A 72,089-nucleotide genomic window follows, 5' to 3' on the forward strand; every position below is an offset into this window, starting at 1 on the left:
ATGTGCGTAGGGGGAGATTTACAAGTTCATTGCGTTACTATTGCATCACTTTTAAGATGGGAAAAGTGACGCGAAAGTGGCACAAGGGGCTTGTAAATCTGCTACACAGTGTTCTGTCTTACTTTGCTTTCCTATCTGTCATGTAGAGGATCCTGGGTAAATATAACAGGTTCTGTACAGTCAGTACCTTTCAACCCTATCCCCAAACAGCTTACTGCCTGTTACCATAGTAACAGTTCACGGAACACTTAAGTGAGCACAGAAGTTAGAAGTTCACCACACAATGTTGCTAATCAAAATAGTTACTGTGCTGGAGTTTTAAAAGTTTTCCATAGGAACCGTTAGTCATAGCTATAGACTCTGGTAAAGAGCTGGTAAAGAGTTAGCCTCAGTATTATACTTCTAGTTATAAATATCATTTCTATTTTTAAATGTTTTCTAACTATATGATTATCACACTAAATAATAGTGAAATGCTGTCAGAAAAAGTATGTATATACTTTTTTAAATTAACTTTTATTAAAACAACAATAAATAACTAGAAACATAACTTTAAGATAACAATATAATAAATAACTAGAAACATCACTTTAACAAAACAATATAATAAACAAATGTGATATGGACTCCAAAAGAAGTAGCGTAGGTAATCTGCAAAACAAACATGAAAATAAGTGTTTAAAATTAGATCAATGTGACTGAAGGAGATCAAAGATTACAAGTTAAGGTTATACTTGGCTATATTTGTTAATTTACAAGTCTGCAGTGTGCCTGATACATTCAACCTCTCTTATAGGCCCGCATTCAAGAGGTGCCTGTAAGGGAGTGCCTACTGCGTCAGATTTACAGTATGGACCAACAGGTCTTTAAAATGATTCAGAGATGAGATAGAATTAGGTGAGAGATCAAGTCAATATGCAGGACAATATTCTTTGGGGCTTATTTACAAGCCCCTTGTGCCACTTTTGCGTTACTTTTCCTATGTTAACAGTGACGCAAAAGTGGCACAATGGGCTTGTAAATAAGCCCCTTTATTTCTAACACATTTAATCGGAGGTATTGAGTATCTAGGCCGCGCTACTTACCTTCTGTAAACAGTGTGGCGAACAGAGTTCACAACTTGAACTCAGCTTTGGTTGTACACTGCAGACTGTATTACATTCAGCCTTGATTTTTTTATCGGCATAGTGGACAGCAGCATCCATAACTTTAAAAGAGAAAGAGAAACGATGTGAGAGAGAGTGAGAGAAAGAAAGAGAGAAAAAAAAATACTTTAAAACTGTGAGAGAGAGAAAGTTATAGATGGAGCAGTTAATACTGGAGAAAATCTTCGTACCTCACCTTTTTGCCTCCGTTGTGTGTCCAAGCACGTGCCGGTTCATAGTGCACCCTCTAGTTTAGGGCTCTGAAAGATAGTATAGAGTTAGTAATAGCAGAGTATAGACAACTGCACAAGTATATTTTTACTTTATGTCTTTGTAAAGACAGGATACTGTATTTCATCCACTTCCTTGGTAAGGAGGTGTCTGTACGCTGTTTTTCCTCTAAAGTACTATATCCCATGCACTCCCACTGCATAGCGGTGAGTTCTCAATACTGCGTACCCAGACTGTTGCACCCCATTGCCTCTCAGAGTCCGGAGGTGAGTGCTTTTTCTTGCGCACTCAGGGGCAGATTTACAAGCTCCTTGCACCACTTTTCCCATGTTAAAAGTGACACAAAAGTTGTGCAATGGGCTTGTAAATCAGCCCCTCAGACTGTTGTAACCTATGTATTCTCACTGCTCAGAGGTAATTGTACATTCCTACGCAGTGAAGCTTCTGCACACTACCCACTGTCTCCGTCCACAGATGACTTGTCGTTGTTTCGGAAACAAGCTTCTTTGGTCACCTTGTGTCATTGGTATGATTCAAAGAGGGTGCACCACGCGTCGAAGCAGCCTTCTCAGACGTTGTTATGATGGCCATGCATCATCGCAGAATGCACGAACGTTGAGCTTTGGAAGTGTTTGGGGGGACGCCAATTTGTGAAACACAACCTGTAAGATAAAAAGGAAGTTAACATTGTGTATCATTTCTTTAGCAAAGGAGGAAGTGAGAGAGTGACTGAAAAGAATATTTGCAGCTCACCTTTCTGTCACCTGTGTGTTTTTCACCACGTGCTGGGACATAATGCACCCTGAAGCTCTACATGTAAAAGATAGTAAAAGAAAGATGTTATGATTGGTATTTGTTACTATCTCAATGTGGAGTAGAATTACATCGCCCTTTCACACACCTTCCCTCCCGCATTTAAAAACAAGTATTTTTACAGTTCCAACTTGTTTAATAGGTTTCGATTTTTCAAAAATTACTGTAGTAGTAATGTTTTTATCCGGTTGTGAAAGCAAGTGGTGCGAAGTGATACACGTGGTTTTGCTCATCACAGGCGTCAGACATTTGACCGATTATAAAAACGTTACTGCTATTGGAAAAAAATATATAAATGTAATAAGGCACGGTATATAGGACTGCGTACGCCTAAATCACTGCATCGCCTTTTTGTATCCAGTCTGTTGCACCCCATCTACTCCCTCCGCTGCGCACCCAGGCCTCATTGCTCACCTTTTCGTGGACAGGACAGCTTCTACATTATGCAGTCCCACTCTGCCACCAAGAAGTCTGACATATGGTGCCAAGTCTTTATATGGTTATGGGAAAGGACATACTCCTGCACCTACCTTCATCGCAGGTTCCTCACCCGCTCAGTCCTTGTGGTACCACTAACTCAGTGACCAAAGAGGCCATGCACGTAGTGGTGGGCCCCCCTACTAGGTGGTTTGGGCCTACATGAGGCGTCCGAACCAGTAGGACGGGCCATCACAGCGTTTGCGATAGGAGCAAGTTTAAAATGGCGTGGAGCACATGCGCCCCATCTTTTTTATTGGTAGGGTCACATGTGTAGTGACGCATGTGCTGGATAGGTGTGGTGTGGGTGTATAACAGCCATGAGGGAGTGTGTGTGTGCCGTTCTGACAACTAGACCTGAAACTAAGAAATCAGTACAATGGAAATCTGGGCAATGTTGCGTTTTTGTTTTTTCCTGGAAGCATAAGCGAAGTGGGCTGGCCTGACCTATGCCAGTGCTGCGCGAGGCTCTGAACCATGATTCTGGAGCTAGGGGCTCCGTCGTGAGCTATATAAGAAATCAAGTGATTCGGGTGTCCGTCTAGTAGTGCTGACGTCACCTGGGTCTTAAAAGCAAATGTGTCATTATATCTATAAAGTTCCAAAACATGGCCAAAAGGGAAGGTATGGGGTATTACTGACTCTATATTCATTCATAGTTGCATACATAAAAGATTGTGGACATGACACATTTCTGCAATTATGATTGTTTGTTGTACATTCAGTGGAGTGTTGTAGCTGTAGTAATACAGGGCTGTGAACGGTTTAAGTTGCAGTTTTTGGCACATTAAAGCAGTACCAAAGGGGGTGGTGATGGACGGAGCATCTGCACCAATCAAACACTCACACCCAGTCAAAAGATCTGGGTTTGATCCATCACCATTCTTTAGCCCACTCTGCCACCCCAGTTCAGACATGGCTATATGCAAATCAGTCTGACCCTGTTTCTCATGGGAACAGTCCAGCCCGAACTGCCAAGCCATGTCTTCCCTGGACCGGAAACAAGCTTCCGAGGACCGGTTTCTGGCATTCCAGCCGACTTCAGCCCGGCTTGCTTGAATCCAGTGGCAAAGTGAGCAAGGGACTCACGTCTGAGCATACCCTGCCACACTTATGGCGGCCAAAGCGGTACAAAAGGGGGTGGTGATGGACGGAGCATCTGAACCAATCAAACACTCACACCCAGTCAAAAGATCTGGGTTTGATCCATCACCGTTCTTTAGCCCACTCTGCCACCCCAGTTCAGACATGGCTGTATGAAAATCAGTCTGACCCTGTGCCTCATGGGAACAGTCCAGCCCGAACTGCCAAGCCATGCCTTCCCTGGACCGGAAACAAGCTTCAGAGGACCGGTTTCTGGCATTCCAGTCGTCTTCAGCCTGGCTTGCTTGAATCCAGTGGCAAAGTGAGCAAGGGACTCACGTCTGAGCATACCCTGCCACACCGGGTGGTTTCTGGCATTCCAGCCGTCTTCAGCCCGGCTTGCTTGAATCCAGTGGCAAAGTGAGCAAGGGACTCACGTCTGATCATACCCTGCCACACCACCCGGTGTGGCAGGGTATGCTCAGACGTGAGTCCCTTGCTCACTTTGCCACTGGATTCAAGCAAGCCAGGCTGAAGACGACTGGAATGCCAGAAACCGGTCCTCTGAAGCTTGTTTCCGGTCCAGGGAAGGCATGGCTTGGCAGTTCGGGCTGGACTGTTCCCATGAGGCACAGGGTCAGACTGATTTTCATACAGCCATGTCTGAACTGGGGTGGCAGAGTGGGCTAAAGAACGGTGATGGATCAAACCCAGATCTTTTGACTGGGTGTGAGTGTTTGATTGGTTCAGATGCTCCGTCCATCACCACCCCCTTTTGTACCGCTTTGGCCGCCATAAGTGTGGCAGGGTATGCTCAGACGTGAGTCCCTTGCTCACTTTGCCACTGGATTCAAGCAAGCCGGGCTGAAGACGGCTGGAATGCCAGAAACCGGTCCTCAGAAGCTTGTTTCTGGTCCAGGGAAGGCATGGCTTGGCAGTTCGGGCTGGACTGTTCCCATGAGGCACAGGGTCAGACTGATTTGCATATAGCCATGTCTGAACTGGGGTGGCAGAGTGGGCTAAAGAACGGTGATGGATCAAACCCAGATCTTTTGACTGGGTGTGAGTGTTTGATTGGTTCAGATGCTCCGTCCATCACCACCCCCTTTTGTACCGCTTTGGCCGCCATAAGTGTGGCAGGGTATGCTCAGACGTGAGTCCCTTGCTCACTTTGCCACTGGATTCAATCAAGCCGGGCTGAAGACGGCTGGAATGCCAGAAACCGGTCCTCGGAAGCTTGTTTCTGGCCCAGGGAAGGCATGGCTTGGCAGTTCGGGCTGGACTGTTCCCATGAGGCACAGGGTCAGACTGATTTGCTTATAGCCATGTCTGAACTGGGGTGGCAGAGTGGGCTAAAGAACGGTGATGGATCAAACCCAGATCTTTTGACTGGGTGTGAGTGTTTGATTGGTTCAGATGCTCCGTCCGTCAACACCCCCTTTTGTACCGCTTTGGCCGCCATAAGTGTGGCAGGGTATGCTCAGACGTGAGTCCCTTGCTCACCTTGCCACTGGATTCAAGCAAGCCGGGCTGAAGACGGCTGGAATGCCAGAAACCGGTCCTCGGAAGCTTGTTTCCGGTCCAGGGTAGGCATGGCTTGGCAGTTCGGGCTGGACTGTTCCCATGAGGCACAGGGTCAGACTGATTTGCATATAGCCATGTCTGAACTGGGGTGGCAGAGTGGGCTAAAGAATGGTGATGGATCAAACCCAGATCTTTTGACTGGGTGTGAGTGTTTGATTGGTTCAGATGCTCCGTCCATCACACCCCCCCCCCCTTTTGTACCGCTTTGGCACATTAAAGGCAGATAATATATACGTATGTGGTCATTCAGATATACTGTTGAACTTGGTGCTGGAAATCAGTGTTCGAGGCTCGGAGTTGCGTCCACATCCTGTTATTGTAGAGTAATGACGTAATCTACGCGTGCCTGAAAATGTACTGTAAATACGGTGGTCATGTAAAGTGTTGATATAGTTTTGGGTTGACTTTGCGCTATATAAATATGCCATAAAAAAAGAAATAGAACACATTTATAAATTGACAATACAGTTTCTTTGCACTATTGTAATGATCCATTTTGTATGTTTGTATTTGTAGAATGATCAAGAGAAAGTTTTATAATCAAAGTTTTTGTTATTGGCAGAGGTAATATGGTTGCATACAATGTTTACAGCACAATATAATGTGGTAGGGCTCAGGAGCAGCATTTTACAAACATAATAAGTACACTGACACAGATAGATAGTTGAAGTGGGTACGGGCACGTGTGCTCGACTCCATTTTATTAAGTTTCTGTTGGTAAGAAGTAGAATAGTAATCATGATATCATACACTGATATTCAATCATAAACGGTTTATAAATTCTGCTGTACAAAGGTAGGAGCATTATATGTGAAAAAATACACAGAATATTCTATCGTAAAGGGTTTATGAGTTGTGGTGTCTTTTGGCAACAGAATTTTGTCTTAATAAGGCCACATGGCGATTATTTATGGTGCACAAGTTAGTGGTACGTGTGGTGCTCAGCGTGTGCTCACCCTGCGATGATGCGTGGGTCTAGCGGTCTGTACTCAAAATATTAAGTGTTGCATATTGGTCTGCATGAACTTTGAGGTTAAAAAAAAAACTACCATCAATGGTTATCAATTGCTCTGCAAGCTAGATCTACTGATTGTTCCCCATAACAAATTAAACTATTGCATTACACGCAGTGCATTCTAACTTTCTCAAAATGGGGACGTATTTCTGGTGGCGTTGTTGAAGGTGATACCCCAGAGGTACTTGGTATTGCCGGTGGTGGAGGTACATTTTGGCGCTGTGTTCTACATTTTTTGTAAACATAGTTCACAGGATGTAGGGATTAAAGGGGCTTGCGCATACTAGCAGTGCCACAGGAGTATTTTTTGTCTGTGCCTTAAATAAATCAAGGTATAAATTCTCTACTGTCTGTAGTGTAGATCCAAAGCCGGAATCAAGTTGTAAACCCTGCTGTCCGCAGAGTAGATCGTAGGGTGGACTGCATTATCTGCAATCATGATTGAAATGAAAGATAGAACATGTATGTAGCGTACATTTTATTATTCAACTAAACCTATAAGTGATATAGAAGAAGTTTTTGAAGGAAGCATAATAAAGGGATTTTGTGTAGTTTTGATAGGTGTTATACTTAGTTTGGTTTGCACTGAGTTAGTGTTATCTGAAACAACAAGGTTTTTTTGAGCCATCAATGATGCGTGGTCCGGGCAGGCCGTACTGATAGCAATGTTTTTTGTGTTGTGAATGCTGCCTTAGTAAGGCCACGTGATAATGATTTTTGGTGCACTGAGTTACTAGTACCTTTGGTGCTTAGCATGTACGTATCCTGCGATGATGTGTGGTCTGGGGGGAGCACAGTAATTGAATTAATGTCTTTTGTTGATTGGATTCTGCATGAATTCCACTTAAAAGTGATAGTACGCCTCATTGCTGACATAAAACTGTTCACTCTTCATTACGATGATTTATGCAGAGTTAGTAGTATCTTTGGTGCTGAGCTTGTACGTACCCTGCTATAATGCGTAATGCAGGGGGGCTGTTTGGGAGCAATGTTTTTTGCCTAGTGAATTCTGCTTTAATTTAATTTAAGCGTGCGGGTACCCTGTGATGATTCATAGTTTGGGGGGGTCGCAGTGGTATAATGTCTCTTGTCTACTGGAATGTGTCATGTACAATCGTCATTCTATATGAATGGTGAGCCCTCACAATGTAGATCGAAGGCAGTAGTCATCACAGACATCAAGAAATTCTTTTTGTCGTATCTTTTAACAATATCTGAGGACATAAAATACAATTTTTTTTTTTTTTTTACCAGAGTTTTATATAGCGCGAACTAGACCCGAACCGAATCAGGTATCAGAGCGCTTTACATATTTTTCCAGTTACGTTACATTTTTACGTGTTCCAGTTACTTTCATTTTTAGGCACGGGGAGATTAAGTGATTTGCCCAGAATCACAGGAGGTTTTGGCGTCGTTACCGAGACTCGAGCCCAGTTCCTCTAGGTCCGAGGTCGAGCGCCCTAGCCGTTAGGCCAACTCCTCTCCCCAGCGCCCTAGCCGTTAGGCCAACTCCTCTCCCCAATTAACTCTACCTTAAAAAAAACAAGGCTAACTTTCATGCTGTTCATAGTATAGATTCAAAGCTGAATTCAAGATGTGAACCCTGCTGTCCGCATTGTAAATCATAGGCAGTAGTCAGCAAAGATATCGACTATTTATTTTTGTCACTTATTTTAACAAAATCAGAACACATACAGTACAATTGTCTCTGCATTAAATTAATCAAGGTTGAATTCCTTACTGTCCGTAGTATACATGCAAAGTTGACTTCAAGTTGTGAACCTTGCTATCCGCAGTGTAGATCGAAGGCAGTAGTTGACACAGACATGGAGGAATGCTTTTTGTCACTTATTTAAACAAAATCTGAAGACATATAGTAGAATTGTCTCTGCAGTAAATAAATTAAGGCTGAATTTCCTACTGTTCATACTTTAACAAAATCTGAGGACATAATACAGTCTTTGCTTTAAATAAATCAAGACTGAATTCAATGTTGTCTGTAGTGCTTAAGCACTACTGGTATCAAGTTGTGAACTCTACTGACCACACTGTAGATCGAAGGCAGCAGTCACTACATATACCGACGCAGAATTTTTATCACTTATTTTAACAAAGTCTGAGGACATAGAGTAGAATTGTCTCTGCCTTACATAAATGAAGGATAACTTCAATGCTGTGCGTAGTGTAGATCCAAAGCAGAATTCAAGTTGTGAACCCTGCTGTCCGCAATGTAGATCGAAGGCAGTGGTCGATACAGACATAGGTCTGCGGTGCTGTTGCGCTGAGTTTGCAATCAACCTGTATCGAGGAGGCACGTGGTCATGGCGGCAGCCACGTGGCAGGGTGAGGACCTTCGCTATGGCAGAGTCTTTTCTCTTTGTAGAAGTGAACCATGTCCAAGGCGTAGGCTAATTATTTATACTCTTACGCTTGAGTTGCGTATGTTGGATCAGCCCACTCCACTTTTGCTTCAAAGGGGGAGACAACACAGCAACATGACCGAGATATTCCCCTGAGTCTGAGATAATATGGTTGCATCCACTATGCAGTACACACGTATCAATGGTATATCTACACATGGAAAAGTTTTTAGTTTCTATAGTGAGTTGTTTATAGCATTTCACCGGAATTCCTGGCATTGTGTACATTATTGTTGATGTGCGAGTTCCCTCCCTTCTGCATAGTTGGTTGCCACATCTCTGAACATTCAGTTAGTGTGCTGTTGAGGGAATATATATTATTTTGGGAAGGTTCGTTGTCCTGTTGTGCGCTGCCTCTGAGGTAGAGGGGGAGGGGTCTGGAGGGGTGGTTGTAGTGGTGGTGGCGCTGGGTGTTGTGATTTTGTTGGGTGTCTGAGGTGCATAATTAGTACCTCTATCACTAGGAATTAATTAGGAATTGTCAATTAAAAAAAACTTTGAAATTCAATGAAAAACAGGTTTCAGGCAGGTTATAGTTAGGAATTATCATTTTTAAAAAACTTAAAATTCACTGAAAAAACCATAGGTTTCAAGCAGGTTATAGTTAGGAATTATCATTTAAAAAACCCTTAGAAATTCACTGAAATAAACATAGGTTTCAGGGGTGTCATAGTTAGCTGGACATTTCACTCATACAAAACCTTTGAAATTCCTCCGTTATAGTTAGTTCTGCTAACTATAACTTGCGCACCCGCAATGCACTGCTGATGATGTCACATATTACATCATTCATGACATGGTCAGTGACATCACTGATGACATCACTGATGACATCTCAATAAAAATATTGTCGATAAATCTCATCCAGTTAATAACATGTGTCTCATATTCTTCTAGTTGTACCTTTTTGAGAACCTGTTCCTTCCACCAGCCTACAAGTAAACATGCATAGCTGGGGGAGAAACAGGCTCCCATAGCCACACCCCTCACCTGTCGGAATATTTCCTTACCAAACAGGAAAAGGTTGTTATGCAGACACCATCTGATGAGGTCTAAAAGCATTGTGTGGTTATAAATATTTTACAGCCTCAACGCCCACATGATGCTCTACACTAGTATACAAAGATGTTATGTCCCAAAGTAATGAGAATATAATAATCTGTCCAGTCTACTTCATTTAATTTGGTTAGAAAATGCCCAGTGTGCTTAATATGTGACGGCAGTCTTTGAAAATGTTCCCTCAGCAAAAATTCCACATATTGGCTTATATTTTGAAAAAGGCTGTTATTTCCCAAAATTATGGGACTTCCTGGAATTTGGGAAATCCCTTTATGAATTTTGGGGATGAAGTAGATTACAGGTAAAACAGGAAATTCTTTATGCATAAATTCAAATACGTCATTTGTAATTAACCCATCTCTTTCCTATTGCATCAAATCTCATTTTAATCCTTCCTTTGTCGTCTTGTATTGTCGTGAATCCAATCACTCATAACATTGAATACCGTCAAGTTGTCTGTAGGTCTCTGTTAAATACTGTTGTTTAGGTCAAAGGACTATGTTTCCTCCATTATCGAACTTATTGATAACAATTTCATGATTGTTCTTTAATCTCTTCTTCGACCTTACATATTGTTTTTCATGATATTTTTGCGTTTGAATTTGATGCCTAGTTTTTAAAATAATTTCGTTGTTTCTTCCGTTATATATATATATATATATATATGGAGGAAGCCTTAATGCATTTGAACAACAGAGACTGTTACAAAAAAAGTACGATGTCCATTGTTAAGGGCACATGGAATGACTGTCAAGGAAAATTATTGGCTTGGAAATCAGCAGGACTGATTACAAAGGATGAATTTAAATATTTAAAGGTGGACTATCCTATCCTGCCAGTAATATACTTCATTCCAAAAGTCCACAAAAATATTCTCAAACCACCGGGACGGCCAATTATATCAGCCAGGGGTAGCACTTTAGAGAATGTATCCAAATATGTGGACTTCTTTTTGCAGGACCATGTCAAATCTTTGAGATCGTATGTACAGAACACAGGTGACTTTTTGCGTAAATTGTCTGGCATCACATGGGAAAACGATTTCTTGTTGGTTGCATTGGATGTCAGTTCCTTGTACACTAGCATACATCATCAGGATGGCATCAGGGCCACAGAGTACTTTCTGAATAATAGACCTATAGGTATGGCTGCGCACAACAAAATGTTGTTAACTATTATATCAATGTGTTTGGAAAATAATTTCTTCTTGTTTCAAAATCAGATATATCATCAAATGAGGGGAGTTGCCATGGGGGCTTGCTTTTCTCCCAGTTATGCCTGTTGGCATACGGGGTACTGGGAGGAGCAGGTCCTCATGGCACAATATACTGACACCATGAACAAACATTTAGTATGTTGGTATCATTTTATTGATGATCTGTTCTTTATCTGGAGAGGAGATGAGAGTACTGCTAATCGATTCATTGAAGAGATCAATGTAAACAACTTGAATCTTGAATTTACATCTCAAATGAGTAGAAGTTCTGTTGTATTTTTGGATGTGCAGGTGTTTATTGACAACAAACAATTACAAACGCGGCTACACAGAAAGGAGACAGCAGGGAACACTATTCTCCATGCACACAGCCATCACCCACAACATCTAATAAACAGCATTCCCTTTGGCGAATTGCTACGCATTCGCAGAATCAGCAGCACAGAATCAGAGTTTATACTAGCCCGCAATGAATGCAGGGATAGATTTCTCGCCAGAGGGTATACAGAGAGAATTTTGGACAAGTCGATAACCAGAACAGGTGCCATAACTCAGAGGGCAGCATTGACAGTGAGAACTACAGACATACAAACAACAGAGAAAGGATCAGATCAAGAAACTAACCTTATTCTGACTTTTAATCAACAACACAAAGAACTAAGGCAGATTGTCTGCAAGAACTGGTCACTGGTAGCCTCTGACACAGTAATAGGTGACCAACTTCCCAAAAGACCTACTATTACGTTCAGAAAATCCAATCCATGACCAACATGCTAGTGAGCAGCAGTCCAGAGGTGATATCATCTGGCTCATGGCTTACGGCTAGGAAAGGTTTCTATCGCTGCACTTCATGCAAAGCCTGCAAGTTTGGAGTGAATCGCCTTTCCTATACTAGCCCCTTTTGCCCCAAGCCAATCATCATATCACAACACCTTAATTGTAAAACAGAGTTCGCTATCTAGGTGCTGGAGTGCTCCTGTGGCCTGCGGTACGTGGGAAGTACCAAGTTGCAGGTCCACAAGCGAATACTCCAGCACATGAGGGCGATCACTAATTGTGATATGACGTACCCGGTGGCACGGCATTTTTCGGAATGCCATGGTAGTAAACTGGAGGATTTCAGCTATCGACAGAAGGGGGGGCAATAGAGAGGCTAAGCTCAGGAGAATGGAAACATGGACAGTAAGACCCCGAATGGTATGAACTCCAGTGAGGATTTCTATACCCATTTATAGGAACCCTTAGCACCAAGCCACATCGCTCTACATGATCCCTATATGGAATAGGATCATGGACCAACGACCATTCCAGTGCGTACTTTAACACATACAAACATTTTAACAATATTTAAAATTTCATGTTTTTAATTTCATTTTGTGCTTTTCTAACACATATAAACACCTATTTGCACTCTCCATTCTTAAATGGTTTTTTTGATGATTTTTTCATGTAGGTTTTTACGATAGTAGAACCTTGGATTTAAAGCACAATTTTGAACATTTGCACTAAGCACTTTATGTGACACTTAGGAGGAGATGGACATTAAGCCCACTCGGGCGATATTAATTTAACAAATCTAGCCAAGGATTAACCTGTGATATTTCAGAGGGTAGCTCAGCTGCAGTCTAGTTACACTTCAAAGAACAAATGTTTTAAAGCAATCTATATTTATTTACATGCTATTGGAATATTGTGGTTGCTCGTAATGGTACTTATTTGGAAAACAAAAATTCTGGTTTTTGCAAAATAAGAGGTTTTAGATCATTATAGCAATTATTTATATATTTATTACTACATATTTATATATTTATTCTAAATGCTGCAAACACCATGAGAACTTTAAACCAGCACTATTTATTGGATGCATCCTTAACAGTGAAGTGTTGAAAAAATGAGAAAATAGACTGAAGGTTCAAAATGTATATGTCTTTTCTATGTCCATGCCTCACTAGAAGAATGTGTAGACGTAATTGCAAGGGTGACTATAAGGGGTTAAAAAATGTCCTGAACCTGTCATGTGATCAAGCCCTGGGATCAGGGTGAAACGCGTTGTGGCGGTGGTGCGGGCTAAATAAACAGCTTGAAGCACAATTCTTTTGGGTCTGCATTCGTTCTTGGCAGCAGCGAGCATTGGGACGAAGTGCGTGATATATATATATATATATATATATATATATATATATATATATATATATATATATATATATATATATATATATATATATATATATGCAAATCTCTCCAGACGGAGAGAAAAATGGGACGAACTCACAGATTCCTTCGTTTGCACTTTTTTTATTTATACCTTCAAGTCATCGGATGTTTCGGGATACCCTATCCCTTGCTCGCGATCGTGAGCAAGGGATTGGATATCCCGAAAAGCGTTGATCTAACTCTGCCTTAAACATCCCATGACTTGAAGGATTAAAATTAAAAAAGTGCAAAAGAAGGAATCCGTGAGTTCGTCCCGTTTTTCTCTCTGTAGGGATAGATTTGCATGCATACAAAGCAGCGTGGTTCTGCCGCAGGGAAGCAAACCAACAATTCTATTCTTCCTTGTTTGCAGGCAGAGAAGATCCTTAAGAGAACCAACTTCGAACAATTCAATGCTCGATTCAAACAATCAACAAGGGGTACTGTGAACACAAATGAACGCCGCTTATGTACATACACATTGCTATTTTCAACAGGTTGTTCCTAATGTTTCTATTTTAGCGAGGTCAAAAAGAGATCTCATTAGTGGCCTACTGATTTTGCTCAATTCCTTTTGTTTTTTTACACGATTTTTCGCTATCTGCAAAGACTAAACAGAGTAATGCGACTCTGTGCTTGTTTGTAAATAGAGAATGAACCAAAGAGAACAATCAATCAAATGGAGAGAGAAGCAGGCACGACGGATTACAACGGGGGCAAAGGCCTGCGTTAACTACCCTTCACTATCTGCAAAGAGAGAGTACTCCTAATAGAAATGAGGGGTGGGGGGCAGCATTCAAAGCAGATCAGTGTGCATAAACACGAAAATGTTTTTACTTACCACGTACTTGACATTCGACAGCTTATGATATTTGCTTTTAAAAAACCATTGAAATTCACTGAAAAAAACCATAGGTTATAGACCATATATAGTTAGGAATTAGCATTTACAAAACCTTGAAAATTCACTGAAAAAACCATAGGTTATAGACCATATATAGTTAGGAATTAGCATTTACAAAACCTTGAAAATTCACTGAAAAAAACATAGGTTAGAGACCATATATAGTTAGCTGGACATTTTATTGACATAAAACCAATGAAATTCCATATATAGTTAGTTGCACTAACTATATATCGCGCACCCGCAATCCACTGCTGATGATGTCACATATTACATCATTCATGACATGGTCAGTGACATCACTGATGACATCACTGATGACATCTCAAATGACATATATGGTCTATAACCTATGGTTTTTTCAGTGAATATATATATATATATACATATATATATATATATATATAACCTTATCTAACCCAACCCCTAAACTCAACCAACCACCCCTAGGCCATAACGACAGCTTTCCCACCCAATAGCCATACCCACCCTAAATCCTACAAATATCATTAACACCCAATAACCATACGACCCAATACCCTTACCTAACTCTAAACCCTACAAAAACACCCCAATCATCCAGTAACCTTACCCACACCTAACCCCTAAAAACAACCTTACCAACCAATACCCCAACATTAAAATAGTCTTACAAACCAAAACTCCTACCCGCCCTAAGACCTAAAAATAACCTTACCACCCTTCCCCACACCTAAACAGTAAAAATACTGTTACCACCCAGTACCCTTACTCACCCCAAAACCTTTAAAATGCCCTTACCCTATTTCCTAATATATATATATATATATATATATATATATATATATATATATATATATATATATATATATATATATATATATATATATATATATATATATATATATATATATATATATATAGTTAGGACCTAGCCACCATAGGAAATCCACAACATTCTATTGGGAATAATTTTGGCGCCGGTTGAGGAATTTGCGTGTAATTTTCCAAAATTTAGGCCAGCTCCTCTACGCTTCTTCCCTGGAAGTTTCAGGGGGATTCGTCATGCGGGGGCCGAGAAAAAAGGGGGGTCCCAAAACGTGTTTTCCCCATGTTAATTTCCATAGGACGAATAGACAAGGCTACATCCCGAACCGCTGAATGGAATTACACCAAACTTTGCAAAATTGTAGGGACTGGTACGGAGAAGTGCCTTTTCTATATTTGGTGAAAATTGCTTCAGTGGTTTTTATGAAAATTAACTTCAAAAACACATATATATCTGGGCGGAGCCTAACCACACATCTCATCGTGAGATCTGATTGGCTTGTCAGCACTTCATCCAAGAAGTGTTGACAGGCATCTTGGGACCAATAAATTGATAGCACCTCATTAAAAAGCATTGTAGTTAATAGTTACATTATACATCATTTGTTGATGGTACCATACTCATTTTAGGAATTGTGGTGTGTTATAAGGTGATTTCACCATGTGAAAAAGCCTTCTGCTGGGATATCATGAATCATGTTTGAAAGAAAACTATTATCTCATGCTTTTCCCACAGTGGTTTGGAAGGGGATCTATAAGCTAAACTGAAAGCATATTTTCTGTAAATTCACATTATCTTTCTCAGTCATGTGAGAATGAAGTCTGACATATTCAGTAAAACATGTACATACAACAAGGACAGAGACTGTCAGTTGATTCCTTTGTGTTCTACTGCAGCCTCCTAGAGTGTTCTAAAGAACAACTAGAGCGCTAACAGTCCTACTTATTACAAAGGTATGGCACACCTGAAGCCATCTTGATTGGAATAAAGTGGTAACTCTTAAAACATTTAATTTAAAAAGGAACAAAATGAGGGGGTATATTTTGCCATAGAAAGTATGATTAGTGCTGCAGAAAGAAAAATTAGGGCACATTTTGAGTGACTTCTCAAATCCTCTTCTATTTCATTAAAAAATTCTGACATGCAGTCTCCCAAGATGGCCACCAGAGACAAAAGAGCCCAAATGTAGCCCAAATATCACCCAGATGTAGCCCAAGTATAGCCCAATGACAGAATGTCCCAGAGTGTTCTAAAGAACAACCAGAGCGCTAACAGTCTTACTTATGACAAAAGTATGGCACACCAGAAGCCATCTTGATTGGAATGAAGTGGTAAGTCTGAAAACATTTAATTTAAAAAGGAACACAATGAGGGGGCTCATTTTGCCATAGAAAGTATGATTAGTGCTTCAGAAAGAAAAATGAGGGCACATTTTGAGTGACTTCTCAAATCCTCTTCTATTTCATGAAAAAAATTCTGACATGCAGACTGAAACATGCACTTTGAACACCATCAGCAGACTTCCCTGGTGAGCAGTAGCTTTACTACAGTGATCTAATGAGCAACTAGAGTGCTAACATTTATGGCAAATATGTGACACATCTGAATGCCTTCTTGATGGAACCAAAGTAAACAAGCATTGAAAATGCAATAGATCTCGCCCTCGTTTAAGTTAAAGCCATTTTGTTTGTAATGAGGTGGCTTTTTAGCTTTGCTTTTATTAGTGTTTTTAAAACTTTCATGTAAATAACATGCATATGTATGCATATATGTATATGTATGCATGCATTTATATTTGTATTTATATAGATATGCAGATTATATGTGTTTATATATGTATATATATATTTATATATATATATATATATATACATACATATATATAAATGCATATGCATATATATGCATATATATGTGTATATGTGTGCGTGTAGAGAGAGGTAGAGAGGTAGAGGTGTAGAGGTAGAGAGGTAGAGGTAGAGAGGTAGAGTTAGAGAGGTAGAGACTAGTAGAGAGAGAAATAGAGAGAGGTAGAGAGGTAGAGAGTAGAGAGTGAGTAATAGAGAGTAGAGAGTGAGTAGTAGAGAGTAGTAGAGAGCAGTAGAGAGAGTAGCAGAGAGTGAGTAGTAGAGAGTAGTAGAGTGAATGGTAGAGTGAGTAGTAGAGAGTAGTAGAGAGTGAGTAGTAGAGAGTGAGTAGTAGAGAGTAAGTAGTAGAGTGAGTAGTAGAGAGCAGTAGAGAGTGAGTAGTAGAGAGTAGTAAAGAGTGAGTAGTAGAGAGTAGTAGAGAGTGAGTAGTAAAGCGTGAGTAGTAGAGAGTGAGTAGCAGAGAGAGAGAATAGTAGAGAGTAGTAGAGAGTGAGTAGTAGAGTGAGTAGTAGAGAGTAGTAGAGAGTGAGTAGTAGAGAGTAGTAGAGAGTGAGTAGTAGAGTGAGTAGTAGAGAGTGAGTAGTAGAGAGTAGTAGAGAGAGAGTAGTAGAGAGTGAGTGGTAGAGAGTAGTAGAGAGTGAGAAGTAGAGAGTGAGTAGCAGAGAGTAGTAGAGAGTGAGTAGTAAAGAGTGAGTAGTAGAGAGAGAGTAGTAGAGTTAGTAGTAGAGAGTAGAGAGTAGTAGAGAGTAGTAGATAGTGAGTAGTAGGGAGTGAGTAGTAGAGAGAGAGTAGTAGAGAGTAGTAGAGTAGTAGAGAATGAGTAGTAGAGAGTGAGTATTAGAGAGTAGTGGAGTAGTAGAGAGTAAGTAGTAGAGAGTAGTGGAGAATATTCCAAAGTTTGGCACAGCACTACTTGCACAATAAGTCCAATCAAATCATATAACTTAGAGTCCTTATTGAAGCGCTGAATCTTGGTGTATATTCAAATGCTTTTATTTTCCTTAAGTTTATGTACCACAGCCAGCCGACGCATTTAGTTCTGTACTACAGAACTTCTTCAGGGCGTTCTTATTTCCTTCAAGTTATGTCGGTATCCTGTTGTCATATAACTAGATATTTCTTCCAAATGTTAGACGAGACGTAAGTACATTCTTATTCAAAGTGACTAGGTATCAATTTTACCCACACAATTCGGGCAGACTTGAGTAATTTATAGCATCCTCAAAGTCAGTCTTTCAAAAATTCCAAAGTATAGGACATGATAATCCAAATCCAAATGTTTCTCAAGAAAAGTTATTTTCAATCGTTCGGAATATCGGCGTTTGGGCAGATATGACCCAGGGACCCCAGTATGCAAGGGGAATTAGTCCCCCCTCTGCAAACGCGCCAGTGGCCTGCGTTGCAGAGAGGTGTAAAAAGGGGCATAGCCTCATTACACCTCTGTGCAATGCAGCCCCCTGGCGCATACTGAAGGTTCCAGGTGGGCTAGTTGGCCCCCAGGGACCCCCAGTATGCAAGGGGAATTAGTTCCCGCTCTTCAAACATGCACGGGGGCTGCGTTGCAGAGAGGTGTAAAAAGGGGCATGGCTTCATTACACCTCTCTGCAATGCAGTCCCTTGGCGCATACTGGAGATTCCTGGTGGGCTTTCAGGTCTTATATAGTTAGGAATTAGCATTAAAAAACATTGAAATTCACTGAAAAAAAACATAGGTTTCAGGCCTTATAAAGTTAGGAATTAGCATTTAAAAACCTTGCATATTCACTGAAAAAAACATAGGTTTCAGGCCTTATATAGTTAGGAATTAGCATTTAAAAAACCTTTAAAATTCACTCAAAAACTATAGGTTTTAGGGGTGTTATAGTTAGCTGGACATTACACTCATACAAAACCATTGAAATTGCTCCTATATAGTTAGTTGTACTAACTATATTTCGCGCACCCGCAATCCACTGCTGATGATGTCACATATTACATCATTCATGACATGGTCAGTGACATCACTGATGACATCTCAAATGACATCACTGATGACATCACTGATGACATCATCCACGTGACAATCACATACACCTTTTCATACACTAGTAAAATCTTTCATCACTCCTTGTATAATACAGAGTATCATATTTGAATCCATTGTTACAGCAATACAAGTATCTAAAAACCCACTCAGTGATTCATAGATGTATACACACATCTAATCACTTACCTGTAGATTCACTCATACATGCTGTCAATGAACAATAGAACACTATCAAAAATACTTATACACCTAAATCGACATTACACACCAGCACACATCCTATTCACATATGAAGTCATCCTACTCACTTATGCAAACAATGGAGCATACTTACATATTTACTTAGCTACACACTTATAACAAGCATTTACAATGCAATGGTCTCGGCATTATTAAAGGTAGAGCTATTGGCATTGCTCATTATTATTATTTTTTTTATCATAAATAAATGGCATTGTCATTTACATTGCCAATAGCTTAATCGTTAAATAAATGGCATTGTCATTTACAATGCCAATAGCTTAATAGCTCGCAAATGCATGACCTATTGCATTTATACCCACACAGAGCCACACACACAAAGCCACCCACACACACATACAGAGCCACCCACACAGAGCCACACACACAGAGAGCCACACACACACAGCCACACACACACAGCCACACACATAGCCACACACGCACAGAGCCCCACGCACACATATAGCCCCACACACACATATAGCCCCACACACACATATAGCCCCCCACACATATATAGCCCCACACACACATATAGCCCCACACACACACCCAGAGCCACACACACACACCCAGAGCCACACACCCGGAGCCACACACCCAGAGCCACACACACACACCCAGAGCCACACACACACCCAGAGCCACACACACACACAGAGCCACACACACACCCAGAGCCACACACACACACCCAGAGCCACACACACACACCCAGAGCCACACACACAGATCCAGAGCCACACACACACATCCAGAGCCACACACACACACACACAGAGCCACACACACACATCCAGAGCCACACACACACATCCAGAGCCACACACATCCAGAGCCACACACACACACATCCAGAGCCACACACAGACACACATCCAGAGCCACCCACACACACAGGAGAGCAAGCACATCCAGGAGGCAGGGGAGCAAGCACAGCCCGGGGGCAGGGGAGCAAGCACAGCCAGGGGGCAGGCAGGGCCAGACTGGGAATCACAACCGGCCCTGGCAAAGTGCTCGGGCGCCCCCCCTCCCCACTGGGGGGGAGGGGTGCGGCCGAGCACTTTGCCAGGGCCGTTTTTCGGCCGACTTTGTTACAGGGCCGATTACGTCCCTGTAACAAAAACGGCCCCCAGGGGCCAAAAACAGGCCCCCACCCGTGCGGCGCACCGGGGGATTGCCGGGTGCCCACTATGGCCAGTCCGGGCCTGGGGGCAGGGAAGCAAGCACAGCCAGGGGGAAGGGAAGCAAGCACAGCCATTGTTTTTTTGCCAGTGAATATATGTGTGTATATATATATATATCCACAGATTAGGCTCCAAACTCGTAGTCCAATGGCGCTCTTGTCACCGGTGCTGACTTCAAAGCAGAGCCCCGCTTTCGTCTATTCTCCAAAGAGCTATCAATGATAGCATAAGTCAGCACTCAAACAAAGGATATATTTCCCAAATTTTCCTTTTATTGTTCAAAAAGGCAGCATTCCTCGCATAGTACCAACGCGTTTCGCAACGGCTGCCATCACACTCTGCAATTACATGCTGTCAGGAGCAGCTCTGCTGGTAAACAGAGGCCTGATCCCCATTACAGACAAAGAGGCTACGAAGGGGGCAATTATGGGAGGGAGCTGGGGGGTGTGCCAGAAACGGGGGCTGGGGGCGTGCCAGAAACACACACTGCTGTTTCTAGTATCAGGCAGGCTGGGGGTTGCTATTGCCCCATAAAATATGAGACGAGAACGGGAGATGACGTTTCTCGTACAAAACGTAAGGCCGCACGAGTCTTCAAGCCTTAAGGGTTGTCTAGTCTCTCTGATTGGCCACTTACAGTCTAAAAAGTTTACAAATGATGAAAATACTATATGCATTCTGGGATGAATATATTAAGAACTTTTGAAATGTGTGTGCCATAACACACAGCCAGTGCTTGATATGTAAAAAATGAAGTGCCAGGGCTCGCGTTAGGAGGCCACTGAGGCTTGCCCCACCCATTGCCCCTGCCAATGACAGTGCAGTGGTTAATGCTAGTAGCTCTGCTGGTACTCGTACAGGTGTGACAGATCAGACTATCCCAAGCCCTCAAAGCCATATGAATGGCTTGGGTGCGGCATTGTTCGTTTTTAATGTATATGGTATTAATAAACAACGGTTGTAGTGCATATTTGTAAATTAGACGAACAGCGCAGTCATGTGGCAGACTGTCATAAGTTCAGATGCCACCGGCTCAAATTCAGCACTGCACCCAGTCCTACCAGCCATAGAGATTCTTCAGCTCCCCAGGGATTCTCAACATATTTCCAAGAGGTCAGTGCGCCTCATAGCGAGAGGACAACAAAAGACACAAGATAGTGACATAATCCGTTTGTTCATACACACGTGGTATTCCCATCGGCCACACTATCATTTTTGTAACGTGCTTCAGACCACAAGTTCTTGTCACTGAATGCTTGGGGAATGTCTTGATGGCCCACAACCCCCTTCTATGAGAAGTTGTAACAAATCCGGCACAACCCTGATACGTAAATATTGCCTCATTTATGCTGTGACACTCCAGTACCTTCCACTTTTCCGATAAGTCCCAATGGGCGGGGGAGAGCCTAGTTAGCTTAAAGCATTAACTATCTATGATGTTATAGGTTTTAGTGGCATGACATTTCCTCGCTGACACATCACTGCCTCTCGGGTGGTTGAAGAGGTGTCCCGCGCTGTAACACTTGAGCGAGATAAGGCACTGAAGTTTCTGTAGAGCTGCATAACAGGCTTTTAGACGTGCTACTGAGATCTCAAATAGGCGATAATTAGGTTTCAAGTATGTGTCACACACTGACTGTGTGATCCTGTGGAGAACCGCCAGCCCTCGGGAGGAGGGACGCCAACAGGGAGGTGGAGAGCACCTTCCTTGGGGCTGACCCTGCCCCAGCCGTGCCGACCTCAACAGTAGACATATCTCTCATATCAAAGATGACCAATAATCACAAGGTAACCCAATTAGCCAAAGATGTAATGTTTAGCTCCACTCACCGGGACTCCTGCGATGACGTCTCTGCTGGCCGGGCAGTAGCGGGGCTCTCCCTGACTCCGGATGTCGCCTCCTTAATGGCGGTTCCTTTGCGGATGGGGCACAAGCGCTGGACCAATCCGTGCGTGACTTATCCCGTCGAGCCTCCACAGTGGGCCAATCACAGCGCGGCCTCTCCGCTTACGACAGTGGGCCCGGGCCGGTGGCGGTATCTTTCTTCGGCTGTTCTTTGTCCCGGGCAGGCGGCGGTGAAACGGCGCAACACGAGGGGTAGGCTCCCTCTTCAATTTAAATATACACAGGAAACACATTGATGAGGAAGATGGGAGCTGAAAAGTACAAAACGAATGGCGTCGCAGATAAACACACAACTGCGGACGGACACTGCGCAGCAGTTCCCTCAGACAGCTGCCTCCACCCAGCCAGCAATATAGGCACAAGTAAAACAAAGCAGAACACACAATGCAGCACTCACAAGCAATTGAAACAAGAAAAAACAAGAAAAACTGCACAAAAAGCACAAAAAAAATGGCGGCGGCAAAGATCCGAGCATTTTCGGATTTGGGGGCGTTTTTAGGTCGCTCTGAGTGACGGGTGACGTCACAGGCGAAAGAAGACAGAGAAAAATGCCCCCGAATCCGAAAGAGACAGGGCTTAATTTAAGTGACGCTTCTCTCCTCCAATGGCTGGCCTCCATTTTGGAAGCCAGCCAATGGAGGAGAGAGGCGGGTTAAAGCCCCGTTTCTAAAACTACTAAACAACAATAATTCTCCGACTTCCGGCTGGCAAGCCAGCCTTCGGTCCTCGACCTAAAAACACAACTTCATCTATTCATTTAGATAGTAAGTCATACTTAGTGAATTATAAAATCATTATTACAATTATAAAGTTATCCCTACAGTCACGCACACAATCATTGAGTCTTATGGATACTTATTTATATACACCAACTGACACATACACTGCCTTTTCTTTTTCTAGTTTGTTAGACATGTACCATTGAGAAATATTTTTGCTCATCACCACACCCATAAAGATATTCACTCACCCAAACAACTGTTAGAACATGTAGTTTTAACTTCATATATCTAGTGAATCAACTATTCACACATCTTTGGGCAGTCACACACCTCCCACCGAACCACACACACATTCAATCTCCCATACAAATACTCAGTTAACTAATCAATAACTAATATAGACTTTCACATAGCTAGTAACCAACTGGAGAACCAGTTTACACAACAACTGACAAAGTGATACAGATATTCAAACAGTTTAGTCACTATCCACTATATTTAGTGAGACACTATAAATTGGTCAAGTAAACAGTCAATTACACTGCTACTAAATCCTCCATCCAAATATTTATTTTTATATATCCACTCATTCTTCAATGCAAATTGCTATATATATAATGCATATTTAAATAACGAAGCAAGCCACATTCACTGGATGATGTCATCTGTGATGTCATCAGTGATGTCATTTGAGATGTCATCAGTGATGTCACTGACCATGTCGTGAATGATGTAATATGTGACATCATCAGCAGTGGATTGCGGGTGCGCGAAATATAGTTAGTACAACTAACTATATAGGAGCAATTTCAATGGTTTTGTATGAGTGAAATGTCCAGATAACTATAACACCCCTAAAACTTATAGTTTTTTTAGTGAATTTTAAAGGTTTTTTAAATGCTAATTCCTAACTATATAAGGCCTGAAACCTATGGTTTATTTCAGTGAATTTCAAAGGTTTTTTAAATGCTAATTCCTAACTATATAAGGCCTGAAACCTATGGTTTTTTCAGTGAATATATATATATATATATATATTACCTACTGGCGGTCGCCACTAGGTAGATATAGTTGGGACCTAGTTTCCATAGGAAATCCACAACATTCTATTTGGAATAACTTTGGCGCCGTTTGATGAATCTTCGCGAATTTGTCGAAGAAGATGGCCCGCTCCTTCCCTGAAAGTTTTGGGGGGATTCGTCAAGTGGGAGCTGAGAAAAAAGGGGGGTCCCAAAACGTGTTTTCCCCATGTTATTTTCCATAGGACGTTTAGACACGGCTACAGCCCGAACGGCTGAACGGAATTACAAGAAATTTGGCAAAATGGTAGAGTCTGATTCGCAGATCACGCTTTTGCTTAAATGGTGTAAATCCCTCCAGTAGTTCCTAAGAAAATCAAAAAAGAACCGTACGCGCACCGTACGCATACCGTACGAGTACAGTACGTGTATGGTACGCGTACCCCGTGATTTTTAAAAAAAACTCATATTTTTTGGGCCTTGGCGGTCCTTGTGGGACCCCCTGAGCAGGCCTAGGGGGGCAGGGTGCTTCTACCCTGCCCCCGTTTTGAGTTCTACACGTTTGTTTTTCTGCTTTCTTGTGCCTCAGTCTACCGAGGCACAAGATGGCTGCCAACAATTTCTGTTTTGGAGTGTTGACAGACAATGGCAGCCAATCAGCACGAGGTGCATGCTCATTGGCTTTCAACACTTCAAACCAGGAAATGTTGGCAGCCATCTTGTGCTCGGTAGACCGAGGCACAAGAAATCAGAAAAACAAACGTGTACAGCACAAAAAGGGGGCAGGGTAGAAACACCCCAACCCCCTAGGCTTGCCCAGGTGGTCCCACAAGGACCCCAAAGGCCCAAAAAATGTTTTTTTAAAACCCGGTCTGTTTTTTTCAAATTACCCCCCGGGGGGACCAAATCGCGGGGCATAGTGATAAAGAAGTGTGGGGGGCCCCAATCCCCCCCCACACTGCCCCGGGGATGCCATCCCCCGGGGCAAAGCAACGCAGCCCCCTGGCGCATACTGGAGGCTCCTGGTGGGCTATTTGGACCCCAGGAACCCCGCTCAGTATGCAAGGGGAATTAGTTCCCCCTCTGCAAACGCGCCAGGGGGCTGCGTTGCAGAGAGGTGTAAAAAGGGGCATAGCCTCATTACACCTCTCTGCAATGCATCCCCCGGCATGTACTGGAGGTTCCAGGTGGGCTAGTTGGCCCCCAGGGATCCTCAGTATGCAAGGGGAATTAGTTCCCCCTCTGCAAACGCGCCCGGAGGCTGCGTTGCAGAGAGGTGTAAAAAAGGGTGTGGCCTCATTACACCTCTCTGCAATGCAGCCCCCTGGCGCATACTGGAGGTTCCAGGTGGGCTAGTTTGCCCCCAGGGACCCCCAGTATGCAAGGGGAATTAGTTTCCCTTCGGCAAACGTGCCAGGGGGCTGCGTTGCAGAGAGGTGTAAAAAGGGGCATAGCCTCATTACACCTCTCTGCAATGCAGCCCCCTGGCGCATACTGGAGGTTCCAGGTGGGCTAGTTGGCCCCCAGGGACCCCCAGTATGCAAGGGGAATTAGTTCTCCCTCTGCAATTGCACCAGGGGGCTGCGTTGCAGAGAGGTGTAAAAAGGGGCATAGCCTCATTACACCTCTCTGCAATGCAGCCCCCTGGGGAATACTGGAGGTTCCTGGTGGGCTAGTTGGCCTCCAGGAACCCCAAGTATGCAATGGGAATTAGTTCCCCCTCTGCAAACGCGCCCGGGGGCTGCGCTGCAGAGAGGTGTAAATAAGGGTGTGGCCTCATTACCCCTCTCTGCAATGCAGCCCCCTGGGGAATACTGGAGGTTCCTGGTGGGCTAGTTGGCCTCCAGGGACCCCAAGTATGCAAGGGGAATTAGTTCCCCCTCTGCAAACGCATCAGGGGGCTGCGTTGCAGAGAGGTGTAAAAACATTTTTTTTCCAATTTATATTAAAAATATGTAATGTAATTTAAAAAATAAAATATCTAAAAATAAATACTTTAAAATAATGTAGTAAATCAGTACAAAAAATATAACAATTAATACATTTAAAGATTATCATATATAAAACCATTGAAATTCACTGAAAAAACCTTAGGTTTCAGCCACGTTATAGTTAGTTGTACTCACTATAACTCGCTCGCCCGCAATCCACTGCTGATGATGTCACATATTACATCATTCATGACATGGTCAGTGACATCACTGATGACATCACTGATGACATCTCAAATGACATCACTGATGACATCACTGATGACATCATCCAGTGAAAGAGTGGCAGACCTCCTCTCAGCGTAATATAACCCTTGATATTCACATTCAAAAATAGAAACTAAAATTTTCAAAAAAATGGAGATACCAATTCCAGTTAGAACAACCTATTCAGTAATTCCAAAATCTACATACACATCCAGTCATTCACTAACAGTTCTATATGGGCACTCATACATATACTCACTCATCATATGTACTCATACACCTATACATCTTATTACACACGGACACTCATCTATAGAGTAACTCACACACAAACTCAGAAGAATCCTGTGGCTGCTGTTCTGCCATTTTGATATGAAAAAAGCTGGAACAAAGCAGAGATCCTTCTCTCAGGAAACCAAAAGAGATAGTGAGGGAAGTGGGTGGGGTTTTTCAAGATTCTGTAAAAGAAACTACTATAAACCAATCAAAAGTGTTGTTTTCATGTCACATGACTTTACGTGCGCGCAAATTGTGCGCACGCATGTGTGCACGTTGCGCGACCGTCGCATATAAATGACGCTTTACCCGATTTTCGTAAAAGCTTTTAAAAACGTGAAAAGGAGGCAGGGAAGAGACTCCCAGAACCCCTAGGCCTTCTCATGGGGTCCCTGAAGGACCCCGAAGGGCAAAAAAAACATTATTTTCTTTTTAAATCGCGAGGTGCACGCACGTTGCTCGCACCCTCGAGGCAGAATTGAATCAAAAACAATAGTGGAGAACGTGAAAAGGGGGCCGGGTAGAGACTACCTGACCCCCTAGGCCTTCTCAGGGGGTCTCTGAAGGACCCCGAAGGACAAAAAAAATAAATCACAAGGTGCGCACACATTGCACGCACGTTGAAAAAAAAAATGTGACAAATTTGACTGTTTATAATTTGATTGAAGATGTAGACTATACTGTTTAACTTTATCCAAATCCTAAAAACTAGCTGTGCCGTTGCATATTACAGGATACAGTCAATGTATGCTGTGAAGCTAAGGCACCCCCTAGTTACTTTAGGGTTCAAGAGGAGGGGGAAGGAACAAGGACAACTATAAGAAAAAACCTCTTGTCAAACCCAATAGATTTACATCAGGCAATAGCTCTGTATAAGTCCATTATGTGTACAGCATAAATACAAATAAGAACATAAGTTATATCTTTCAAATGATTCGAATTTATTTTGTACAAAAATATTTTTTCATCTTTTTAGTATATAAAACTTTTTTTTACTCTTTTTTGATACATAAAAAAGAAAGAAACAGTTAATTTTTCATTTTTCAGTATACATGATTATTTTCAAATATCACAATATTTTTCTATTGATGTCACTGACCATGTCATGAATGATGTAATATGTGACATCATCAGCAGTGGATTGCGGACGCGTGAGATATAGTTAGTACAACTAACTATATCGGAGGAATTTCAAAGGTTTTCTATGAGTGAAATGTCCAGCTAACTATAACACCCCTAAAATCTACCGTTTTTTCAGTGAATTTCTAAGGTTTTTTAAATGCTACTTCCTTACTTAGGGGCCAATTAGGATGGCAGTGAATCCGCATCCTCCGGGCCGGCGGAAGCCACCGCCGGCCTGGAGGATGCGGATTCACCACCGCGGCGACAGACATCACCCACCGCCAGAATAGGATGGCGGTGGGATTGCGGTGGGACCAGCGGTGGACGGCAGGTCCGTCCGCCGCTGATCCGGGGGGTGAGGAGGGCTATTTGGTGGTGATGTCTGCAAGACACCGTCAGCCAAATTAGGATGTGCATTGACACATGCTTTTCCACGGCGCCTTTTCCGCCGTGGAAAAGCATGTGGTCTTTGGTGTTCGGGGCCCGTTGCGGGCCCCCAGGGTGTCAGGGGGTGGGGGTGCACATGGGGGGTACCTATGGTACCCCCCAGCATTTACATGCACAATGCAGCAGGCACAGCGCGGTGCCTGCCGCTTTGTGCATGTAAATGTTAAACATGCATTTTTAACCTTGCGGCGGGTGCTGCTTCAAGCAGCACCCGCCGCAAGGTTAAAGATACAGGATGTGACCGCCAGGGTGGCGGTCACATCCTAATTGCACCAGAGGGACCGCTGCTGTCCTTGCGGATGGTCCCTCCACCTCGGGGGTGGCGGACGGACGCAGGTCCGTCCGCCATCCTAATAGGCCCCTATATCAGGCCTGAAACCTATGGTTTTTTCAGTGAATTTCAAAGGTTTTTTGAATGCTAATTCCTAACTATATCATGCCTGAAACCTATGGTTTTTTCAGTGAATGAATATATATATATATATATATATATATATATATATATATATATATATATATATATATATATATATATATATATATATATATATATATATATATATATATATATATATATATATATATATTTCAATACTTAGCAGGCAATTGAGGATTGCTAAAATATAAGAGGCACATGCGGAGTCTGATTTTCAAAGCAAAAATGCTTTATTCGGTGCTTAAGTGTCCTCTCCCCTCCAGTTCGACAGACGCGTTTCGCCTTCGCGGCTTTTTCAATGTCGATTAACCCACAGTGTGTCAATGGTTATAAACCCACCCTTCAATTTCATGGTCATGGAAACAAATGACGAACATATATTCGACCAACTTTACATCCGCAAAGCGGCGGCCATGTTACAGTGGGTGAAAAATACTGTTTTTTTGTGATAAATTTACACAATAATATAAAAGTGCAAGTGCATAAACAATAATAATACAATATTGAGTTAAAAAGGAGTCAAAATCCACTCCTACCGTTAATTCATAGAAAACAGGTCTGTTAATGATAATTATACAATTATGTATTTCACTAATTATATGACCTGTGTTATTTTACGAGATCTTAGTAGATACCATAACTGTAAGAAAGGGGGAAAAGTTCCAAAATTCATGAGAACATAATGACCCTCACACAATCAAGTATAACTATCTGCTCAGTTGTCAAAATTGAGCCCTGTATGGGCATGAGGCTCCCAACATAATGCTTATAATTATGTCCAGATATACATTCAGTTATTCTGGGGTGACCCTTGTATCCCGGATTTTTTTTAGGGAGATTATCTTAGAGGAAAAAGAGGAGTGAAATGCTAGGTGTACATGTCAGTTCATGCTGGACCAAATTCCTGTATGTATCATTCTGACAATATAGACCTACATTTCAAAATTCACATTTTCATGCTAGATTGATACTAATACAAGACATTTGAACAGAATACATTTTACGAAAGTGCACTAGTCTAGGTGTGCCCAAAGCTCTTCATCATTGTTGAGTCCAACCGGGCTCATGCTTTGGAGTTCTATAATATACCGGGACTCTTTGGCTCTGAGTTTTTTCAATCTGTCTCCCCCTCTCTCATGTTTGTCCACCCCGTCAATGCAATAAAATTGCAATAGATCCCTATTGCTCTTATGATATAACTCAAAATGTCTCGCAACGGGGTAGGTGGGGTCTTTATTAGAGATAGCTCGCATATGTTCTAGTATGCGTTTCTTTGTGCAATTTTTGGTGCTACCAATGTATCTCTTTTTGCAAGGACAGATGAGACAATAAACCGTATATTTGGAATTACAATTGTAAAACGTATTAATCGTTTTCATGGGCCTATTAGTTCCTGGAGCACCTTCAAACTGTGTCACTTTCTTACTAAATTTCCAAGACTTGCATTTCTTGCAAGGAAAAAAGCCATTTATTCCCAGTTTGTTTTTGGTGGCTGTTGGTTTGGTAAAATGACTATGTATAAGATGGTCGCCAATTGATAAACATCTTTTATAGGTGATAGGTGGGTGATCTGGTATATGCTTCTTCAAGACAGAATCAGTCTGAAGAATGTGCCAATTCTTTCTAAAGATTTGGACAATTTGCGCAGATTTCTCATTGTATGTAGTAATCATACGTACAGCACCAAAGTTCCGGTTCGAACCAGTCACGTTCGCGAGTGGGTCGGCGTGGGGCTCCCGGTCACCCAATATATCCAAACAGCAACTTCATTCATCAGAATAAAACGTCACCGACACTCAGGAAAATGCTGTGCACGAAAATTTAATGGCAGGAAAAAACGCGTTTCGCTTTGCAGCTTGATCACGTTTACACCCAGACGCCAAACAATTGTCCTTTTACTCTTTTTAGTAATATCGAAAACGGACAACAAACACCCAATACTGTGACAAAATAACAAACCACTGTGGCGGCCATCTTTTAAGGAGCAGTAATAAATATATGTGCATTCATATTTGTAGTTAATGTCAATATCCACAAACAACACATCATCACCAAGACAATAATCCATGTTTAAATTAATAGTGTTCAAAATACATTTCATAAATCGTATTTGAAGTTGATGGTAAAATAATTCATTAAATTTTTCATTAAATTTTGATATAGCAGCTGGTCAAAATTGCAAATGCATCATGCGGCTTGTTAGAACTTTTTGGGATACCACTTATATTTCAAATAAAGGATATTGCGAGATAGCGTATCAGTATTTGAATTACAATCCAAGAGAACATATGTTAAATGCAATTGGAGTTTCAAGTGTTCTAAGGATAAAGTCAAAATGAATATGTCGATTCAAGTTGACTGATGGTCCCGCCCAAGTGGGCGTACATCGTACAGTAATTTATCCAAAAATATACATAATGGTCAAAAGAGTCCATGCCCAAGTGGGCAGAAATTGTCTTGTTTTGTCACATATAGGTACGTATTCCCAGACTGCTACAAGTAATGTGTTATGCTCCTTGTTCTTAATCACACCAATTCCACAGGTACCTAAATAAAATAAAAGTTAAAATTATAAAAATAAACCTATAAGGAAATACTACAGATAACAATTCAGATACATCTTTTTCATCTTATCAATTATTGTTCAACAAGGTGTACAGCCAATTCCTCGTGTAAATTCAGTCCGTTTGGAGTCATGCTTTCAAAGTCAATAATATAACGTGACTCCAGTTGGCGTAATGCCAGTTTCTTATTACCTCCACGTGCAGTTAGCACAACCTTATCAATGACAACCATCCTCAGCAGATTTTCATTTTGAAAATGGTTACTAGCAAAATGACGAGCTACCGGGTATTGCAAATTGAGGTTTTTTATGGCTCTCAAGTGTTGCAAGACCCTTTCTTTAGCTTTCAATATTGTACTGCCGACATTACCATCTGTTGCAGGGACAGATGAGTACGTAGACGCAGTACATAGTATTACACGATAAAGATTTATTAATCGTGAACACTTTTCCTGAAGTGGGGACTGTCAGTTCTTTACAGTTTGTACTGTTCCTGCACGCTTTGCAGGACCCACAGCACTTGAAGCCAGGATTGTCTTTTACTTCAACTTTGCTCATGACCATATTTTTACTCAAGTCATCTTTGAGCGATCTACATTTTCTGAAGGTAATTTGAGGGTTACTGTTAAGGTAAGGTTTCAGGTGATGATCAGTCAAAAGAACATTCCAGTGTTTGTTGAATATTTTTCTGATGTCCTGTGCCTGTCCAGAGTATGTGGTGACAAATCTAACTTTGTCATCCACTTCTTTGATTTTATTGGGGTTCAATAGTTCATTCCTGATTGTAACATCAGCCCTGTTGCAAGCTTGTACAATAGTTTTATTTTTGTACCCTCGTTCTCGGAAGCGGTTGCACATTAGTTCTTTCTCCAGTTGGTATGCCATTTCTGTACTGCAATTCCTTTTGGCCTGTAGTAGTGCCCCATAAGGGATACTATCCTCTAGGTTTCGAGGATGAGCACTTCTGGCATTTAACAGACTGTTGCCTGACGTGGGCTTGCGAAATAAACTAGTCGTGATGGTATCTCCTTGAATCACAACACGAACATCCAGAAAGTCAATGGTGTCTTTTTGGATGTTTGCAGTAAATATAAGATTCAATGTGTTATTGTTTAGTACATTAACAAAATCTCGAGCTGTCTCAATGCTCCCATTCCAAATCATAAAAATGTCATCGATGTACCTAAGCCACAGGACAACCTCGGTGTTAAATTCTGCTAAATGATTGGACACCTGCTCCTCCCACCAGCCCATGAAGAGGTTGGCATAACTGGGGGCGAAGCAGGTACCCATCGCAGTGCCCTGTGACTGTCGGTACATCAAGTCATCAAAAATAAAGAAATTGTTTGTTAAACAAAATTCAATAAGTTTGATGAGCATTGCGGAATGGCCTGAATATGAGATTGATCTGGACTTTAAGAAATGCTTTATCGCTGTCAATCCTAGATCGTGTCTGATACAAGTATACAGGCTACTTACATCTAAAGTTACCAAGATGAAAGAGGATTCCCAATGTATGCCTTCAATGATCTTTAAGAAATGTGTGGTATCTTTGAGATATGCAGGTAGAGATATAACAAAAGGCCATAGGTAGTGGTCAATATATTGGGAGGTGTTTTCCAACAAAGAACCCATTGAAGACACAATGGGCCTTCCGGGGGGATCGGTTGCATCTTTATGAAGTTTTGGGAGAAGGTACAAAATGGGAATTTTAGGGTATTCACATTTCAGAAAGTTATACTCATCCCATTCCAATAGTCCTCTGTCTTTAAAGTCCAATAAAAGTTCATCAAAGAGTTTCTTCGATGTTCTGATATCGGATTGGGTACAAGATTGATAACACATTGTGTCTCCCAATTGTCTGAGACCTTCAGCTAAATATTTGGCTTTATCAAGAACTACAACATTTCCTCCTTTATCCGCATTACGGATCACTATTTGATTGTCTGCCTTCAGATTTTCAATGGCCTGTTTGTGTTCAAAAGAAAGATTCTTTCTATTGTTAGGTACTCTGGTTGTTCTTAGTTTTTTGATGTCATCTAAAACACATTTTTCAAAAATTTCTACTGCTTCACAAGAAATGTGTGGAAGGAATCTAGATTTCACCTTGAAATGGCTCCCCGGATTTACATAAGTATTAATGTCAACATCAGCTAGAAAATCATCTGCCACAACATTTCCGGAAGAAATAACTTCCAACAATTCCACATCATTAGAGTTAAAGTCAATCAGATTAAAAGTCTCATTCTCAGAAGGTGGTCTAGTAGGATGCGTTTCAAACAATTTTTTGAGTTTTAACTTTCCCGAGAAGTAAAACAAGTCTATCCTAGTTTGCGTATAATTGAAGTTCATGGTAGGGCAAAAGGAAAGTCCTAATGACAGTACATCATTTTCATGCATAGTTAAAGGTCTTTGAGAAAGGTTAATTACCGTCATACTTTTGCTTTGCTGCCCCTTGTCATTACTCCCATGGGCGATCTTTCTGCGTTTTTGTCGGATTTTGGCTTGTTTGTTCCTCTCGGTCTTCCTCGATTTCCTCTGCCTCTTCCCCGTTGATTTCCTTGGTCCTGTTGTGAATCTGTCCGTCCTTGATTCAGGACTTGGAACTGTAATAAAAAATTGTTCTTCTTTTGTTGATCCTCAGAAATTCTTTGATTCAACACATACGGGGAGATGTCTGGAAGGCTTCCATCAGATGCATCACTTTCCACCACTGATTTTGATGGTGTCACAGGAACTCTGGGTTTGGATGGATTGGATTTTTCGAAAAGATGGTCATATTTGCGATGAAATGTTAAAGTGCGACCCGATTGGTAGTCTTTATAATCCCGCAAAAATTTCCGTTGTTTCTTCATGGTGATTTCTTCTTCCAGTTTAAGCATTTTGGTTTCCAGCTGTTTTAAATGAGTATCCAGTGCCTCCTTGGACATCAGAGTGCTTATTGCACTTATCAATTGATCAATTTCTTGTAATAATTTACTTCTGTCCTTAAAGGCATATTTGACTAGGATCCGCATCATTGTGTTAGAGCAAGATGAGGAATTATTCGACCACTCTTCCAGCATCTCAGGATCCAGGTCTTCGAAGGTGGGGATAGTGAAAATCCTTAAGCCACGGGGTACCCTACCAACTTCACTGTAACGTTGGAGAGACTCCGCCTCCCACCACTTGGAAAGTTCCTTTTTCTGTAGTTTTTCTAGTTTACTGAGTAAGGTTTGTAACTGGACTTCATCACTTATATTGTTCCATGCTTGGACATTAGGATTAGATAGGTTGCCACCCTGCATAAAGAACAGTTTATCAGCAGTTGCCTTTCGTTTAGCATCTAAAGCTGCCATTGTTTCGTGCTTGGTATTCTAAACAGCAAATTCCGCCGATATTGGAGGACGTCTCCTCCGGGTAAAAATCGGCACCCCAACCCTTAGCAGGTACGAACCTCAAGCGTTCTTTCGCGTCGTCCTCTCCAGCAGAGACCTTCGAGTCGAAGCACACTTCTGCGCTGCTCCTCTCAGCTGTGTCGGTCGGGACGGCGACTCAAGTACACTACGAGGTCCACAATTCTTTGCGCCTTGTCGCTCTTGCAGTAACTCAAGCTGTACATGAAATAAATCCAAACGATGTAGCGGGTTCGTTCATCAACTCGCTCTTCCGGGCTGACAGGCTGAACTGCATGAAGGGGAGCGGACTGGTATATAAAATATCACAGCACCAAAGTTCCGGTTCGAACCAGTCACGTTCGCGAGTGGGTCGGCGTGGGGCTCCCGGTCACCCAATATATCCAAACAGCAACTTCATTCATCAGAATAAAAATGAAGTTGCTGTTTGGATATATATATATATATATATATATATATTTCTTTTTTTTTTGCTCAAGTTTTTCCCGTTACAGGGACACAAACGACAGCACTCACGGGATGCTTCCAGTAAGCAGTATATATTTATTTCAACAGCAAAACAGACGCGTTTCGGTGATTCCCTTCTTCTGTGTCAACCCGCGCATTACAACGGGGCGTCCTTTGTAACTACAATAATGGAAACAGAAACAGGACTGATGCGACCCTCTAACTTGTGGGCGCCATCTTTAAACATTGTCTTTGTGTATCAAAACAATATGAACTTAATGACTATAATGTCATGCACTTAATACTCGTGCTCAAAACATATCCTCATGAACCCATATTGGTCTGTGAAATCTTGCCGTGGATCGGCAATGGCAACCCTCCGGTTGCCTAGTGTTCCTGCTATCAACGTTTCCTCCATTGTTGTACAGATTCTTATCTAACAACCCACGACATCAAAATTTAATCAACTGCCAAAATGGCATCACATTATAACCCCACATTTAATCAATACAGCTACGGTGAGGCTAAACACCGCTATAAGGTCAACACCTTTACTGAAAAGTCATGCTAATTCTGCAAGAGTACATATTCACAGTTCATCATCATTTGCCTCCTCATCCATGTTATATTCCCAAATGTACTGATAGCTCCTCTCCAGCATTCAGACCTTCCGGACTTTTGGTCTGAAGATCAATAATATATCTTGACTCAAGCCTACGAAGTTTAAGCAGTCTATCCCCACCTCTAGCACTTTCTGGTACATAATCAAGACAGAAATATTGTAACAGATTCCTGTCACTTTTGTGCTTAATAAAAAAGTGGCGAGCCACTGGGTAAGTGAAGTCCCTGTTTGCGATAGCCCGCATGTGCTCCAAGACTCTTAATTTCACACAATTAATTAGATGAATTTCTATTCTTGAGAACAACTAGTCCAATATTGCCAACATTTTATTACCTTCCTAAGGTACATAAGGACCTTAAACAGCCTCCTGGGAGACCAATTGTCTCATCGATAGGCAGCTTGACTGAAAATCTTTCCCGTTACTTGGATCATTTCTTATTTGAAGCAGTTTTGAACTTGAAATCCTATATAAGAGATTCCACAGACTTCATCGAACACTTGGAAAAATTGGAATGGCAACCTACTTACTGTCTGATCACCTTAGACATAACAAGTCTATATACCTGTATTGATCACACTCAAGGCTTATGTGCAGTAGAACATTTCTTAAAGAAAAGAAAACTGAAATTTGCTGCTCATAATCTAATGCTGTTGGAATTAACAGAATACTGTCTGTATAATAACATCTTTACCTTTCAGGGAGACCTGTACAGGCAAATCTCTGGTACTGCCATGGGTTCCTGCTTCGCCCCCAGCTACGCGAATTTATTCGTGGGCTGGTGGGAGGAGCAGGTAGCCTGGGCAGTAGAGAACAGCTCTTGGACCACGAAAGTAATTTCGTGGTACAGGTATATCGATGATCTGTTCGTAGTGTGGGATGGCACAGTACAAGAGGGAGAACAGTTCATTCGACATTTGAACCTCAATGATAACAACTTGAGATTCACGGGTCAGGTCAGTAAGGTGTCAGCCAATTATCTAGATCTCCAAGTAAGAATCCAAGATGACAAAATAACTTGTTGCCTATACAGAAAGCCAACAGCAGGCAACAGTACATTGCACGCATCCAGCAGTCATTCTCCCAGACTAATAAATAGCATTCCCTATGGTGAACTCCTCCGGCTTAAGAGAAACTGCTCAATGGAATCAGATTTTGATGAGGCGGCTAAAGAGAGCGTTAATCGTTTTCTAGCAAGGGGCTATGATGAGAAACTACTTACCACCACTCTTCGGAAAGTATCCAACATCCCTAGAGCTGATCTTTTTAAGAAAAAGGATAGAAAGATCGATGATGGTAAATTTCGCATAATAACCACCTTCTCACAAGATGCGAACTGGTTCAGGGGTATGGTAAAGAGACACCGGAATGTCTTGAGAGCAGACCATATCATTGGCCAGGATATTCCACTGAACCCTCTTATTACCTTTAGAAGGGCACGGTCGTTGAGGGACAATCTAGTCCATAGTCACTTAGATCCAGTGATAAAAAAGAAACAGGGGACTCTTCGGGATGCTAAAGGGTTTTTCCCGTGTGGGAGGTGCAAAGCCTGCTCTGCCAGCAAACGTACTCTGTCCTATGAGGTTAAGGGACTGGAACATGGCAAAAAGATCAACAAGTTCATGTCTTGTCAAACGACCTTTGCAGTCTATTGTTTGAAATGTCCCTGCGGGATGAGATATGTGGGTAGCACCATTAATTGTGTGAAATTAAGAGTCTTGGAGCACATGCGGGCTATCGCAAACAGGGACTTCACTTACCCAGTGGCTCGCCACTTTTTTATTAAGCACAAAAGTGACAGGAATCTGTTACAATATTTCTGTCTTGATTATGTACCAGAAAGTGCTAGAGGTGGGGATAGACTGCTTAAACTTCGTAGGCTTGAGTCAAGATATATTATTGATCTTCAGACCAAAAGTCCGGAAGGTCTGAATGCTGGAGAGGAGCTATCAGTACATTTGGGAATATAACATGGATGAGGAGGCAAATGATGATGAACTGTGAATATGTACTCTTGCAGAATTAGCATGACTTTTCAGTAAAGGTGTTGACCTTATAGCGGTGTTTAGCCTCACCGTAGCTGTATTGATTAAATGTGGGGTTATAATGTGATGCCATTTTGGCAGTTGATTAAATTTTGATGTCGTGGGTTGTTAGATAAGAATCTGTACAACAATGGAGGAAACGTTGATAGCAGGAACACTAGGCAACCGGAGGGTTGCCATTGCCGATCCACGGCAAGATTTCACAGACCAATATGGGTTCATGAGGATATGTTTTGAGCACGAGTATTAAGTGCATGACATTATAGTCATTAAGTTCATATTGTTTTGATACACAAAGACAATGTTTAAAGATGGCGCCCACAAGTTAGAGGGTCGCATCAGTCCTGTTTCTGTTTCCATTATTGTAGTTACAAAGGACGCCCCGTTGTAATGCGCGGGTTGACACAGAAGAAGGGAATCACCGAAACGCGTCTGTTTTGCTGTTGAAATAAATATATACTGCTTACTGGAAGCATCCCGTGAGTGCTGTCGTTTGTGTCCCTGTAACGGGAAAAACTTGAGCAAAAAGATAATGCGCGTTTGCACCAACGCGTGACGGCACCCGTCAGGAGAGTGACTCGGTATCTGGTGCTTGTGGAGCAGTGATATATATATATATATATATATATATATATATATATATATATATATATATATATATATTTTCTCAAAGAAACACATCTGTAAAAGACTTTATATCCATAGTTACCTTTCACCCAAGCAGAACAACTGGTTAAAACAGGGCAAGGGGTTCAAATTATGTGGTCAATGGGTGGCTCATTTTAAGAAGGTTTTTCAGGGAAATGATAGTGGAACACCAATTGGGATGCACAGTATTCCTCCCACCCTCCAGGAGTTGTTTCCCCAAATAACATTGGCTGAAGTTATTGAAGCTATTAATCAATCTTCGTCTGAAAAAGCCCCCGGCCATATGGTGTCCCTGTGGATTTATATGAATCAAATATACCCTTCTGGGCAACTTTGATCACAAATGTCATTAGGGCTGCAGTTTCAGGTGATATCCTGGCTCCTGGAGATTGGTCATTCTTCTCCTTATTTTTAAAAAAGGGGACAAATATCCCCAGCTTGCTATAGACCAATATCGCTTATTGATTTAGCTGCGAAAATCCTGAGGCGAGTACTTCTGGCATAATTAGAGACATGGGCAGAGGAGCACAAGGTGCTATCAAAAGTGCAATATGGCTTCAGGCCAGGTATAGGCACAGTCAAGCAGGTTTTAAACCTTCATTTAGTAATTGCTCAGTATGTGATGGCCATAAGGGGTGCATGACACGCCCTTTATTGACCTATCAAGTGCTTTGGATTTTGTTAATCAAGGGAAATTATGGAAGTGTATGCAGGATATGGGTGTGGAATGTGATAAGGCCCCTCAATTGGGACCTGAAGGTATCTATCTAAAAAGGCTCCCACCGGGAAACATCATCATATATCAATTTACTGAGGGTTGGGGGGGTCAGACAAGGTTGTATTCTGGCCCCATTTTTTAAAATTATATATTAATGGAATTTCAAATCATGTAATCAATTTGATTTCGGTAGGGAGGGGCTGAAAATGAGATCCCAAAATATTCCAAATTTATGGTACGCAGATGACGGGCTTCAGAGCTTATTAGAGGGTTTCTCTGACTATATGGAGGGACTAGACCTAAAAGTCAACTATTCCAAATCATATATTATGACTTGTGGTCCCGTTGGCTTAAAAACAGGACATTTTACCATGGGCAGACATTATCTGGACAAGGTCCATGCCTCAGTTACTTGGGGGTAACCTTTAGTTCATCCTATTCATGGCAATTTCTTTTGCAACTGAAATCCCACAGAGGAGCAGGAACATTGAAGGCATTTTTCAGTTCGCTCTAGCTGAACTTATAACATTGTATAAATCTAAACGTGTTTCAAGTGGTGGAGAATGGGCGCATGGCCTCTGACGTCTCAGCAATCCTGCTGTGTGACATTCTGGATGTAGCAGGAGGGGTAGTTGGCCTCCAAGGACGTCCTTGGGGCCAACATCCCAACCTGTTACCTTCAGTAAGTCCCACACAGCAGGACGGCTAAAAGGTCTTTGGAGGCCTTGCCCCCTTTGTCCACAACTCTGCAAATGCATCTCCTGGTGCACTACTGGTTGGGGGATTTATTTTTTATTTTGTATTTAAGAAGTTTTATATAGTGCTGGCCTGACCCGAGGCTATCGGAGCGCTTTACATCAGATACAGTGCTGGGAATCACAAAAAACAATAATAGTGCAGGTCGATGGCGGGGAGTTCTGCTTCGAAGTTTTGCGGATATAGAGTCCATGAAGTCCACTTTACTTCTGAGGGACCTTGGGGTCAAGAAGCCCGATCGGTACCTCCTGTAAGTCCTACACAGTGGGATTCCTAAGGGCTGGTCAGAGGCCCAGCGCCTTTTCTCCACCACTCTGCAAACGCCATGACTACTTAAAAAAACATAGAAACTCACCTAAAAAAACAAAGGTTACAGGAACGTTATAATCAGAAATTAGCATCTGAAAAACCTTATAAATTGACTGAAAAAAACAAAGGTTACTGTTATGTTATAGTTAGGCTCAGGTTTCACTCGTATACAATCAGTGAAATTCAGCAGTTATAGTTAGCTGAGCTAACTGTAACTCACTCCCCCCACAATGCACTGCTTATGACCTCAAATATAACAGCACACATGACATGGTCAGTGACAGAGCTAATGACATCACTGATGACATCTCAAATGACATCAGTGATATATATATATATATATATATATATATATATATATATATATATATATATATATATATATATATATATATATATATATATATATATATATATATTCATTGTGCTTTATATAGTTAATACTCGTTGGCCAGTCAATTTTAAAGCCCTTTTCTATGACATTGTATTTTATAAAATATCATGAATGTTATATATTTCTGAAACCTCTGATTCATTTTAATTAATAATCTAGACATACGGATATAGGACTATTAATGTGATGGACTATCTTAATAGCTGATAGAAATAGCTGTAATGAAACTGCTGCTGGGATTAAGTTTTATAACTCCATTTTAATGTTTTATTGCAGTATATTTATGCATTAAGGATGTCGAATGAAGCAAAATCTGTTATATGTACTACATGGGTGTTCTGTACATTTGATGGTTATGAAACCGAATAAAGGATCTTTGATGGTTGATGATGAGTGGTAACGGCATTGTCTGGTGAAGACTGTGTGGTTATGATAATGTGTGGCACTGACTGCATGGTAAAGGTTATTTCCCTTTCAGAATGTCACTAAGATGTATTTTTACAACCAGACAGCTGTGCTGTCTGGTAGGCTTCGATCTAAAAAGAAGGAACATGGAAATCAATATTTCCTTGAAATAACACAACTAGGTTAAGCAAGGAAGCTGGGATTAATAATCCCATGTTTTCTGGTTTCACTTCATGCAATTCAGCCACTAAATGGGTATTTATTTTTCTCTCTTTTTTACTTAAAATGTTAACACTTTGCTTTTAACTCTTTGTTCATGAGGGTAGAGCGAGGGAGGTACGTCGAAGCTACATGAAAGCTCTGATCGTGTTGGACTCGTGGTCCCAAGAGTACCTTGACCTGAGCCAGAACGAGGCACCTGCCTTTCTCAAGTTTACAGTGGGTCGCCCACCTCTAATAACAATCAAAAAGATATCTGCCACTATTGTTTATTCTCCCACAGGGCTGTGGAGTTTGTATATGCCTTCAAACTTTGTGAGGGCATTGAGCGTAGTAAAATTGGTTGTAATGATCGTTATATATTTCCTCATATTTGGAACGGAATATGGAAACTGAGGGGCATATGTACAAGCCCCTATTGCCACGGGACAGTCACTTTTTGTGATGTTCCCGTGACGATAGGGGCCTTGCCTTATATACGAGGCAGCGTTAAGCCACTTAACGTGGCTTAATGCTGCCTTGTACATAAGGCACCCTTTCACACTGTTTTTAGCGTGAAAGGGGCATGCAGTGGGTGTTATGGTGGGCGTTCCACTGCAATACCCATTGTATTTCACACTGCCCCTAAGGACAAGGGTGGCGTACATAGGAGGCAGCACCAAATTTAAAACCAGGATAACCCTGGTCCTTAAGGTGGTGAAACGAGTAGAAATGCATAATTTCCCCTCGTTTTTGCTTTTTCCATGTGTGCTGCCTTGTGCAGCACACATGGAAATAGCAAAATGCCTTGTTTATGTACAAGAAGGTGTTCCTTCCAGTACATAAACAAACCTTTTTTAAAATGCCATTTTATAACTTTCATGTGTGCAGCATGAATCAGCACACATGAAAGTTACAAAATGGCACTTTAGGATTGGTTATGTGCAGAAAGGGAAGCCTTCTAACACATAACCAATCCTCCCCTGCACGCAGACAACCTTGCACTCTGGTGCAAGGGTGCCTGCGTTGGCTCTAAGTTGTGAAACTTAGCGCCAACGCAGGGGAAAATGCAAGGCAGCACCACATTCATGTAAATATGGTGCAGCCTTGCGTTTCCGAAGTGGCGGCGTGTCGTTCAACCCAGGAGGCTAATGACACGCTCAGCCACTTCGTCGTACATAAGGCCCTGAATCTTGTTCTTAATACATATGGATTGCCTCGTTATCTTTCTCTTGCCATCATTCTTATTTTTATATTTTGCTCAAACTTCAGATATATTGTGAAATTTGCAAGGAACGTGCCCATGTCACTTTAAAACTTCGATGTGGTTATATCTCTTTATATTATCTGCGTCACCTTTGCAGCATGGTTGTCTTGCGGCACAGCGCGATCAATTGGACACGCCAAAGGGTGGTGAAAAGTGAAATATTGAGAACAATGCAACACTTTTAGAGATTGAAAAGAAGGTTAGGTGCACTGAAGGCACGTTCTACGCAGACAGCGCATGGAACAAATGACAAGAATGTCGCCAGCGAAAAACACAAAACAACAAGACCAGCGAGGTGACAGACTGATAACAGCGAGAAGAGCAGGAAAAGGTGGCATCTTTCTCAGAGGTCTGCTGGAATTGGAAAGCTGTAGGCAGCTATATAATGGGCACAGCTCTTTATTCATTTCCACACTGAATTTGCTTTTGTTGAAGCGTCCTATCGTGCAAAAAAGGCTTGCATTAAGAGGGGGTTTGATATCGAAGAACGCCTGGCCACGTGGATTTGACTGGTGTCAGATTTTTCTATTACCATTTGCGTGAGGGGATAAGGCCGTCCTAAAGGAAAGGTTCACTTGCCTTACAGAAGAGGAAAGAGCTTGCAGCTAGATGCGGTAAATGCTTCTGTGAGCTGTGCTTTCTATGTTAGTTTACCTGTAATAAGGTAAAGATTGCCCGTTCTGCTAACAGGTTCTCAGAAGCTTATTTTTTTCTTTATTCTATTTTCTGGGCTCAACAACATTTTTCCTATATGTATAACTTTCAATGGCTTTTGTGAAGTAAAAAAAACACAGTGGGCTGATTCACAAGTAATAGGAAAAACATTGTCCCTTATGCAAAGCATTTTAGGTGAGGACCATCCATGCTACTTTCTAGTGATTCATATAGATGCCTCGCAAGGCGTATGTCAGGCGATGAGTAAACTTAACAAGCTTATGTTCGGGTCTCAGGGCCATTTCTACCATTAGGCAAGACTAGGAAACCGTCTAGGGCAGCAAAAGGGCTAGGGTGGCAAAATGAAGTTGGGACATTTGCCCTTGTGTGCGCAAAATTTTTGGTTTCTGCGGCACCCTCAGATGTCTGTAACAATCAGGACCGTCAATCATTCATAGCGCGAACGCGCTACTTGTGACGGCCCTGTTTCTTGTTTCTGGTACGCCCCCAGAGAGAATGGACCAATGATCTCACGAGGGGCAGGCCTGTCATTGTTTTTTTTCACATTTGAATCCCTGCATTTGCCTTGGTGCGGGTGCACAGTAGACCTGGTGTGCTGTCATCTGGAGCTCGAGAGAGGCAGAGTCAGGAATGTCAAGGTAAGGACTGGTTGGCATACCCCACAGTCTGCTTCTGTTGCGCGTGGGAGTTCCTAGGTGCCCAGCAGGTGTATGAAGGTAAGATCATTGGTTAAAGTGTCCACTTTTCCTGCTCTGCCGCTGTCAACTGCCCCCCTCTTTTTCTTCCTCTTATTCCCTTCCTTTCTGTCTCTCTCTCGCAGATCCTCACTTGCTGAAAACCATGCTTCAACCTGTTCCTGCTGTACTTGCTTCTCAAAAGGGACCGCTTCAGGGACTACATCCTCTAGCTGTCAGCACGAGCCCGGGAGGAAGGTGCCAATGTCCGGCAAGCACAGTGTAGTGTGCCAGGCTCCGCAGGCATGCAACGTGCCCGGCAAGTGCCTGGGTTAAAACCAGACCAAAAGTGGGCCCTTCTGTGGTCCGACAAGGCTGGGCCCCTCGCTTCTCCCTCAACACTCACAATAGGGTAAGGGTAGTTGCCGACACCTAAGGCACAAAGTAAGCCCAATTCTTCAACATCGAACTATCGAATAAATACTATGGGTGTCCTTGACAAAGAAATACCCTCAGTTGAACAGAGTCTAGGTTCCTGTAACCGCACTGCCGGGACATCGGAAGTTGCCTCCGCATTGCCGCCCTTTCCTCCACAGGCCCCAGGGACATTTCTGGTTGTGAGGTGAATGTAGCTAACGGGTGTGTTCACCACACTTCAGATGCAGTTAATTACATTTCTCTCTCTGAATCTTTCACAGACATGCCTCTTAAACGCATAACACACCCGATCCCAGCTTCAATAACCATCTCTTACTCTCTGTTTCCTCTACTTTCCTTCATTCGTTCCCCTATTAAATGGATCCAAAGATGGAAGAAACACTTTTATTGGAAATATCCTCTTTTTCTTACATTTTTGCAGCTTTGGGGCCAAGAGAAAAATAGGTGCAAAATACAAAAAATAAATAACAAAATAAAGCATTACAGAGTGGTCGCAAAGTGGCCGGACTGGTTTTATTCTCACCCAAACACATTAGTGCCACTTTACAGAGTTTGCCAGTGAAGCGCTACTTTCTTTTTTTCAACATTCTTTGAACAGCATTGTTTTTCTCGAGTGTGTTAGTGCCCAATTCCTGGAGGTTCTGCAATACCTGGTTGATGACTGGAGTGGAAAACTTTTAATGTGATCCTTATCAGCTCTTTTCCTTATCTTCGTTTACAAAATGTGTAATGCTGCTCCTTGTTCAGGGATGTTGTCTTTTTAAACTATACTACTTATGTTTTGTAAGGATTTAAGCAATGGACATTGAAACGGGTAAAAGGGAGGGGGCGGCATCTTTCAATTCTCGCCTATTTCGGCAAAACACCTAGAAACGGCCATGTAGTTTCTAACATACAATTGTGACTTACAGCTATTAAAGTAAACTACAAATATATAACATGTTGTAAAATTAAGTTTTTGGGTGAAATATCACGAAATTCCATCAAAAATGTATGAAGTTATGTTTTCAGAATGAAAAGTGGTGTGCTGGAATCGTGCGTGAGCCATTTTTTTTATTTGAAAATTCTTTTTTATTTAAATTTTAATCATAGCAGAAAAAACGTAAATCGTACAAAAAGAATCAGAAAGAAAGAAGTATAATCATAATGGGTTGTCCAGAATGCATTAAAGTACAGAATTGTATTGAATGAGCGTCGGACACCAAGGCCCCCGGACTCGGAATTAGAGACACTTCCACCTAGTGGTCTCTTTTCTCCCCTACAGCTGCCGGGTTCTGAGGACGCGGAGGAGCGTGTTCAAGCATGCAGCTGGCCCTTTAAGGATTCCCCGGAAGACCCGGGACACACCTACTGGAGGCAGGGCGAGCCGTACACTGAGAGCAATATCAGCCGGGAAGATGCGGAAGGGTGTGTCCAATACCAGAAGGGAGAGCGAGCCTACAGCGGAACGCCTGAAGACACCGGAGGACGAAAGCCATTAGAACAGAGGAGCGGAGAAAAGGACGTTTACCTACCAAAGGAACCCCAGGACGTCAAGGAGGACGCATCGCCCCGCCACGGCCCAGGAGGGTCGCGGCTTCAACAGGTGCGTAATCGCCTAGGGGGATCCGGGTGTCGGATGGGTACGTCTGTGACAGTTCAAATGGAGGTTAATCGCACCGTGCCGAGTCTGTGAGATCTTGGGACCAGCCGGGCCTATACTCAGTTTCCTTCCCATTCCCCTACTGGTGACGGATATCCCATTCCATCTGCTGTACCGTAGGCGGTGTTGTGCCCCTCACTCCCTCCCCGCATTACTGACTTCAGTTCTTGCACTAACAATAGTGCCTATTTCTTTTTCTTTGAGTTGCCCTGGAGTTATACATCCTAGAAGGCGGTGACCAGTACGCCAGAAGGAAGATGGAGTTTGAAGAAGACGCCACAAGAGATCCTGACTACAACTCCTATTGTTTCTGTTACCAAAAATAAAACACCTCATTTAAGCATTTAACCTAATCTCTCTTGGGCTTCATTTGGCAAATCATTACAAGTGGTGTTTCTGCCCGGTCTCCACCTTTCCATTGGAACCCAAAATGGGAAATCTAATCCAACACATGGCCTAGGGCCAGAAAAAACTAGAGTGGGTTGTGGAGAGACAACTCACCTCTGCACAGGCGGATCATGAAATGTTTAAAGACCTTATGAAGGGACAAATGGACGCTATCTTGCGGGTCGGGGAGGATACGGCCCATTCCACTTCTGGACAAAAATCAAACAAATCTATCGCCTCTGTCCCCACCGTTGTACTACAGAAATACGTGACCGGAGAGGACCCTGACACCTTCCTTTTAAATTTTGAAAGGGCGGCAAGGGCATCAGGTTGGCCTGTGGCCAAATGGCCATTTTTTTTGCACCTCTCCTGTCGGGAGACGCTAAGGCGGCCTATCAGGTCGCCAACCCGGCTGGGGTCACCCTAATGAAGAGGTCAAGGCGATAATCCTTGATCATCTTGGTCTAGATGCCGAGACCTATCGGATGCGATTTCATAAGGAAAGGGGAGCTCCCGGAGATACTGCAAAAACCCTGTTCTTCAAATTAAAAATAGCTGCGGATAAAGGGCTCAAACCCGATGTAAATACGAAGGAACAGGTTATGTACGCCATATATCTGGAACAATTCATTATGGCCTTGCCATACCCCACCCAGCATTGGCTCCGGCAACATACCAACTTGTCCCCAGAACAAGCAGTTGAAATGGCCGCATCTTTTTCACATGCTCAGACCAGAGGTCCCTCATGGGAGCCTGAGAAACCTTCCAGGTCCTTGCCCACACCAAGGAAACCTCTTCGCCCCAGCAGGGAACCTGAAAGAGCAAGGCATCCCAGACCCGATATAACCATAAATCGAGGCCCTCTGTGCTTCGAATGCGTAGAATGGGGACACATCACCTGCACTTGCCCTAAAAAACGAACAAAGAACCGTTGGACATGAGTTATATACCCAGTCTCCTACTGTACACCGAAGAGATGGGGACATGTTTTTATGTAAGTCTTCGCCTAAATAATATACCTTTGAACGCTCTCCTTGACTCTGGCTGTAGGCAGTCAGTAGTCAGAGGGGATTTGGTGCAGCCGGAACAACTACTCCAGGGAAAGAGGGTCTGCATAAGGTGTGTTCATGGCAATGTTAAGGCCTATTCCACTGCCCTTTTGCCACTTGAATGCCCAGGAGGATCAATCACCAGAGTAACTGTTGGGGTTCTTTCCTCTCTCCCCGAAGAACTCATCCTGGGTATAGATAACCCGCACTTCCTTTCTTTGTTTCTGGCCAAAATGAGTATTACAAGAGGGTTGAGAAAACTCCCAGAGCCCTTTTGACCCAGGAACCATGGCAGGGTGACAAAGGGTTTCGGTGGGCCCAAGTCAACGATCCCACACTGAACCAGGCCTGGCAGCAGGCCCACCTACCTCAGGATCTCCATAAACCCACGTATCCTCACATTCAAATAAACAATGGGTTATTGTATCGAGTCGAAGGAGCTCAAGAAGAACCCCAGCTACTAGTACCCAAAAAATTCTGGGAACAGATATGCTTCATTGTGCATTCCCACCTCTTATTAGGACATATGGGGGCCCTTAAAACTACCCAAACTAGATATTTTTACTGACCCATTATGTACGCCCACACAAAAGAAATACTGGCAGGAGTGTCCTAAATGCCTAAGAAGAAATCCCTACAGACCCCCTGGTGTTCCTCTTCAACCCATGCCCATTGAAGGAAACCTTTTGATCGGGTGGGTATGGATTTGATCGGGCCCTTGCCTAAGTCCGGAAAGGGATATCAATATGTTTTGGTTCTGGTTGATTATTGTACCCAGTTCCCGGAAGCTTTCCCTTTAAAATCTCCTACCACAACCAACATTGCAGACAAACTCCTGGAGCATTTCTCGTGTGTAGGATTTCCCCGACAGATATTAACTGATCAAGGGACCCCTTTTGTCTCCAGACTGATGGCCCAGGTTTGTAATATGTTAGACGTGCAACACTTACGCACGTCCGTCTATCATCCTCAAACCGATGGTCTTGTCGAGAGATACAATGGGACCTTGAAATTGACATTAAAAAAGATGTTGTCGGACAAGGGGAAACACTGGGATCGTCTCTTGCCCTTGGCCCTTTTGTCATTCGTGGCCGGAAATAGAATGGCATAGGTGAAATTTTTATCCTGGAGTTGTCATTTGAGGGTATTAAATTGACGTCTCGCCTCTTGAACTTTGACGTGAAATCTGGGTAGAGCGAGATTGCTGAGCCCGCATATTGAAGCTCACCTAGTTGTCTGGCACGGCGCAGGGCTGAGTCCCTTTCACGGTAATTCAGCTATCATCGGGCGTGGAGAAGCACGCGGAGGTAGGCACGATCCCAGTGATCGGTGGGCTCTTTCGACCACAAAGATATCCGAGAAGGTATTGCGGCCCAGTACAGTGGTGAGGAGTTTTTCTATGAAATGTTCTGCTTTGCCTATGGAAGTAGATTCAGGAAGGTCTGTGATGTGAATGTTGCTCTGGCTGGAGCAGGTTTCCAGGTCCTCTGCCTTATCCTGGAGCGATGTAAGAGCCTTAGCCATTTGTTTTTGTATCGAGTCTGTTTCAGACTGAGCCTCCTCGACTTCCGTATTTCTGCCTTCCGACATATCTATCTGTTCTGCTTGCTTATCTAGCCGTTCCATCAACCTGTCCATCCGAAAGACTAGAGAGTCAATCTTCCCATCAATCACCAACAGGCTTTTCTGCAACGCTGCAAACATTTGTTTGACCTCACCTGGTTCTTCCTCTTAGTTATCTGCTTGAGCATCTGTGGAACAGACCCCCCGTCTCCCTAGTTCTGGATCGCTTTGCATCGAACAGGAGCTTTGTCTGCGTTTCTATCGACCTTGCCCATGTTGCAGGCCGCTCGAGGGGGAGGGAGCAGCGTAGTTCTTGGAATGGTAGTAGCAGGGTCTGGCGCCAAAGTTCTCTATTCACACGTCGTCTGGCCTCCGCATTTCAGTTGTATGGATCACCCCAGGAGAGATCTTTAATTGAGTTGCGTAGAGCTGTAAGTGTCTTTTTGTAGCGGACGTAAAAGTGGTGACCTGGCGAGGACGGCCAGGAACTCCCCATGGGTGCAAGAAACCAGGCGTGTTGTGTAGGCAATGCCAGCAAAGTCCTCCCCTGAGAGGGTATCTCCAGTGGGCCGCTGCGCACAAGAGTCTATCTCTGTATCCGAAGGTGGACCTGATTTGTATCAGGGTATAGGTATGGGAAGTGGAGCCCTTGCCGTAAGAGAGCAACTAGTGCGGCAGAGTTCATTCCTGCACAGCACCCCCAGTCACTGGGCGCCAATCAGGTGTATATCCACTCTTAGGGGTCAGCTTTAGTCACACTATGCAGGTGGGCCCGTAACACGGAGAGCCTGGCCAGCTGATTCAGTGATGTCTCCGACTCGGATTCTCAGATCTACTTTCAGCAGCTGGGCGCATGCTGCTCTGGTACCTCGTGCCATATCAGTATCTCCACTCCTCAAACGACCTCCCACGACAGGGCGGTAGGCCTCCGCCAAAGCAGCGGCCCCATTCCAGGGCGCTGCTGTAAAAGAGCAGGTCGATTTCAGGCCACAGGGGATTCCCAGGCCCCACAAGTTGCTGCAACTGGCAGGGAGAGGAGGCACAATATTTGCAGCTGAACTGAACAATACTTGGCTATATAAATTCCCTTTAAGTTATGGCATGGTTTACATCATTGCAAAGCTTTTAGTGAGTCATTAAGTTCTAGGTTAAACTTGATCAGCTCCAAGTGCCCCTTTACAAGCCTTCTCTGTTCCTCTTTCTTTCCAATTACCTTCTAATCAGCTTAGTACTTAGAAATCATGTTGATCAAAATGGTAACATTATAGATACTGATTAAAGAGCATACAGACGTTTGCAGAATGTCACACTTGAAAAGGGAATAAAAAAAGAGTGCAGTAGTGTTATTGCAGAAGTTAAAATACTGTTGTACATATGGTACAACACTGAGCAACAACTTCAACGTGATGATGTCATAACAGAGCACAGTCACTCCTGTGAAAAGGGCCTGATTTCCGATGATCACAGATATATTCAAAGGAAAGTAGTTGAAGAAAAATACATAACGGAAAAAGGACTGCAGAAAATAATGGCATTGATGAAAAAGGTCTGTTAGACATCTGCAGAGAGTCCTCACTATGATGCCAACAGTCTATGTACCCTCAAATATACAGCACAAATAGGATGAATGGAATCTTTACAAGAGCGCCGTTACAGGACAATGATTACTTTCTCACACAATAAGTTGGTCAAATACTTACAAAGAATGGGATGAAAGAGGCTATTGAAATTACTCCAACAATAAAGTAATCACATTTTTTTCAATAACATGTGTTCTCTCACCAATTGTTCAAATAAAGTTTTCTTAGAAGTTTGTAAAGTCCTGAACAAGGTCAAAGCAAATAAAAAATGTTTAGCATCCTCAACTAGTTGGGCCACAATATGGCTCGGCATGTTTCAAGATGAAACAGACCTGTAGGGATTAGTTTATAATGAACTGTGTAAATGTGCAATGTGGATGACTTTACCGTAGAAACCTAGAACCGTAACGCGTTGCCTCAGTACTTTAGCAATAAAGTTCATTATTTGATTGATTTGCTGGTTTCATTTATAGATATAATTCTTCATGGATCCCCCTCCCTCTTTCTTCAATCTTCCACTTCCTTACCTCATCTTTTTGCTCTGCATAAGCACACTTTTCTTTACGTTCCTATGTTTGTAGTGTTATTTTTGTAATGAGAAATAAAATGACAAATGCCAGATTGCAAAGAAAATACTGAACTGAAAAAAGTACACCTGTCAGGGACCAAGTTAGGGTGTCCTGTCTCCAGCCTTTACCTTCAAAGTCTTCCAGATTTCCCCGTTCCATATCTCTATTGTGCTGTTCATTTTATCTCAGCTGCTGTGCAGTCCTTCTCCTTCCCATTAGACACAACCAGCAATGGATTTGACACCATGTTTTCTGGGACCACTTGCTTACCATTGGTCCTCTGATGGAGCTTTTTGTCCAACTGAGAGATGATGGGAATTGACATCAATCAAATTCACTTAACAGTGTAACCCATTTTGCTACACAGTGAGAACCAGGAATCAATAGATAGGGCGGAAAAGTATTATTACAAATTCAAAATCAATTCAATGTACACAACTCTTAACACCATGCTATAGAAATAAAAATAGCAGCAGGTAGGCCCCACCTACTGCAGAAATTGATGCGGACCAACATAAGGCAAACAAGCAGTTCAGATCAATAATCTCAAGTTTTGTTGTCTATGCAGGAATAACTCTAAAGGGAAGAGGTGTGGCGCCGCGGCCAGGGCGACTGACTCTGGAATCTGGGGATCACGGTTCGATCCCCGGCACCGGCGGCAGATTAGCCCAGCACCATGTGACTCTGGGCAATAGCTTGCTTGATCTTCCCGACGGCCCCAGCGCCTAGAGACCCTAACGGGTGATTGTGCGCTTTACAAATGTGGATATTATTATTATATTATTATTAAATCAGCTAACATAGCTCCAGCTAAGGGGATGGTTCTATACACTAGAGAATCTAAAACACAGGAAGTTTTCATGAAAGAAATTAGAACAATGCAAGTGTTGCAGGGTAACTTAAAAATAAAGAAAAAGACAGATTCCTCTTGGCAATGTGAAAACAGCTCTTTACTGTTGCGGCAGGGAGAGCGACCTTCCCCACAAAGGTGAACAGCCAGTCTCAATTTGCTGCTTCACAGGCAGCTACATTCATACACAGTCAGACAATTCTTGTAGCAAAACTTTGAGGCCAGATGTACGACCCACTGAATTGGGAGGCGCAAATTGCGTCGCATTTGCAACTCGCAAATGGGATGCACCCCAGTGTCTGAGACACTATTTGCGATTCCCAATGGGGTCGCAAATTGCATGCCTCATGCACAATTTGCGACCCCATTGGGAATGGCTGGCACTCCCGGACCACCATGTCTGTGACTGCTTTTAAATAAAGCAGTTTTTTTTTTAAATGCAGCCCCTTGTACTTAAAGGAAAATGGGATGCATTTAAAAAATAATACGGAAACTTTTCAGTTTCATTATTTAAGGGCAGGCAGTGGTCCCAGGGACCACTGCCTGCCCTAAAAAATATTTTGAGAGCCAGTCACAATGGGAAGGGGTCCCCTGGGGACTACATCCCGTTTGTGAGTGGTTTACCACCCTTTTGTGAAGGGTGGTAAACTGCAACTGTTTTGCGACCGCAATTGTGGTTGCAAAACTGTCCTACATAGCTTCAGGAGTCGCTATTAGAAAGAGTCGCGCTTGGAACACCCCTTCCTAATAGCAAGTCGCTAATCCTATTTTGCGAGTCGCAAATTGATTTGCGACTCGCAAAATAGGACTAGTAGATGAGCCACACGTTTTTCGCGGTCGCAAGCGGGTCTAATACCCATTTGCGCACGCAAAAAACATTAGTACCTGTGGCCCTAAGTTACCTAAAAGTTACGCATTGGTTTACAGAAACATTTCATCATTTGTGTTCCTAAACTTTAAACCAGTTCTCTACACAGCCTTTGTTGCAGTTCTCATAATACTTAACAAAGTAACTATTATTCTACTTTTGAATGTACGTGTATCTGTGGTGAAAGCATATTTATTTGCATGTGTGCTTTATCATTGTGCTTCTAAGACGTCTTATCAGATTGTGTGTTCTTAGCTAATTCAATCTCCTATTGCCTAATCATATTGCAATCTATTGAAAAAACAGAATACGTGCCAGTGTGCTTGTGCGCTAAGGCCACAAATTCCTTCAAGCTTGCCAAACACAAGTTTTCCTTCATCTACGGCCTTACAAGTCAAGCATTCTGTCTTCGAGTAACCTCTTCACTTCTTTCTCAGCACAAGATGTTAGGCCTGCACTGCTCTTTTACCATATAGCTGTGACAGCTCTACTGTTGCCTGCTGTTGCACCATGTTTCATATTTAATTCCTTCTATAACACAAGAAAAATAAAGTAGGAATGTGTCAGCATTTCAGACGCTCAGTCAAGAGTCTTCTATAGGTAAGAGAATAAGTTCTCACCTTAACCACACTTAAGAAAGAATCAAAAGTAAGCATTGAGGTCTAAGCCTTTTAAGATTCCAAAGGACAGGTAATCTCTGTAGGGGCAGGGAACATTCTAAATGAGATCCCCTAAAGCATCTCTGGAAAAAGAGGTTCTGAAATCTGAAAGAAATCATTTGAACTCAGACGGTGAGAACACTACATAATAACACCCAAGAGTCTTCTGGGTAACACCCCTTTTTGTATGCCTCATCAGGGGCCTATTGTTCTTTTCCATTTCTCAATGTGCAGACTGCAAAATCAGGGACAAATCTCACACTGGACATGGGAACAACATCTCTGTTCCACCTACAGGTTAGATCACAACATTGCTTTCAGCTGACGCTCTGGCTCCTCATGTTCTTTTTGTCAAGATCTTCTTCTCAGGTGCTCTCTTCTATTACTGGTACAATAATGTATCCATTCTCCAACTAACAATGTATGTAAATACCTGGAAGAAATGTCACATTAGCAGAGAATGGAGAACAGTATTTGTGCAGCATGGTGAATACAGACCTAGTCAAGACAAAGTTAAAGCATTAATTCAATTGTGCACATTTATAAGCATGTGAACAATTAAACACAAATGTATATAAGTTTCTCGTGTATTAGATTCACATTATATGTAACATACAGTAAATCTTTAAAATAATATTTTTTTAAGTATGGCTAGGAACTACATTGAAATGAAATAGGTGAAATATTAATGTACATGTTACATATCGTTTTAAGGGAAATCACGGTCTGCATATCTGAGAATGGTATCTATTCAGTCATCTAAACAGTAACTGTCAAGTAATGAAATAAGGCACATATTATGAAAGTCAAACTCGATTTATAGTGAATACATAACTACTAAGTACGGATGGTTTATTAATTTCTCATTTGATTCAGCTAAAACACATAGTATAAGTAAGTTCGCTAGTCCTACAGTAAATGCACTCTAAAAACAATGTCACGTACAACACTTATTTTAATCCTTAAATCACACAAGAAACATATGCTAAGTGCACATTAATGTCATTTATCTATTAAGTATTTGTGAAGTATTTAATGACATATAAAGAGTGGATAATTTTGTGCTGCACCAGTCTTCTCAGTTTGACTTCAATGACCAAGCCAGTGTACACTACAATTAACACTTGTCACTCTATGGAATAAGCACTGGTAGAAGCCTTAGGTTAAAATGCGCAGTGGCTGCCTATTCTCCATCTAGGAAAGCAAGTGCGGTGCATGCCTGACAAGGCGCATTCTGTGCAGAGGATGTTGTACCATGAAAGTCATCAGCATTTGGAAGTAACATGACATCAACACATTGACTTTGACTGTTTTCATGTTTCTACATGGACCTGCTTCAAATATATAATATCTATCAAAGTTTCTAAAACTACAGCTTTTGTGAAGGATTTAAATTATTTTGTCTGTAAAATTCCATTCTTTAGTTATTGCCACTTGTTTGATCATTTATGTTAGGGTGAGATTTACAAACATGTTCTATATTTCCAAACATTTTCACAAACACATTGACTTGCTGCCATACAATAATGCTCAGTTGTTAGTACTTGTGTTTTGTTGGTTTTTATTCTTTTTTTGTCCTTATAAATGCCTTAAGGGACGCTCTTGATGGGATCCCTCCGAACATTCCAAATAGGCCAATTCTGTCTCAACCCTTGTGTGATGCCCGTGGAAAGAGGAAAGGAGTTCTCCCTCAAGATGAGACTGTTTCCTTATCCCGCTCCTGTTCATGACGCCTGGAAGACCGTATGTTACTAGGGAGGACAGGACCAACAGTACCCCAGCATAATCATAGGACCAGCTTTACTTCTCCCTCCAGGCCACTAGGGCCGTCTAGATCTTATTAATACTTGTTTCATCACAGGCCATGTCAGATTGACTAGTCAAAATAATATGCTTCAAACAGTCCGCAAAGGAGGGAGGGGTTTCGGATTTCCAAGCCCTGCAGATTTCCCTTCTAGAAAGGATTATTACATAAAACACAAATTTAGAAGCTGGAGCATTCATACAATAATCCAACAGAAAACCAAAAAAAACTTAACCTAGGGCTAACTTCCACCTGCTGGAGCAGCACATCTTCTAAAAAGCCACATACCTCAGTCCAAAAGAGATTGATTCTTGGGCAGTCCACAAACATATGAAGATCATCTGCTGCTGAATACTTACACTTGGGGCAGTTATAAACCCTCCCAGTCACCTAGTTTCCAAGGAGTCCAATAAACTCTGTAGGCAGTATAGAGATGATTCCTCCTAAGTGTAGCTGGTTTCACTACTGCCTGCAACATAGAAAAAGAGTCACACCAGAGTTTCCACATTCCCTCATCGTCATCTCCAAAAACACTACCCCAGAGTTTCCTGACTTCCAGTTCCACCCCTTGCACTGCTTTCAAAAGGGCCCAGTACAAAAACGAGACTTCTCGTTCCCAGGTACTAGTTCTAGAGACTGAATCGAATTTCAGACTTGCATCCTAGTTGCCCCAAGACTGCGTTGCCCGCCACGCAGATAGCTGGTAAAACTTGAATCTTGTCAGTGTCCTGCAGGTCAAACTGGAAATTGACTCCCAACTAATCAGCTGCAAATCCTTCTGAAGGTCTCCCCAAAATCTAATACCAGCTATCTTAAGTGGTTGACAGAGTTGATCCTGAAGGCATTCTTGTGTTTTGTTGTACAGTGCCTGGTCAACACACCTCGTTTACTAAGCAATGTGTCTAAATGTAAGATTCTTATAAGCTACTGACACACCAAAAGGTATTATGAACTATAAATACAGGCCACTTGGGTAGCAATGGCCCAGCATTGAATTAAGATGAATAATTTATGTGATTTTTTACTGGTTTTGTATGAAGATTTGCTTTGGGAAGAGGGGAGAAATGCCTGCTGCAGTTGACCATGCATCTGCTGGTTTCCCCGTAACTGTGCTGCTGCCTCCTTTGCTGATGTCTCTGGACCCTGTGATAACTTTATCTCCTGCCCTTAGTACCTGGAAAATGGTGGGTTGTGCCACAAGTATGAAGGAAAGGAGTGCTGTGTGCTCTCACAGGGGAGTCCTTCTCAATGCCGAACTGAAATGTCTTTAGGACCAGGTTGGTGTTACACAGGCCCAGGCAATATAAAAATACATACACTCTTTAATGGAAGAATGTTCATTGTTCATTTGTGTATAAAAAAATGGTATCTCATTATTTCCATTTCTTCTATTAGCTTATTTAACGAAATGTCTAAACTTTTCATTCACCAAGTATACAAATAGGAATATCTCCATTGTATGTAATGCATCATTTATGTTTTTTACAAATGGCTATTTGCCAAAATCATACTTTTAATAGACTCTGAGATGGCCATAATTCATTTTCAGCTCTTTTACGCTCTACAGAATGCAGAAGCTACAAGGCTGTAAATATAACTGTAGCAGGTGTTCTTGCTGTCACTTGTGATAAGATCCATGAAATGAACATACTGGCATAGAAAAACCTTTGGGAACAATCCTGGAGATGGAGAGCTACTTTAATCCTCAGAAAGTTGTAATGCCTGGGGCAAGAAGCTCCTGCACGTAGCACTCCCTCACTCACCACTTCATTAAGCTGAAAGACAAGCAAGGCTCATGCAAGTTAAGAAATCCAAAATGCAATATAAAATGGTACCCTCAACCCTGGAACATTTATCACTATACTGAGACGACTTTATTTTATTTTCCTACGATGCTTTTTCGCTGATAATCACTTTGTTTTTGAGTTTTTTACTTTGCAATTAAACAATAAAGGGAAATAATGCATTCACTAAAACATTTCAAGAAACAGAGAGACTTACCTTTATTCATAAACAGTTAGTGAAATGTCAATTATATGGCCAGACTAGAGGAGCATGTTAAAAGTAGAGCTACACAAATATTCTGCCTCTTTGTGAATATTAGCTCGCCCCTCTCCCATGGAGGTCATTTAGGGGTCACCAGGAGTAGAAGCTGTGACCCCTGGCTTGCCCTTTGCTACCCCTAGTACTGCTTTTGTGACCCCTGACCTCTGGGGCGGCAAGTTCAGTGCCAGGAACACAGTGGCAGCTGGGACTCCACTCTCTTTATTTTCTGTCAAACGTGTATTACACTAATAGTGAATAAATCAAATATTTTATTCACTAATAGTGTAATAACAATCGAGTACAATAAGCTGGAATATGCCCTTCCATGGCAGCTGAGGTAAGTAAAAAATACTTTTAAATATGTGTTGTGTGTGTGCTCGTGGGTGAGAGTGTGTTTATGTGTGAGAGAGTGGTTATGTGTGAATTTGTGTGTATGTATAAGCATGTGTGTGTGAGGGAAAGTGGAGGTCAAAGGGCATGCGATGTCACTTCCTTTACCCCTGTCATTTCGGTGAATTGACATCCATGGCCTCTCCAGTACAGTAAGCCATGATATACCTCAAAGAATGATCACTAAAGAATCAGGCCTTTGATCACCTCTTGTACGATCCAGTGCAGTGAACAAGCTAGGAATGGGGATGACATGGGTTGAAAAGTTATCTTGAAGAAGCTTTCTTTATCATCCCGCCTGTTTTCTGCGACATAAAGCTCCTTAAGATTAAGAAACAAAATGAGTTGTTGTTTGCATGACGATGCATTCTCAAATTGGAATAATGTTTCGCTATGCAAGTGTGAATTGCCTTTACCTATCCAAGAGGCCATCAGGAAAGGTAGCTGAGATACATCACTGAATACAAGCAGCTCATTCAGTTTAATCACTCCTCATATTCTGGTGGCTTTGTAACACCAGTGCCTACTGGAATAATGCAATTGTGATACAGATATCTATGAGATCTGCTTGTCCACAAAACAGATGGTGCAGGGATCTGGGAGCATGTCTCAAGACTCTTCCATTAGATGTTCTTTTACACAACCACAAATATGGTAACATAGTCTGTTTACCTGACGTCAGTTTCAACAAGAGATCTCTTTCAACTTCAAATATGTATAATTAGACTTTGTGGACTTTTAATTCATTGCGTACCTTAGAAGCCTAAAAAATCATTCGGCCTTTTAAATTGATACTCTGTTGACCAATGAGTGCCCCACTGAATTGAAAAGCGTACATGTATGAATTATTCAAAAGGACACCATTAGTTGGAATACGTTGTAAACCTCAACTGAATGTGGTGATTTACTTCACTAGGACCAGCATACCAAGTGGCCCAGACTAAATAGTACCTTTTTCTCTTTCCCATAGTTTGTGGACAAGTTATTGAACTTGCACCAATAGACCTCAGACATGTCAACATCCAATGATACACTACGAGAAACCTCAATAAGCTATTGTGATAGTACCATATTACCAGAGTACCAGATTGCAAGAGACTGAACATATGTCCAGTAGGACTGCTGCAAAAGATGGGCAGAGGTCAAGGTTATTCGCAACTATCTGAGCATAGTGGAATTCCATATAGTCTATAGCCTGCTCAGAGTTGCCACAAATAGATGAGTTTATCATCTATTCCAATATAATAGCATTGCAGAGAAGACTTAAATTGCCAGAGAGGCAGACATTGTCACTTTGTGTGATCAATTTGTAGTGTAGTTCCTATAGTACCCCTTCAAGACCTGCACTTTTGGATAACAGACACTGTGGGTCGGGTGGTAGACTGACTCTGCACCCCCACCGCATATGTTAGCTGTGTTTGCATTAGCTAGCTCACAGTGCCACTAGAATCTCCTTTTATCACAGAGATTAATTTTTGGCAACCTCAGAACATAACAAGCCCTTATTCTTCAGACTTGTGGAAACAATATACTACTTTGCACCCAGTCACTCGTGCTTGCTCATTTGGTCTCAGAGAGATACACAGAAGAAACAATCGAGCGTCAGCCACAGCCGGTAGTGGGAGTACCGGCCGGGCGGTGATGTGGGGAGGGGGAGGGGCAGGGTGGGGGGTAGTAATGTATGGATTACGGAGTTTAACAGGTAAGTAAACATATAAATAAATAAAACTAATTTCGTGGCGCGCACTGCATCGCATTTGGTGATGCAGTGCACGCAACAAAATTTGTTTTATTTATTTATATGTTTACTTACCTGTTAAACTCCGTAATCCATACATTACTACCCCCCACCCTGCCCCTCCCCACGTCACCGCCCGGCCGGTACTCCCACTACCGGCCGCGGCTGTCGAGCATGTTTACAATACGAATTTATTGCACTGTTGTTCTTCTAGTGTAACATATATGCACTGCTACAACTGTTACACAGTAGCAGAGATATAGGATCAGCAGTACAGTGAATAAAAAGGAATAGTACAGTTCAACCATTTTGCAATAGTCATGAACATATACATGAATATAAAATGCATTTATAAAATAAAGCACATACTCCTATGAGGCCTGTCTAGATGTTCCTATCATGTGAGTAGGTGTGAAAGAGCTAATAAACCTAAGAACCAAGAATCCCGCTAGGATTTAGTTGAAACTCATTACCTGAATAGTGAGAGTGTGGGACCTCGTCCTGGTCTCGAGCCAGCAAGGGATGTTTTAGACCACTGTCAGCTGGCGCGGCTGTATGCAGGTGCCTCAGCATCTCTGGTCAGTGTGTCAGCCTTGGAGTCTCGGTTCCCTCCAACTACTAATAGCAAGAGGTGCTGTATTTATACAGTCCTTTTGTGTGTGTTAGCCGTTGTTTAGTAGGAAGATGACGTACGGGATTAAACCTTGTGAGTAGATAGGAGAGGTGAAGTATACCCCGGGTAGTGTCCTCATAAATTATTCATACTTTCTAAGGATGGCGTCTTAGCAATATTGATTGGGAAAAATCCTCCCTCTGCATGGAACTAGGTGAAAGGTTTAGTCCATAAAAGGAGTCACTCCTTATAAGGGTACGATGTTCCCAGGACCTATATTAGAGTACCTATATGAAACATAACAAATTCTCCAGAGAGGCAAAATCTGCCCCGGCCTCTTTATCCGGCCTCCACTAGTAGTAGGTTATAACTTGGGTATTCATATGGAATGTACGGAGTTCTTGATCAGTCCCTCAATGTCCCATTTCTTGAAGAGTCCCAACATGCCTAAATACAGTTAAGCAGCTGTGTATGTATTTGCACATTGAAGAGGTCAATATTTGTCAGGGGATAAAATCACTGGTCATATTTGTCAGTCTTGTGAGATGTATGCAATGTACAACATGTATGTCTCTGAGCATCAATGCCAAAGCTTTGAGTTAGCTCTGTTGGTCAGTAGAGGCTCATCCATTATGGGCAATCTATATGTCATTCAGCAGTGCAGTTTCCTTCTGAAGCTGGGTGATGCATTTCTCGCGGAAATGATCAGGAACCTTCATAGAAAAAATATGACAGAAGATGTATATGGTTCATGAATTTGGTGGGAAAAGTTGTCAGTTCAATTCTCTTATTTGGCTATAAGCCATAAAAGAGGCAATCAATAAAATATACAGAATATAAAGGAATAAAAACATGGCTAAAACTACAAGACATCAATCTAACATATATGAACGTATCTTGTCCATTCTATATCACATACACATATCACAAACCTCATTGATAGTGCCCAATAACTGATGAAAATATGATGTGAGGCTATCTTACGATTGAAGTAAGAAAAGTTAAGACATTTTTGTTGCATTATAACATGCAAAAGTTAGGACATGTTATCTCAATTGTTAATTTCAAATAATGACAGTTATTTTTCCCCTTCATGTATTTTCCTGATGAATAAAACGGATCTATGACATAATATCAGACAGAATATCTTCATACAAAAATATCGACACAAAAATATCGACATCAAAAATATCGGAGTTATATCTTCATAAAGGTAAGTACAAAAATATCGAAAAAATAATATCGTAGTACAAAAATATCGAAATTAAATATATCTTTTTTTAAATGTATTAATAATAATGTAAAAATAATTTAAAAATACATATAATTTTACAAATATTAAATAAAAACATTAAAAAATATAAAAAAAATTATAACTAATACATATACATTTAAAATAAATTTAAAACTCTACATATCAATTAATATATATACTTACTCCACATATTGCAACAGTAGGAAAAGCGTTGGATAGCGTAGGGGTAAAAATATCTATTCCCACTCCAGAGGGTGCAACAGTAGGGAAAGCGTTGGATAGCATAGGGGTTCAAATTACTATTCCCACTCCAGAGGGTGCAACAGTAGGGAAAGCGTTGGATAGCGTAGGGGTAAAAATTACTATTCCCACTCCAGAGGGTGCAACAGTAGGGAAATCGTTGGATAGCGTAGGAGTAAAAATTACTATTCCCACTCCAGAGGGTGCAACAGTAGGGAAAGCGTTGGATAGCGTAGGGGTAAAAATTACTATACCCACTCCAGAGGGTGCAACAGTAGGGAAAGCGTTGGATAGCGTAGGGGTAAAAATTACTATTCCCACTCCAGAGGGTGCAACAGTAGGGAAAGCGTTGGATAGCATAGGGGTAAAAATTACTATTCCCACTCCAGAGAGTGCAACAGTAGGGAAAACGTAGGATTGTGTAGGGGTAAAAATTACAATTCCCACTCCAGAGGGTGCAACAGTAGGGAAAGCATTGGATAGCGTAGGGGTAAAAATTACTATTCCCACTCCAGAGAGTGCAACAGTAGGGAAAGCGTTGGATAGCGTAGTGGTAAAAATTATTATTCCCACTCCAAAGGGTGCAACAGTAGGGAAAGCGTTGGATAGCGTAGGGGTAAAAATTACTATTCCCACTCCAGAGGGTGCAACAGTAGGGAAAGCGTTGGATAGCGTAGGGGTAAAAATTACTATTCCCACTCCAAAGGGTGCAACAGTAGGGAAAGCGTTGGATAGCGTAGGGGTAAAAATTACTATTCCCACTCCAAAGGGTGCAACAGTAGGGAAAGCGTTGGATAGCGTAGGGGTAAAAATTACTATTCCCACTCCAGAGAGTGCAACAGTAGGGAAAGCGTTGGATAGCGTAGGGGTTTAAATTACTATTCCCACTCCAGAGGGTGCAACAGTAGGGAAAGCGTTGGATAGCGTAGGGGTTTAAATTACTATTCCCACTCCAGAGGGTGCAACAGTAGGGAAAGCATTGGATAGCATGGGGGTACAAATTGCTTCCCACACTACTCCCCCTTACAAAAAAACACAATTAATATAAATTTCAATCAATCAATTAATAACAATTAATATTATTAAATTGATGTAATCATACATGAACTAATTAACACATAATAATTACCAATTAATTAACAATAAATACCAATAAATAAATAAATACAATCTCTTTAATTAATTACATTTAATTATATCACACCCTATTCCCCTATAAACACACAACCCACTACACATAAATAAATCACATCATTTAATCACTTAATAATTATTAATTACCAATTAATTATTTATTAACAATAACAAACAATTAAATATATTAGCACATTAACTCTAATTAATGTAATTAAATAATTAATATTATTTAATTACCAATTAATTATTAATTAACAATAACACATCATTAAATATATTAGCACATTAACTCTAATAATGTAATTAGCTACGTAATATTAATTAATTACCAATGAATATTAATGAAAAATATTTACAAAAATATATTAATTAATTAATTATTATTAAATTACTTCCCACCCTATTCCCCTATAAACCCACAACCCGCTCTGATACTAAAACGCAAAATGTAAACAAAATTACTAATTTTCAAACATACATTACAAAACATATTTAACAAACATATAAACAACATAATAAAATACATAACACTAAACAAAAATTCTATATTAGTAAATTTCGATATTATTAACATACATACCTTAAAAAACGATATTCTGTCTGTCGATATTTTGCACATCGATATTCTATACCATCGAAATTAAAACGTCGATATTATTGTATATCGATATTTTAATTTCGATATTTTGTCTCACTACCGAATAAAACAGATCTAATATAAAAATAATCACTGCATGGTAAATATCTACGGACCCTATCTGTTGCAAACAAAGCACGCCCGCACTGTAATTCTTAATGTTGGCTGCAAGCAAGATGGGAACAATAAAACAGGTACGTAATGAACTAAATAAAATTCAAAAAGCATAAAGTGCACTGTACTCTAGAGAGATTAATTACCCCCGGGTCCCTCCTGACCTCGTCCCATTCCTTAAAATATGGAGATGACCATCTCCACGACAGAAAAAAAGAAACGGAGCATGCTGGGATACCCTACCTGCTCCCTCCCACTGGGAGTACATAAGCGGTACCAGCCCAGCATGCAGCCTGTTCTTTTTTTCTGTCTCCGACAGATGGTTTGCTGGTATGCTGTGATGAATTGACTCACCTGCACCTGCTCCTGCTGGGCTGGGGTGGCCTGCTGGTCCTTCTCTGCTCCCCTGCCCGGCTGCCAGGCTTCGCGGGCTGGGGTGCTGTTTTCCTGATGTGTCTGCCTCCCGGCCTGCCTGACTTGCTGGGTTGCATGGCTTCTTCCTGGCTGAAGTTTTCCGGATTGGCGGCCCTTTGCGGCTGGTGCGCCATCTTCCGATGGGCTTCCGGGTCGCCTGTGCGCGTCTCACCGAGCTTGGCCGGGTGGGAGACGCGCTGCTCCTGTTGTTGCAGGCGCGGCGCTGGATGGGTTCTGGTGCCGGCTGGGTGTGTGGGGGCCTTGTTCGTGGTGCTGCGGCCCCCACTGTGGGTGAGTCCCGCTTTGCGGTGTTGGATTTTGTTAGACTGCGTGTTGAGTTCCCTGGTGTCCCGGGTCGTGGGTTCTCGATGCCGGCCTCTTCTATGGCAACGTAGCGCCTTGTTTGGCCGTGTGCTTTCCATTTGGGGGTGCCTGGCTGTCTCAGTCGGTTGGGTGTGTGACTCTTCCTCTCAGGACCTCATGGTCGCGGGCTCATGTCCCCGCGGGTCCACTCTGTCTTTCGTGCTTCTGGGGTCGTTTGACTGGATACCGTTGAGATACTTTCAGCATCTGTTGTTCGGGGCTGGGATGCACTTATTGGGTCGTGGGTTGTGCCCCTACATTGGGCGGTTCTGTGTGAATTTTTGCCTGTAGGTTTCATTATCTCTCATTCTATGGAGAATCTTTAGAGGTGGTGCTGCTATGTCTCCCACGCGTTATCATTGTGCTGTCTGTGTCCTCTGCTATGTTGGCCACGGTGCCCGCTTCCACTGGGTGTGTTTTCCTGGCTGCCCTGTGTCTTCCCCAGGTATCTTCCCCTGATGTCGCGGTGGTGTGGTCTGCTCTGCCTGGCGCTGATGTCCTGGAGGGCGCCTGGGCCGTTTCTTGGGGGGCATTGAGCTGTTGGGGCGCTCCTCCTGCCCTCCTGGTGTGTACCGCGTAGCGGTTCCTGTTTCTTTCTTTTTTGTTATCCGGCTTTCCTGCTGTCTTTGTTTTGCAGGTTCCTCCTCCTGGTCCTTGGCTCCCTGTCTGTGGCCAGTGTGGGTCTTGCTTTGGCCTCGGCGGGGCGGACTTCTCTGCCCGGCGCTGGTGTTCTATCCATGCCTGTTGCCGGTGGGTGTCGTCCTCTGGGCGTCTCCCTGCCGGTTGAGTGGGGTGTGTGCTGTTTTTCATGCACTGTTTCATCCGCTCGTGTCTGCAGGTCGTTTGGTCTCCTGTGCTGCCTTGGCTCTTCTGCTGCTGGGGTTGCTGTTGCGTGCTTGCTGCCTTGGTTTGCCTTCCCCGTACCTCCACGGGGGTTTGTGTTCTGTTGGTCGGGGCGGTGGGCTGGTGGTGCGTTCTTCCCACCACCTTCAGGTCCTTTTCTCCTCCTTTTGGCTCTCTCTGCAGTTCTCCGACCTTTTTGCTGGGGGGGGTCCCCTGTTGCTCGGGCCCCCCTGCTCTGCTGTTGCCCTGCCCCTGGTGGGTGCGCTTGTGCCCTTGGAGGGGTGTGCGTTCCCCCTTTTTTTCTTTTGGGGTTGGGCTGTTCTCTCTTACTTCCTACGCCCTGCTTCCCTGTGTTCTTTGTGTTCCGGGGACGCTTCTGTTTTCTCCTATGTGCCTTTGGCGTGCCTCTTGGGTAGCTTGCCCTTGTGCCTTGGATTTTTTTTTTTTTCTTCCTGTTCCCCTGGCCTGCGTGCTGTTTTGGGGGTTCTGGTTGGGCCTTGTCGGGCTCGTGTTCTGTCGTTCGCCTTCTGCTGCTGCGGCTCCCTGTGCTTTCTGGTTCCGGGGTTCTTGCTGGTTTTCTTTGCTGTTCCCGTCTGGCCTCTCCCTCGGGCGCTTGTCGCTTGGAGTAGGTCGTTTGCCACTTGTGCTGTGCTCTGCGGCTGTGTTGCCCTGTTGCTTTGACTTCGGGTCCTCCTGCTGCCTGGCCGTCCCTGGTGGGGTGTCTTCCTGCTGGGCTGTGGCTCTTTTTCTGCGGCCTTCTGGCCTTTGGTTCCTGGCGTTCCTGTGGGTTTGGTCCTGGTACGTGACTGTCTGGTTCCTGTGGTTCCGCTGCTGGTCGCGTCTTGCTTCCTATCGGGTGCATTGCCAGGGCCCTGCTAGGGCTTTCTGGCTTTCGGGGTTTCCTGTGTCCTCCCCTTGTTTCCTTGTTGGGGGGGGGGGCGTTGGGCCCTTCCTCGTTCCTGGGGGCTCCTTGTCCTGGTTCGGTTTGGCTCTGGGCCGGGCTGGTTGTGCTCCTGGTGGGTCCTGTTGTTGTGGGATTTGTTTCTCGCATTCTGCCTGGTGGGGTTTGGTTTCCTGTTGTGGTTTGCTTCTCCCCTCTTGTTTCTCTGGTTGGTGTTTGTTCTCTGGGGCTTTGCTTCGCTGGCCGCTGTTGCCTCCGGTGGTGGCTGGTTCGTTGGCTCTGCCTTGGGTGGGCGCTTGTTCTTCATGTGCCGGGCTCCTGTGCCCCGCCCTGTCTGCCGGTCCTGGCTGTGCCGTGCCCTTTCCCTGCTGGTGGGTTTTGGGTGTCGGTCTCCCCGGTTGTGTGGCCTCTCTGCACCTTCCTTTCGCCCCTTGGTTCCTGCCCTTCTGTTGGTTCGTCCGGGTGGGTCCCTGCCGGCCTGCCTGCCTGCCTGACTGCCTATGGTTGTCCCGGTTGGGCGCTTCTTCCTCCCTTTGGGTGCTTTTTGCTTGCCCCGTGCTCGGGTGTCTGCCTTCTGGTGGTTTCCCCCCCTGGTTTCCGGGGAGGGGGGGTTGGGTTTGTTGTGCCCTTCCTCTGTGCTGGTGGGCCTTGGCTTCTTGGGTGGTGTTGGCTCAGGTTTCTTCTTGCCTGCTACCCTGTTTCCCCTCTTGTGCCCTGCCCTGTTGGATGTGCCTTTTCGCTCCTTGTGGGGTTTGGGTGTCTGCCTCCCCTGGTGTGTGGCCGGGTTTCTGCTTCCCGCCCCTCTCGCTCTGCCTTGGGTTGCGGTTGGCTTTGCTTCGGGTTTGGGGCTTTGGGGGGGGGGGGCCTGCCATTGGGACTGTGCTCCCGCGCGGCCTGTTTTCGGCCTGTGCCCTTTGCTCTCTCGTTGGTGCTGGGGTGTCCCTTCCCGCTCCCTGTTTGAGTGGTGCGCCTTGGGCTTCTTCGGGCTCCTCTCCTTTGCCTTCAGTGCCGGGGTTTTTTTCCCGTGTGCTCTGGGGGCCGTGGCTCTGCCTCTGCTGGTTTTGCCTTTCCGGTCCCTGTTTTGGCGTCCCGTTCGCTTTGCGTTTGGATCCGTGTTGCGCCTCTTGGCTTACTTCTGTTAGGCTTTGTGCTGTGGGGCCCTTCTTTGCTTCGGGTCCTTTTTTTGGTCCCTGCTGGGTTCCTTTTCTGGCTGCTCCTTCTCTTGGGCTTTGTCTCGGTCCTGGGTTGGTCTTCGGCCCTTTCTGGGTCCGCTCCCTTTGGTTGGCTGTGGCGCTGGGTCCGTTGTGTGGGCTCTGGGCTTCCTTCCTCTGGTTCTCCTTTCTCGGGGAGGTCTGGCTGTGGTTGGCTGTTGTGCCTTTCCTGTGCCCCTTCCTGGTTGGGAGTTCCTTTTTGCCTCTCCTTCTGGGTCCTGGTGGTGCGGTCTTTTGTGCCCCCTGGCTGGCTGGCCTGCCTGTTCTTCGGCTGGTTTCTTGGGGTTGGGCTGTGGGCCTTGTTGTTGGCCTTCTGCCTTTGAGGTTTTGCCTTCGGTGGTTCCGGGGTGTCTCCTTTTTTTTTCCTCCTGGGGGTCGGTTCCTCCTTTCCGGTTCTGGGGTTTTGGTTTCCCTGGTTCCATGTGGGCCTTTATTGTCTTTCTTGGCTGCGCCCTCGTTTTTGCCCCGGTCTGGGTCGTTTCTGGGGCGCCGGGTTCTTCTCCCGGTTGGTTGGCCTTTTGGGTGCTGCTGCTCTTCGGTGTCTCTGCGGGGGTTGGCCTTTGGTTGGTCCTGCCCTGTGGCCTGGTTCCTCTGTGGTTCCCTGTTGCTGCCCTCTTTTCGGTTCTGCTGGGGGCTTCCCCTGCGGTGTTGGGGTCGTCCCTCTGCTTTGTTCCTTCCTGTTCCTTGGGCTCGTCCGCCCTGTGCGGGCTGTTCTTTCTGCCCTTGTCCTTTGGGCTGGTTTGGCCTGTTGGTCCCTGGTTGTTTGGCGGCCTGTGTCCGGGGGCTTCGCCCTTGGGGGTTTATCGCTGGTTGTTTGCCCTTTTCCTGGCTCTGTTCTCTGTTGGGGCGTGTGCGCTTCTCCTGGGCTTCCTTTGGTCGTGGGGGGGGCTTGGTTTTGGCCCCTCTGCTTGCTCCCTTGGGGGCTTGGCTCTGCTTCCGTGCCTCCCTTCTGCGTGCCGGTCCCCTTCTGGCTTTTGGGGTCTTGGTTCGGTCCTGTGGGGTATTGTTTTTTGGTCTGGTGCCCTTGCGGTTGGTGGGGTGCCGGAAGGCCGGTTTCTCTGATTTGGTATTCTCCATATTTTAAGGAATGGGACGAGGTCAGGAGGGACCTGGGGGTAATGTCCTATTACTTACCGGTAATCTTCATTACTCCTTGTCCCGTTGACCTCGTCCCATTCCTTACTTCCCTCCCTCCCTCCCTTGCGGCCGGCCTTCCTGTTGTTGGCTTGGTGTTTTCAGGCTGCATGCTGGGCAGGTACCGCTTATGTACTCCCAGTGGGAGGGAGCAGGTAGGGTATCCCAGCATGCTCCTTTTCTTTTTTTCTGTCGTGGAGATGGTCATCTCCATATTTTAAGGAATGGGACGAGGTCAACGGGACCAGGAGTAATAAAGATTACCGGTAAGTAATAGGACATTTTTTGAATGGCCTGTTTTTGGGTAAGAAGTGCAACGTACTTAATCGTTGATGCATAAGGTCAAATCTATACTGTATTAAAAAAAAGATATGGTTCCATCCTTAGACTGGTATTTGAAGTGAAGTAGCCTAGTTACAACTGTCTGCTTTGGTAATGCTTCAGCATAGCCTGCCTTAGAGCTATTGTTAGTATTCAATGATTTAATTCACTCTTTGGTGTTAGCGTCCATAGACACTGGCTTGAAAGAATCGCTGGTGCTGCTAACTACTGAAGGCTCTGTTTAGCACAGGAGAGCCATGGTACTTATATCCAGAGATATACACTCCTTAAGTATTGATGTAGTCAGTGCTGCCTCTGGGGTGTACAAACCTTAATCCATAACATAAAATAGGCAATACTTATAGCATCCTCTGGATCACTCATTCCTACCTCAGCATGACACATGTAGATTGCTTTGCCCTGCGGAGCAAATAATAAACAATATAAAATGCTGTTTTTATTCCCGTTGGAGATTCTCCGCTTTAGTGCAACACCAACTCCAGTCTCATAAAGTCTCATCAAGATACACTTCCTCTTATGTAGCTGTATTATCTCTTTCACAGGCCCTTGGCCTAAGTCCCTGGCAAAACGAAAAATGTAATCTATTACTCTGTGGAACTGCTGTGTTCTTAAACTGAGTAAAAATTGGCCGAATCAAGCAGAATCCCTAGTTGTTAAAATGATTAACCTTAGCCAAGGCACTCTGATGAGACTTGGATTTAGTGTTTTGGGTTGCCAGTCATTACAAATGATATAATAGTTTACTTTTAAATCCAGATCTAGCATAAATGAAGTGAAAATAGTCCAGCACAATTTGCAGCCCATTATCAGTTTTTGCAATAAGGACTGTGGGGTCTATTAGGATGGTGGGTGGACTTGCGTCCACCCGCCACACTAGCGGTGCTGGGACCAGCCACCAGTGGTGTGGCGGTCCGCACCGGCAATTAGGATGCCACCACCACAGTGGCGGTGGCATCCCCCATCCACAACATTGTGGTGAGCGGCGCTCACAGCACCGCCCGCCACAATGCTGTGGATGCACCTTGTGCATTGGTATGCACAAGGTGACAGGCACCGCGCGGTGCCTGCCACCTTGTCCATGCCAATGTAGGAGGGTACCCCCCCATGTACACCCCCCCACCCTCCAACACCCTGGGGGCCAGCAACGAGCCCTCACATGCAGGAACCACATGCCATTCCATGGCGGCAATGCCGCCATGTAAAGGCACATCTTCGCCTGCATTGTAATATGGGTGGCAGTGTCTTGCAGACACCGCCACCATATTCAGCCCCTTTTCCGCCCAGTCGACTCGGTGACGGGCGGAAAACCGGCGGATGGTCTTTCCGTCCCACTCGGGTCCCCCCTGCCATCGTAATATGGCGAGGGGGAATGGGAGGCGGGCAGGGAGAAATGGCAAGCGGATCGCCACCGTGATACGGGCGGTGGCGATCCGCCCGCTATTGTAATAGACCCCTGTGTCATCTGCATACAGGAGGGTTGGGATGGGGTGTTTCACAATTCGAGGCGCTTTAGGGAAAGACAGTTATGTAGTTCGTTGATTTATACAGCAAGTAGAAAGGGAGCTAGGACAGAGAAGTTATCAACCGGCACATATCTGTTTGAAGGGAACTCAAGGTGTATCTGTGTGCGTGTGTGTGCGTGCATGTTTGTTGGAGTGCCTGTTTTTGCTTGTCTGTGTGTGGAAAAGCGAGCTATGAAAAATACTTTCCATTACAATACAGATCTATATTTAGAAAGGGAAAGAAACACGACCTTTGGTAAAAAAATAAATATATATGTATATATATATATATATATATATCATCCACAGAACACAACACAGCAGGAGGCGCACACCTAACGGACTTTCCTAACTGCATTTCCTGTTGCAGAACAGATTTGCCTCAATAACCTAAACTTCGGGTCAAAAATAAGCCATGATAGAGTTGTCACCAAGCTCCCTATCTTCAGAACTCTCTGGGGTCGCCAGCACAGCTGTGAATCATTTATAAACGGGAACCCTGGAACAGAAAACGTGCTGGCCGAATGACATGGAACAATGCTGCGCATGTCAGGAAATAGGTAACAGCACAATTAATAACAATTACCTAAAAATTGAAAATCTATTCATTTCTTCAGAAGTATTATACAGCTCTTCGAGTCGACTTTCGATTACCTCATAGCGCTAATATGGCAAATATTTTAAGTAGAGGCTCAGTGAATGGGTGGACACTGCCAAAGGACAATCGCCAGTAGTAAAGTCTCCGTGAACTACATGTTCCTTATCTGACTGTATTGCATCGTCATAATGAAGCAGTCAAATAATGTCGATGAGCAGGAGATGACTAGTTCTGGAACGAGTCCTGCAATAAAACACCAGCCTCGCACCTAATCCACCGCCATAAGAGACATCTAGCAAAATACACGCAAAATTACTCTTTGAAAATGAATCAGTATTTCCTTGTATTTAATATAGCATGTATCCTTCTCAACCGAAAGTTGATAATCATTGGCAAACACTGAAATACATTTGGGCTCCACATTGTCAAGGCTGCATGGATATTTCTCTTGTTTGAAAAGTACCCACTTGTGCTTACACACTAAGGCAGAATTTATGAGAAAGGAGCAGTAAGCCCTGTTTAAACAAGCACCTGGTATTACTTTTTTTCCCCTTTTTTTACAACATAAATGATGCTTAATACAGTCACTGAATCTAAATCTAATTGTGCATTTATGGGCAATCGCATGTTATAAATTCAGCTAATTATCTCATCACTAATGATACGATATAAAATTGAATGATGATGTATAAAAATGACTTTACATTTATGAAAGGCCTGCAGGGCCCAGAAGTACTTAGTTGACGGAGATGCAGGCCGGATGATTGAGGCTAGCGAAAGAGGAAGCTTCTACAAATAATTAGAGCTTAGCAGATTCTTACTCTCAGGCACATTTTCAGTTCAACGTTTCGCTTAGTCCTCATTCCAAAAATAGCAGTAAAATATCAAGCAGTGGCAAAGAAAATACATCCGATGTTGGCTGGCAGTCGTTGGCTTTGTAAATGCTTGTTTGGCTTTGGCTTGGTTTTTGTAAAACGTTCTTCTTGGGGGGGGGGATCTGCTGGGTCCCCGACAGCATTAAAAAAGAAAGCATTGACTAAAAGCAAAACAAATATTTTGATCTAAAAAATCATACATTGCTATAGGATGTATGACATTACAACGCATGCTTTTACATCGCAGTTTTTACAACGCATACCATTACAACGCATATCGCTTTGGGGTGCTGGATAGTGAATAGTTTAATTTACTATTCCAACTCCAGTCCCCATGGACACTAGGGAAGGTGTTGGATAGTAAATTAAATCTATTCCCTATCCTAGAGCGCCCCCCAGCGCAATGCGTTGTAATGGTTTGCGTTGTAAAAGTTGCGATGTAAAAGCACTGCGTGGTAAAAGTTGCGTTGTAAAGGATGTTTCCCATTGCTATAGTAACCCTTAGCACTGAACTACATCTCAGTGTGCGGATGCTTTCCTTGTGAAAGAGTACAATACTGTTACTCACAGTGAAATAAATCAGTGACGTTAGCCAATGACTGAAATGGGATGTCCCATTGCTTCATGTTTTATGTTGTAGAAGAAGGGGGAAGAAAAATATGAAAGAGAGCAACAAAGTTCAATGGATGTAGTAGGCTGACTGAAAGCCCTTTTATTTAAGTATATTCAATGACTGCATTCTACCCCTCACTATTTCTGTCCCTCTGTGTTTGTGTGTTTCTCTCTCTATCTCTCTCTCGCTCTCTCTCTCTCTC

The sequence above is a fragment of the Lissotriton helveticus genome, chromosome 10 (assembly GCF_964261635.1).
Source record: "Lissotriton helveticus chromosome 10, aLisHel1.1, whole genome shotgun sequence".
Classification (NCBI taxonomy): Eukaryota; Metazoa; Chordata; class Amphibia; order Caudata; family Salamandridae; genus Lissotriton; species Lissotriton helveticus.